The sequence below is a fragment of the Mobula birostris genome, chromosome 13 (assembly GCF_030028105.1).
Source record: "Mobula birostris isolate sMobBir1 chromosome 13, sMobBir1.hap1, whole genome shotgun sequence".
Lineage (NCBI taxonomy): Eukaryota > Metazoa > Chordata > Chondrichthyes > Myliobatiformes > Myliobatidae > Mobula > Mobula birostris.
Genome location: NC_092382.1, coordinates 14,208,802 through 14,269,749, shown reverse-complemented (window position 1 = coordinate 14,269,749; position 60,948 = coordinate 14,208,802). Strand labels below are relative to the sequence as shown.

The window sequence follows — 60,948 nt, the reverse complement described above, 5'->3', positions numbered from 1 at the left end:
GGGGTATATTTTTGTTTTTTTTTTCTTTTTCATGGTTTTTAATAGATGTTTTTGTTTTATATTGTTCATCTGTATCATGTATGATAGGGAGATTTAATACTCATGTGTCAGCTGGGCTTATTTAACTATGAAAATTACAATGCTGTATTCCCAATAATTTTGTATCAATACTGTGGTATGTTTATTATTATTATAGCAATAAAGATTGAAAAAGAAAAAAAGAATATATGATTGTTTGTTTGAATATCTTACTTTACAGTTTGCTTTCTAGTTTTAATAACTTATGGCTAGATTTTTTAATTACATGTTGATTGGTATTTAAAATGGTTTGAAATATTAACCTATTTAGTTTGAATGTGAAAGGGCTGAATCACCCCATCAAAAGGAACAAAGTGTTTGCTTATATTAAAAAATTAAAAGCACCCTTTTTTTTTACAAGAAACACACATACGCAGCTGTGATAGCTTACATTTTTTTACTCGGTGGAAGGATATGCAATTCCACTCTTCGTTTAATGCAAAATCACATGGAGTTTCAATTTTTGTAGGTAATACAGCTTCCTTTATTCAGCATAAACTTGTTTCGGACCCTAATAGTCGAGTTGTTATTGTATTAGGGAGTTTAGACAGTAACTTGATTGTTTTTGCTAATGTATATGGCCCCCAATGTAGATGATCCAGGATTTTTTTGAATGTCTATTTTCATTTTTACCAGATTTGTGTACTTACTCCCTTGTGACGGGAGGAGATTTTAACTGCTGGTTAGATCCAATATTAGATCGCTCATCTATTAAACCAGCCACACTTAATAAATCAGCTTTATTTATCCAATCTTTTCTAACTATATGTGGTAGAGTTGATGCTTGGCGTTTACTTTATCCGACGGACAGGGAGTATTTTTTCTCTCATGTCCATCATTCTTATACCGGGATTGACTTCTTTTATTGATAGTCAAACGATTCCATTAGTTTGAAAAAAATGAATATAAAGAGATTGCTATTTCTGACCACTCTCCTGTAATTCTATCTTTAAATCTTCCTGGTCCTATTCCCATGAGTAGATTTTGGCGATTTAACTCTGTTATCCAATGAGGATTTTTAAAAAAATTATGGAGAATCAAATTACTTTTTTTTTTGAAGAAAATACGTTGGAAGAGAAGTCTAGCCTTATTATATGGGATACTTTTAAAGCCTACATCCGGGGTCAAATTATTTCTTTTACTGCAAACATCATTAAAAAAGCTAACAAAGAAAGAAATGAATTAGCCAATCAGTTAAAGCAACTGGACCATAAATATGCTTCGGTACCTGATCCTGAAACATATAAGAGACGTATTGAAACTAAAACTAAATATGACCTTCTTTTAATGTATCCAATTGAAAGCCAACTTTTAAAAGATAGATTAGATTATGAGGACACTCAGTCCTCGTTTGTCATTTAGTAATGCATGCATTAAGAAATGATACAATGTTCCTCCAGTATGATATTACAGAAACACAAGACAGAACAAGACTAAAACTGACAAAAACCATATAATTATAACATAGTTACAACAGTGCAAAACAATACTGTAATTTGATAAAGAGCAGACCATGGGCACGGTAAAAAAAAGTCTCAAAGTCCCGATAGCCCCATCATTTCACGCAGACGGTAGAAGGAAGAAACTCTAACTGCCATGAACTTCCAGCACCGCAAACTTGCCAATGCAGCGCCCTGGAAGCACCCGACCACAGCCGACTGACTCCGTTCGAAAACGTCGAGCCTCCGACCAGCCCTCCGACATCGAGCACCATCTCTGCTGAGTGCTTCGACCCTGGCCCCGGCCGCCAAGCAACAGGCAAAGCCAAGGATTCGGGGCCTTGCCCTCCGGAGATTCTGGATCGCACAGTAGCAGTGGCAGCGAAACAGGCATTTCAGAAGTTACACCAGATGTTCCTCTGCGCTTCTCACATCTGTCTCCATCAAATCAGGATTGTGCACAGCATCCTACTTGACAAATAACAATATTCATCACTGGAGTGGCCGCTGCGTGCTTCGTCGTGCCACCATCTTCTCTCAGTCAACTTTATATTTATGGAGATAAAACTGGTAAGCTACTGGCTAATCAATTGAAGCCATTTTCAGCCAAGCGGCAAATTAAAGAAATACATAAAATTAATGGGGACATGACAACTGACCACCTTGAAATTAATGACACTTTTAGGGAATTTTATTCTAAATTGTATAGTTCTGACTCTGTTAATGATAATATTGCAATGAATAATTTTTAGATCAATTAAATATCCCTAATCTTTCGTTAGATGATCGTAGGCAATTGGATCAACCTATTTCCCAGGAGGAAATTGCTCAGGCTATTTGAGAATTGCATGCTGGGAAATCCCCTGGACCCGTGGATTCTCTGAAGAGTTTAATAAGACTTTTTCCTCCTTGCTTATACCACACTTATGTTCTACCCTTACAGATTCCTTTAAGGTAGGAAGACTACCGCAGTCTTTTTACGAAGCTTCCATTTCGCTCATTCTCAAAAAGAATAAGAATCCAACTGAATGTTCTTCATATAGACCTATCTCTTTACTCAATTTCCATACTAAAATTTTATCCAAAGTATTGGCTAGCAGACTCAAAAATATTATATTGTAGCTGTGTGCTACACACAACACTAAAAATAACCACACGTAGTCGGTGAGTTAGAGTTGTGATAAAAGAGATTTATTCAAACTTCGTAGCCTGCTTTAAAGCCTTCCCGTTCCCGCCCTTCTTGGGCGGGACTGCTGTGGGGAATGCATAACGGCAGACCCTTTCCGCGCATGGGATTTCCCCCCTGCTGCTGAAGATGGCCTGGCGCCCTTTTTGGGGCCGGCCTCTCTGCCGGCGCGTGCTGGTTCGTGTGTGCTAGAAAGTGGGTCGCCACATAACCACGCCCCCCAGAACCGGCGATACATCCCCCAATGTCCAGAGTCTGGATCGGCCTCTGTTTGGGAGGTCTGCCCCTGCGCCGCGGTGCCTGAGCCTGGACCGGCTGCGCCAAGTCCACATGGGCCGGTTTGAGTCGGTCCACCGTGAAAACCTCCTCTCCCCCCCCCCCCCCCGATGTCCAGCACGAACGTGGACCCGTTGTTCCTGATCACCTTAAACGGCCCCTCGTAGGGCCGCTGTAGCGGTGCCCGGAGTCCGCCCCATCGTACAAAAAGAAACTTACAGTTCTGCAGGTCTTTGGGTACGCAGGTCGGGCTCTGTCCGTGCTGTGAAGTGGGGATGGGGGCCAGGTTACTGAGACGCTCCCGTAGTCTGTCCAGGACTGCTGCGGGTTCTTCCTCTTGCCCCCTTGGGGCTGGTATGAACTCTCCTGGGACTACCAGGGGTGCGCCGTACACCAACTCAGCCAACGAGGTGTGCAGATCCTCCTCGGGCGCTGAGCGAATTCTGAGCAGGACCCAGGGAAGTTCGTCCACCCAGTTAGGCCCCTCCAGGCCGGCCATGAGAGCCGACTTCAGGTGACGGTGGAAGGTATTTGTGTGGTGTAGCTGCGATCCTAAAAGGTTGGCCATAGTTGACCACAGGCAGGAGGTGAACTGGGCTCCCCTGTCGGAGGTAATGTGGGCTGGTACCCCAAAGCGTGCTACCCAGGTTGCGATCAGTGCTCGGGCGCAGGATTCGGAGGTGGTGTTGCTGAGCGAGACTGCCTCTGGCCATCTGGTGCACCAGTCTATCATAGTTAGGAGGTACCATGCTCCTCGTGACACTGGCAGGGGCCCCACGATATCCACATGAATGTGGTCGAACCTCCGGCGGGTGGGTTCGAACCGCTGCGGCGGAGCCTTGGTGTGCCACTGCACCTTGGCCGTTTGGCACTGCATGCACGTTTTGGCCCATTCACTGACCTGTTTACGAAGTCCATGCCACACGAACCTGTTGGCGACCAGCCGGACGGTTGTCCTGATGGAGGGGTGCACTAAGTTGTGAATGGATTTGAAAACCGGCCGGCGCCAGGCTGCTGGGACAATGGGCCGGGGTTGGCCGGTAGCTACGTAACACAGTAGGGTCCTCTCACCTGGGCCTACGGGGAGGTCTTGGAGCTGCAAACCGGAGACTGCAGTCCTGTAACTGGGGATCTCAGCGTCTGCCTGCTGTGCCTCTGCCAGCGCTGCATAGTCCACCCCCTGGGACAGGGCCTGTATGGTAGGTCTGGATAGTGTGTCCACCATGACGTTGTCCTTTCCCGGACATGCCGGATGTCCGTCGTATATTCGGAGATGTAGGACAGATGTCGCTGCTGGTGGGAAGACCAGGGGTCGGACACCTTAGTGAACGCAAAGGTAAGCGGTTTGTGGTCTGTGAACGCAGTGAAGGGCCTATCTTCTAAGAAATATCTGAAATGCCGGATTGCCAGGTATAGTGTCAATAGCTCCCGGTTGAAAGCACTGTATTTGAGTTTGGGTGGTCGTAGGAGTTTGCTGAAGAATGCCAGGGGTTGCCAGCGACTCTCGATGAGTTGTTCCAGCACTCCACTGACTGCTGTGTTGGATGCGTCCACCGTGAGGGCAGTAGGAACGTCCGTTCTGGGGTGCACTAGCATCGCGGCGTTTGCTAAGGCTTCTTTGGTTTTAACAAAAGCGGCCGCGGCCTCTTTATCCCAGGTAATGTCCTTGCCCTTACCCGACATCAGGGTGAACAGGGGGCGCATGATTCGGGCTGCTGAGGGGAGGAAACAGTGGTAGAAATTCACCATACCCATGAAACGTCGACTGTACTTCTTCCTAGAGATGCTGCCTGGCCTGCTGCGTTCACCAGCAACTTTGATGTGTGTTGCTTGAATTTCCAGCATCTGCAGAATTCCTCATGTTTAGGAAAATGGTGCATAGTTTTCTGAAGGTGGAATCTCATGTGGATAGGGTGGTGAAGAAAGCTTTTGGTATGCTGGCCTTTGTAAATCAGAGCATTGAGTATAGGAGTTGGGATGTAATGTTAAAATTGTACAAGGCATTGGTAAGGCCAAATTTGGAGTATTGTGTACAGTTCTGGTCACTGAGTTACAGGAAAGATGTCAACAAAATAGAGAGAGTACAGAGGAGATTTACTAGAATGTTACCTGGGTTTCAGCACCTGAGTTACAGAGAAAGGTTGAACAAGTTAGATCTTTATTCTTTGGAGCGTAGAAGGTTGAGGGGGGACTTGATAGAGGTATTTAAAATTATGAGGGGGATAGATAGACTTGACGTGGATAGGCTTTTTCCTTTGAGAGTAGGGGAGATTCAAGCAACTGGACATTAGTTGAGAGTTAAGGGGCAAAAGTTCAGGGGTAACACGAGGGGGAACTTCTTTACTCGGAGAGTGGTAGCTGTGTGGAACGAGCTTCCAGTAGAAGTGGTAGAGGCGGGTTCGATTTTGTCATTTAAAAAAAATTCGATCGGTATATGGACAGGAAAGGAACGGAGGGTAGAGGCAGGTAGATGTGACTAAGTGAGAGTAAGCGTTCAACACGGACTAGAAGGGCCAAGTTGGCCTATTTCCGTGCTGTAATTGTTATATGGTTATATGAACTTGCGGGTGTCTCTGTAGGTTGGACAACTGAGTGACTTCCTTCTCAGACCGAGCAGGTGAATGGCCTCTCCCCAGTGTGAACTGACTGGTGTGCTTGTAGGCTAGCTAACTGTGTGAATCCCTTCCCACAGACTGAGCAGGCGAATGGCCGCTATGCAGTGTGAACTGACTGGTGTCTCAGTAGGTGAGATGCCTGAGTGAATCCCTTCCCACAGTCTGAGCAGGTGAACGGCCTCTCCCCAGTGTGAACTTGCTGGTGTCTCTGTAGATCAGATGATCGAGTGAATCCCTTCCCACAGACTGAGCAGGTGAATGGCCTCTCCCCAGTGTGAAATCGCTGGTGTTTCAGTAGGTCAGATGACTGAGTGAATCCCTTCCCACAGTCTGTGCAGGTGAATGGCCTCTCTCCAGTGTGAACTCGCTGATGTACCTTCAGTTTAGATGAGGAAGTGAATCCCTTCCCACAGACTGAGCAGGTGAATGGCCACTCCCCAGTGTGAACTGACTGGTGTTCTTGTAGGTGAGCTGACTGTGTGAATCCCTTCCCACAGTCTGAGCAGGTGAACAGCCTCTGCCCTGTGTGAACTCGCTGATGTATCTGCAGATGAGATGACTGAGTAAATCCCTTCCTACAGACTGAGCAGGTGAACGGCCTCTCCCCAGTGTGAACTCGCTGATGTACCTTCAGTTGGGATGAGCAACTGAATCCCTTCGCACAGTCTGAGCAGGTGAATGGCCTCTCCCCAGTGTGAAGTCGCTGATGTATCTGCAGATCAGGTGATCGAGTGAATCCCTTCCCACAGTCTGAGCAGGTGAACGGCCTCTCCCCAGTGTGAACTCGCTGATGTTCCTTCAGTTGAGATGACGAAGTGAATCCCTTCCCACAGTCTGAGCAGGTGAACGGCCTCTCCCCAGTGTGAACTCGCTGATGTATCTGTAGATCAGATGATCGAGCAAATCCCTTCCCACAGTCTGAGCAGGTGAACGGCCTCTCCCCAGTGTGAACTCGCTGATGTGCTTGTAGGTTAGCTAACTGTGTGAATCCCTTCCCACAGTCCGAGCAGGTGAATGGCCTCTCCCCAGTGTGAACTCTCTGATGTACCTTCAGGTTAGATGACTGAGTGAATCCCTTCCCGCAGTCTGAGCAGGTGAACGGCTGCTCCCTGGTGTGAACTCGCTGGTGAGCCATTAGGTCGAATAACCGCGTGAATCCTTCCCCACAAATTCAGCAGATGACCAGCCTCTGCTCAGTGTGAACAGACTGGCGTATCCACAGGTGGGATGACCGACTGAATCCCGTCTCACACATAGAACAGGTGAATGGGCTTGTCTCAGTGTAAACTTGCTGATGTACCTGCAGTTAAGATGATAGAGTGAATCCATTCCACTGTCTGAGCAGGTGAATGGCCTCTCCCCTGTGTAAGATGACGGGCATGCCAGTCGGTCAGATGATCAAATGAATCTCTCCCCACAGTCTGAGCAGGAAGGATGATCGAGTGAATCATTGCTCCACTTCTTAAATATCTGGACAAAGACAGCAAAACTGGCGTGTTGTGTTCGAGATTCCCGTAGACAAATTCCTTGTCATTTTTAATCTGTAAAAAGATTTACAAAATCGATCAATGAGTGAAGGACAACATTTCAGATGAGATCACTTGAGTTGCCAAGGTGTGACCTGGCATCACACTGTTACAGTGAGGTTCAACCCAAGTTGGAGAGAGAAATCATCTTCTAACTGGGCACAGTGCTGGTATCTGGAATGACCATCAAATTCTCTGATGCTCTTCCTGTTTCTATAAGAATGGGGCATTTCTGCCATCTCCAATCTGTGACCTGGCTCAGTTTGACTCTCTCCATTGGTATTGTTCCCTGTTCCCACTGAGCTGCATGGGTTCCTGGCCCCACAGTAACTGAAATACTCACACAAATAGCCGGCAGTGCATTCCATGCATCCACCACTCTCTGTGTAAAAAACTTACCCCTGACTTCCCCTCAGTATCTATTTCCAAGCACCTTAAAACTATGTCCCCTGTTGTTAGCCATTTCAGCCCTGGGAAAAAAACCTCTGGCTCTCCATACGATTAATGCCCCTCATTAAAAAAGGCTCTAAACATAAACAAGGAAATTATACATTGCTTTGAGGATTTGTTAGAAGTATATAAAATTATGAGGGTATAGGGTAAATGCAAGCAGCTTTTTCCACTGAGGTTGGGTGGGATGACAACCAGAGGTCATGGGTAAGTGGGGAAGGTGAAAATTTAATGGGAACATTTGGAAAAGCTCTTTCCTGCAGTGGTCGTGAGAGTGTGGATTGAGATGTCAGCACAAGTGGTGAATATGAACTCGGTTTCACCATTTCAAAGAAGTTTGGATGGGAGCCTGGATGATAGGGGTATGGAGGGCGATGGTCTCGGTGCAGGTAGTTGCATTAGACCAGCGGTCCCCAACCACCGGGTCGCAAAGCATGTGCTCCCGGGCCACAAGGAAACAATATGATTTGGCGATATGAGTCAGCTGCACCTTTTCTCATTCCCCGTCACGGCCACTGATCAGCCATTACACATGTGAGGTCATGACCCGCGCGTCATCTGTGTCAGCGCGGGAAGGAGATCAACTCCTCGAGCTTGCAAATGACGGCGAGCTGAGAAGTATGTTTGAAATAACATCTCTGTCGGCATTCTGGATCAAAGTCAAGGCTAAATATCCTGAGATAGCCACGAAAGCACTGAAAACGTTGCTTCCATTTCCAACATATCTCTGCGAAGCGGAGTTTTCTCCAATGAATGAAACGAAAACTAAATTGCGGAATAGACTGGACAGGAACTCACTTTGAGTATCGCTGTCTCCCATCATCCCTCGATAGGACCGTGTTGTTGGAGGGAAACAAGCCCAGGGCTCCCACTGATTCAGCGATATTGGTGTGTTGCAATGATCTTATATATTCATACGGGGAAAATATGCGCTGTGTGTTTAAAATCCAAATGTTACTTAAAATGTCATGATGCTGTTGACTTACCTATATAACCATATAACAATTACAGCACGGAAACAGGCCATCTTGGCCCTTCTAGTCCGTGCCGAACGCTACTCTCACCTAGTCCCGCCGACCTGTACTCAGCCCATAACCCTCCATTCCTTTCCTGTCCATATAGCTATCCAATTTTTCTTTAAATGATAATATCAAACCTGCTTCTGCCACTTCTACTGGAAGTTCATTCATCACTTACTTCAAGCTCCTCTAATAATTGACTTATCACTATATTCATGCGAGGAAAATATGTGCTGTGTGTTTAATATTAAATTCGTTAGATAAACCCTTTTAGAAATGAAATTGGGTGTATTAGCCATTTATCACCTATATTCCAGTCATGATTAACACCGCTCCCCCCCCCCACTCCGAACAGAATCACGAAAAAGGATTTGCAGGAAAAATCGGCAGGCCACAACGCGCATGCGCACTGGTGCCCGCGCAAGGCTTCATGGTCATTGTAGTCTTTCTCTGGGTAAACGCAACGTATTTGACTGCTACTCTTGTCCGTTGGCAACCCTACCCACCCCCCCCACCGCCCCCCCCCCACCGGGTCGGCCGCTCCACAAGAATATTGTCAATATTAAACCGGTCCGCAGTGCAAAAAAGGTTGGGGACCCTTGCATTAGACAGCTTAAATGTTTTTTCAGCATTGACCAGATGGGCTAAATAGCCTGTTTCTATACTGAACTTCTCCATGTTTCTATGACACAGAAGCTGGCCAAACTTGTTTGGAAGGGAAAAGTTGGGAGTGACAACGGAGCAGCGATGGCTGGAGTTTCTGGGAGCAATTTGGGAGCTCAGTGATCGATACATCCGAAAGATGTGGAAACATTGGAAAGGCAGGAGGACACAACCGTGGTTGAAATGAGAAGCCAAAGCCAACATAAAAGCCAAAGAGAGGGTAAACAAAAGAATGAAAACGATTGGGAAGCTTTTAGAAACCAACAGAAGACGACTAAAAAAAAAGTCAGAGCTCAGGGCGTGGAATTATGATATTGTAGTCATTAGTGAGTCTTTGTAGCGCCCAACAGTCTGAGGCATTTAGAGGAACAAAATATCCGGGGCCTCAATATCTCTTGAAAACCAAGGTTCCCTGCACCAGTTAACTTTCAACTTTTATTATGCAGGCACATACAAACTCTACACCTTCAAAATTTCACTTCTGAAGGCCCCCCACTTACCAAGTACTCCTTTGCCAGAAAACAGCCTGTCCCAAACCACACTTGTCAGATCCTTTCTGATACCATCAAAATTGACCTTTCTCCAATTTAGAATCTCAACCCATGGTCCAGACCTCTCTTTTTTCCATATTTACTTTGAATCTCATGGCATTATGGTCACTAATTTCAGTCACCAGCCCTGGATCATCAACCTATTGCACACTTTTACATCAGGAATTCTATGTACTGATTAAGGGCACATTTGACAAACTATACCCCATCTAGTCCTCTTACAGTATGGGAGTCCCAGTCAATACATGGAAAGTTAAAATCACTTACTGAATCAACTTTTGTTTCTTGGCATGGTCTGCGATCTCTCTACAAATTTGTTCCTCTAAATCCCTCGGATTGTTGGGTGCAACCAAGTCCCCAATAATGGCTACAATATCAGAATTCCCTGTCCTGAGCTCATCTGGTTTTCCTACAGTGCTTCTTGCATTGTGATATACACAGCTCAGCACATTCATCGCTCCATGCTCAACCATTTGATTGCTGACTGTACCTGAGGTCTGAACAACATCCGACTGGTGTAAAGAAAACAACCTCTCCCTCATTGTCACAAAACATGCATCATTGCTGTCGCAGTTTATGTTCCACTGGATGCTAATGCTAAAGTAGCCATGAAAGACCTCAGTGCTGCTATTAGCAAGCTGCAGACATTGCATCCAGACGGAGCTTTGACTGTCGCTGGAGACTTTAATCATTGTAACCTACGTACCGTGCTTCCAAGATTTTACCAAAATGTATTATGCACCACCAGGTGTAATAAAACCTCAGATCATGTGTACACAAATGTGGCTGACACTCACAAACTCACTACCCTCCCCCATCTGGGACAGTCCGACCATCTTTCATTGTTTCTGCTTCCCAAGTATAGCCCGGTCACTAAACGTGTGAAACCCACAATGAAGACTATTGAGATCTGGCTGGAGGGGGCTGACTCTGCTCTTCAGCACCAATTCCAGCACACAGACTGGAGCACGTTTGCTGCCCATACCACCACAGACTCTCAGATTAACATTGATTTATACACCAACTCTGTCCTTGAGCACATCAACAAGTGTGTAGATAGAGAGACATTACTAAAACAAATAGGAGTTTTCGCCAATCAGAAACCATGGATGAACAGAGAGGTTCACCTCCTGCTCAAAGCAAGAGATTCAGCCTTCAGGTCTGGAGACTGGGAGGTTCACAGCTCAGCCAGGGCCAACCTGAGGAGGGGAATCTCTCAGGCTAAACACATATACAAACAGAGAATCGAGGAGCATTTCAACTCCTCAGACCCCCGGTCCATGTACATGGCATACAGGTCATTACAGACTTCAAACCTCCTAGTACTGTGCCCCCTTCCAGCTCTGCTACCCTCCCTGATGAGCTCAATTACTTCTACGCTCGCTTTGATCAAGGGAACAAGGAGGTCACCCTCAAAGCGGATCTCCCACCTGGTGAACTGTCTCTCTCACTTTCCACCTCCGATGTTTGTGCCACCCTGAGCAGGGTGAATGTACGGAAGGCAGCTGGTCCGGATGCAATACCTGACCATGTGGTGAGACTCCGTGCAGGGCAGTTGACCGGGGTCTTCATGGACATTTTTAATTTGTCCCTGGCCCGGGGTGTTGTCCCCACAAGCTTCAAGATCGCCACCATCGTGCCAGTACTGAAGCATTCCACTGCCACGAGCCTGAATGATTTCCGCCCAGTTGCACTCACCCCCATCATTGCAAAGTGCTTTGAGAGACTGGTTTTATCACATCTGAAATCCTGTCTGCCCACTACCCTGGACCCCCATCGCACCAACAGGTCAACAGAGGACGCCATCTCCACGGCACTTCACTCTGCCCTGACCCACCTGGACAGCCCCAACTCTTACGTCAGAATGAGGTTCATTGACTTTAGTTCGGCATTCAATTCTGTAAGCCCCTTCAAGCTGATCACCAAACTTGGCCAGCTTGCTATCAGCTCATCCCTCTGCAATTGGACCTTGGACTTTCTGATGAACAGACCCCAATCAGTTAAGTTAGACAACCTCTCCTCCTCCACTCTCACCCTGAACACCGGCGTGCCTCAAGGCTGTGTGCTGAGCCCTCTTCTGTCCTCCCTTTTCACCTGTGACTGTGTTCCTGTACATGGTTCTAACTCCATAATCAAGTTCGCAGAGGCCACCATGGTGGTTGGCCAGATCAGAGGGGATGACGAGACAGCCTACAGGGACGAGGTCCAGCACCTGGCCGCGTGGTGTGCCGACAACAATCTGACCCTTAACACCCAGAAGACCAAGGAGATCATTGTGGACTTCAGGCATGCCAGGAGCCACACTCACGTCCCCATCTACATCAACGGAACTGTAGTGGAGCGTGTATCAAGCTTCAAGTTCCTTGGTGTCCACTTTTCCGAGGATCTCATCTGGTCCCTGAACTCCTCCATTCTGATCAAGAAGGCACAACAGCGCCTTTACTTCCTGCGGAGCAACAAGAAAGCTCACCTCTGTCCCAGGATATGACAGACTTTTACTGCTGTACCATTGAGAGCATACTCACCAACTGCATCTCAGTGTGGTATGGCAATTGTCCTGTATCAGAGCGCAAAGCACTCCACTGTGTGGTGAAAACTACCCAGCGGATTATCAACAGCCAATTGTCCACCATTGAGAACATCTACCATAAACGCTGCCTGGGCAGGGCGAAAAGTATTATCAAGGATACATCTCACCCTAACCATGGACTTTTTAACTCCCCTCCCATCAAGGAGGTGCTAAAGGAGCCTCCGCTCCCACACCAACAGGCACAGGAAGAGCTTCTTCCCTGAGGCTGTGACACTGCTGAACCTCTAGTCACAGCGCTAAGCAGTATTGCATCCGTATTGTACTGTCTCAGTACTTTTATATTTGGGTGCTGTAGCACTTTTTTATTCAGTTATTTTGTAAATAACACGATTCTTTGCATTTCTGGTCAGATGCTAACCACATTTCATTGGCTTTGTATCTGTACTTGGCACAGTGACAATAAAGTTGAATCCAATCTAATCTAAAAAAAACAAAGGGGCTGATTGTGGATGACAGGAGGAATGGAGACAGGCTAATCCCAATTGACATTGATGGATCTGGGGTTGAGACAGTGAACTGCTTTAAGATCCTTGGCATAAACATCAGCGAGGACCTCACATGGTCTGTACATACCGGCTGTGTTGTGAAAAAAGCACAACAGTACCTTGCTCACCTCGGACGGCTGAAGAAGCTTGGGATTGAGTCCCAAATCCTAAGAACTTTCTACTGGAACACAACTGAGAGCATCCTGACTGGCTGCATCACTGCCTGGATGATCTGGAATTGATCCATTTCAAGTTCCAACTCCATAAAGTGCAGGGTTATGAGCTGCAGCTGGATGCACATCTTGTAGGTGAGGGCATAAGGGACAGTGGAGGTTCCACCACCAATGTCCCCTCTAATTTGTAATGACCGGTATGCACATAGAGCTTTAAGTTCCTCGGGGTAAATATCACAAATGACCTGACCTGGTCCAACCAAGCAGAGTTCACTGCCAAGAAGGCCCACCAGCACCTTTACTTCCTGAGAAAACTAAAGAAATTTGGCCTGTCCTCTAAAACCCTCACTAATTTTTATAAATGCACTGTAGAAAGCATTCTTCTAGGGTGCATCACAACCTGGTACAGAAGTTGTCCTGTCCAAGACTGAAAGAAGCTGCAGAAGATCGTGAACACGGCGCAGCGCATCACACAAACCAATCTTCCGTCCGTGGACTCAGTTTACACCGTACGCTGTCGGAGCAGTGCTGCCAGGATAATCAAGGAAGCAACCCACCCAGCCAACACACTTTTCATCCCTCTTCCCTCCAGGAGAAGGTTCAGGAGCTTGAAGACTCGTACGGCCAGATTTGGGAACAGCTTCTTTCCAACTGTGATAAGACTGCTGAACGGATCCTGACCCGGATCTGGGCCGTACTATCCAAATATCCGGACCTGCCTCTCGGTTTTTTTGCACTACCTTACTTCCCATTCTTCTATCTTCTATTTATGATTTATAATTTAAATTTGTAATATTTACTAATTTTAACTAATTTTAATATTTATAATATTTAATATTTGTTATCCAGGGAGTATGAAGCGGAGAATCAAATTTCGCTGTGATGATTATACATTCTACTACCAATTGTTTGGCGACAATAAAGTACAAAGTAAAGTAAATCTTGTACTGTTCATTCTTTTAACCAGTGACAACATGTGCACAGTGAATTTTATATAGAGAGGTATTCATTTTAACTGCTAGCAAATCACTGTCAGTAAGAACTTTGATCTCCTCTGGGTTCAGTTGAATTCATCTGCACTCTCACACAACCCATGTTGCAGGCCTGTAACGGGTAATGAAGGATTTTCTCACCAGAGCTCTTGCACATTGTCCATATCTGATTTGCTTGCTAAATGACGCTTTAAAAAGTCAGATTTCAAACTATCATTCCACTTCTTCCCACTTTCAAATTCTCCAGCAACTTTTGCATCACCACAATACACACAGGTAACACCAGTTTCTGTATTGTACATAAATATTTCCCCTGAACCCTCCTCCAGGTGACTGACGGTGGTGAACTCAGTGATGGCAATGCCAATGAATATGAAGGGAAGGGCAGTAGTCTGTCTCATTGGAGTCTGGCACATTTGTGATGTGAAAGCTACTTGTTGCCCAGGGCAAAGGTGTTTGATATCATTATGTACCCAGAGAGAGTGGGACAAAACATGTTCTCACAGGTAGAAAAGTCCAGAACAAGAGGGGGTGGAACAAGCAACAGACACAAAATGCTGGGGGAACTCAGCAGGCCAGGCAGCATCTATGGAAAAGAGTACTAATGCTGAGTTCCTCCAGCAATTTGTGTGTGTTGCTCGGATTTCCAGCATCTGCAGATTTTCTCTGGTTTGTGACTGGAGGCAGAACAAAGGTGATTTTCACAACAGCTGATGTAAAAGATTTTGTTCCCTTTCTCCGAGTTCCCGATCCTTGCATTTAGACAGCTGGAGCTCAGCTCTGTCTGAGAGACCCATCGGTTCCCATTCCCTCATCAGCCGGAAGCTCCCCGGGGCCCGTGTACGGATGGTGGGGCTGAGAGAGAGGGAAGAGAGCAGGACTGTCCCGGGATTGCGGGTCACGGAGTCCGGAGTCACAGCAACTACCCGAAGTCGGTGTTGAAAACGCCGCCCGGTGAGACCCCCAACCCGGAGACCCCTTCTCACCTCAACCGATCATCCGGGGCCTTTTGTGCCCCGCGCGCTGGTGAGCTCGAGCTTGGTCGGTTTAACGGCGGGCTACTGATCACGTGACCAGCCCCTCCCCCACCGCTGTCAACAGAGGAGTCACGCGCTGCGCTATTCCCATTGGTACGAAGCAGTGTCAATCACTGCTTCCAGCCAATAGCGAAGGCGGACGACCCGAGAGGGCGTTACCCCTGCTGACACCGTCTCCCGGACTTTCCGTCAGGGCGGGACAACCGTCAAAGTAAATGTCCGCTTTCTGATTTATTTCCATTTCCCTCCGAGGGAAGTTGGGGCGTTTGTGAAGCGTCTCCTGCGGCCGGAGTCTGATGTGTCGCTGAGAGGTAGGAGGAGACCGCTCGGCCCGTCGGTTTGATGCCGGTTCCCCGGGGAGGGAGAGGATGAAGACGGTGAGAGAGGGGGCGGACAGGATGTTTGTCCCGGTGGGGACAGGAGGGGCTCATCTGTGGAAATGTCTGAGCCCACGGTGGTGGCGATTCACCACATTGGGGGGCAAACACCGGCAGACTGTTGCCCTGCAAGCGGGGCCAATGGTCCGGGCAAAGTGACAATTATTTGTGTTTTGTTGAGACTGTACCGGGAATATGGTGTAAAATCCCGCTCCCCACACTAACACGGGTCACACAGACCAAAGAACAAACTGCCGGAGGAACTCAGTGGGTCGGGCAGCATCTGTGGAGGGAAATGGACCGTCAACATTTCGGGCCGAGACCCTCCCTCTGGACTGAGAGTGGACGGGAAATAGTCCGAGAAAAGAGGTGAGGGGTGGGGATGGAGCAAGAGCTGGGGAGTGAGAGGTGGATCCAGGTGAGGGGGAGGTGGGAAGGTGGAAATAGTGACGGGGGTGAGAGGTGAGTGGTTGGGGCAACACGGGGCTGCAGAAGATGGAAATTAATTCCATAGAGGATTAACAAAGAGGTTAGAGAGTATTTGTTATAGAGAGTGCAATGAAGATTCACCAGACTGATCCCTGGAGTGGTGGGGTCACCATATGAAGAAAGATCAAATGTGATAACCCTTTCAATCGAGGACTGAGGGGTGAACACATTGAAATGCACAACATCATTACCGGCTGAACCAGGGATCCCAGTCTCTGAAAAAGGGGGTGGACTGTCCAGGACTGAGATGAGGGGAAACATTTCCACTCCGAGGGTGGTGAATGTCTGTAAATCCCCACCACAGAGGGCGGTGAAGACTCAGTGATCGTCCTCACATAAAACAAAGGCCGACAGATGTGTGGAGACCAGAGGGATGGAAGAAATAATGATCGTGCAGAAACATGTGGCTGAGATGGGAGAGCAGCCATCATCTTGTTGATGGTTAGAGGAGATGAATGGCCACCTCCTGCTGTTTCTCACTTGATGTTTCAGTGTTCCTGTCCAGTGAGGCTGGAGGAATGTGAATAGAAATGAGTGTTTACAAACATGGACGGATTTAAATGAAACCTGCACATTTCCGTTTTGGGTCTGAATTGTGTGTTGGACCAGGATGGGAAGCGAGCCCGTGACTCTGTGACCTTGGGGTGGAGGGAAAGGGACAGGGAAGATATGGAGGGAAGAAGTAAAAATGTATCTGGTGTAAATATGGAATAATGTGGGAAATGCGGCAGATGGGTCGGGCAGCGTGTGAGGGGCGAGGAGCAGAGTCACCGGATCAGATGGGAGACCCTCCACCCATCACGTGATCCTGTTTCCTGTTCATGTTTTTCCACAAATCTGCAGCATCTGCCAGTCACTGCTGGAGTGTACGTGTAGCTTCATCTTTCGCCCGTTCAGAAAAGGCAGTGAGATCCGGATCTATCACGTCCTCTCGTTGTGGGTGGACAATGATTTATTCTGCAATATTTTCAGCATGTTTCCATATAACCACATAACAATTACAGCACAGAAACAGGCCATCTTGGCCCTTCTAGTCCGTGCCAAATGCTTTCTCTCACCTCGTCCTAGGCCTCAAACCATAACCACTGGACTGAGGCCTGGGATTAGGCCTCATTCCACTGTTTTTACCTGCTGAAGAGCAGCCAATGTTTCTGGCTATATGACCCATTTATGTGAGAACTTAGCCTTTTGTATTTATCTGAGCTTTTCATAAGTTTAGTTATACTTTAGTACAGTTTAGTTCAGCTTCACTCCAGAATTTCCAAAGCAACAACCCATTCAGTCAAATAGTTCCACACAATTAAAATAGTTTACAGTATTACATTTTTAAATTTTTTGTTTTGTACTACTTATATAATTTAACTATTTAATATGTATATTCTTATTTTAAATCACAATTTTTAAAATCTATTGTTATGAATTAGGTTCTATTGCTGCCGCAGAGACAACAAATTACATGACATCTGCCGCTGCTATTAAACCTGATTCTGATAATTGGTCTGGGAGACACATCACCGGTCACCTGATCCCGGTTACCGCAGATCGTAATGCGAGATTGAAGCCTTTTCTATTTATTTGTGTTCCTCAGTTGTGTTAAGTTTCCCTTTGTGGTTCCAAAGCAGAAGCTCAGTCTGTCTAATATTTCCACAAAATTAAAAGGGGGAATTTGTTTATTCTTATCACGTACTGAGCTACAGTGAAAATCTTGCCTGACCTACCATCCACACAGATCAATACATTACAACAGTACATTGAGCTGATATACGACAAAACAATAACTGTAACAAAGCATTATGGCTGCAGAGAAAGTGCAGTGCAGATAGACATATGGGGCAGGGTCACGTCGAGTTACATTGTGAGGTTGAGTCCATTTTATTGGACCGGAGACCATTAATTTGGCTTACAATCGCAAACAGGAAGCTATCCATGAGCCTGGTGGTACGCGTTTTAAGGCTTTTGTATCTATTCCGCGATGGGGGATTGGGTTTGCAGCATCTTTGAGTACACAGCCTGCTTTTCCAATGCAGGGGACGTGTAGAAAGAGTCCATAGAGGGGAGGCTTGTTTCTATGATGTTCCCAGATGAGACCAAAGTTCTCTGCAGTTCCTTGCAGTCATGGGCAGAGCTTTAGCCATATGAAAGCGTGAAGTATTGACAAGAAGCTCAGAGACCTCGGCCTTCACCCTGCCTTGTGTAGCTGGATCCTGGACTTGCTGTCAGATCACCGGCAGGTGGTAAGAGTGGGCTCCCTCACCTCTGTCTCCCTTACCCTCAGAACACATGCCCCACAGGGTTGTCTCCTTGGCCCCCTCCTTTACTCTCTGTGCACCCATGACTTGTGTCGCCACCCACAGCACCAATCTGTTCATTAAATTTCCTGACGACACTACATTGATTGGCCTAATCCTAAATAATAACTTTCAATCGATCAAATGCTTCCTGACAAGGCTCGGTCTAAACAAACTTTTCACCCTTCTTCAGGAGATTAGTCAGAGGAAGAGCGATATCAGCAAAGTTCTTACAGAACTTACGATAATATCCAACCATTCCCAGAAACCTTTCAAGAGCCTTCTTACCAGTCTGTCACAAAAACTGTGGGTCAACTGTCTAAGAAAAATAACAAGATGGTTTGAGTGGCAAAAATAGATTGTGGTGCTTTTATTTACAAAAAGAGTGGAAAAACAAAAACTTGGATGTGCACATGAAAACAAGAAATTAAAAAAAAAAACTATATATATATACAGCTTGCAATTGTCACCTGTCCAGTTAACAGCCACCCTCAGACTAAACAAAAAAAGAACCCAAAGCCTTGGTAACCCAAGGCTTACAACAGCTAAGCCAATCCCCCTAGACTAACCAAAAGCTAATTAACTCAATTATCTTCCATTTCACACAATCTGAAACTCTACCACCAGTTCTCACAATAAACACATATACTTCATCATAGGATTCACCATTTCCCGGTTAAATAACTTAAATAAACCCCAAAACTTTACCACAAGATGAGTAATTAGGTAACATAACCCTTGTCCCAGGTAAAGATGGTATCCTCCACCATCGGCACACCTGTGCAGGTTGCTGCTGCCTCTATATAAGACAGCTCTATGCAGCAGCTCTGTTTCAGACCCAGTGACTGTGGAGGAGAGAGACGTCAGATTATCATGACACTTCGGCAAAACACTTATTGGAAAGATGACTATGAATAAATTGACCTGAGATAATAAAACTGTGACATAGTGTGTTTCTATTTTTCATACCTATTACTGCTGGGGATGAGTGTAAAATTGTGACTGTTGATTTATTGTGACGCGTGCACTCACCACAATAACAGAGGGAATAATGTGTGTGGATGACCCTTTGAGTGTTTTACCGAGTGTGCCATGAGACATCTGTAATCAGTGACGGGCCTTCGTCACACAGTCGGAACAGGAACTTCAGAAATGGCCTGGATTTTGCCTGCACAGGAGCCAACTTGCCTTGACCTACAACACAGCCAAGACAGATCACAGTGGCATGGCCAAATTCACTCTTAGCTAAGTCAACTGTAAGATTGGCCCTGGAAAGCCTGTCAAACAGCTCTTCTACTACAGAGATATGCTCTTCCCAAGTGTCACTCCCTGTGACTAAGTCATCAATATAGGCATCTGTGTGTCCTAACCCTTGAATTACAGAATCAATCATTCTCTGGAATGTTCCTGGAGCATATTTCATTCCAAATGGTGAAACATTGTATTCATACAACCCAGAAGGTGTCACAAATGCAGAAATTTCTCTACCTCAGTCCATCAATGGAACACACCAATACCCTTTTAACAGATCAATCTTTGTAAGAAATTACCTTTTCCAACCTTATCGATGCAATCATCCACCCTAGGGATAGGATAGGCATCTGTTTTTGTTACTGCATTTACCTTCCTATAATCAGTGCAAAATCTAACACTACCATCAGGTTTGAGCACAATAACGCAGGGTAAGCTCCAATCTGATGTTGAAGGCCTAATAATACCATTTTCAGCATATATTCAATTTCTTGCTCAGCCACTTTACACTTTTCTACGTTCATGTGATATGGGTGTTGCTTAATCAGTTTGGCTTGACCTATATCTACATCATGTACTGCGACCATGGTTTGCTTGGGAGCACCAGGAAATAAACCTTTAAACTTCAGAATTAATTCCTTCAGCTGTTGTTGTTGCTTTGGCTGCAGATGAGCCAACTTGTTGTCAGTGTTTTCGAGAACAACCGAGTTCATTAGCCTAACTGGGACCATGTTTGGCTTGTGAAAACTCTCACGCGAGTCAATTGTTTCATTCTCAGGGTTGTCAGATTTATATGTTTGACAACACTCACCGATGGTGCCTGCTTGCCAGAATAAGGCTTTATCATATTGATGTGTACCACCTGTGTTAGTTTACGTCAGTCATGTGTTTTAATAACATAATTCACATCATTAATTTGAGAGACTATTTCATACAGTCCATTGAATTTTGCTTGAAGTGGACTTGTCAACATTGGAGATAAGGCAAGCACATTATCCCCCACCTAGTATTTTCTTTTGTTTTGGTCCGCTTATCAAACCAACACTTCATTTTGTTTTGAGAAATCTTTAAGTTTTGTCTCGCTAGACGACAGGCTTGGTATAGTTTATTTTTGAACTTCAAAACATAGTCTAACAAGTTAACATGTACATCCCCATCAATTCACTGTTCCTTTAACAAGGTCAAAGGTCCCTTCACTCTATGACCAAATACAAGTTCAAATGGACTAAAGCCCAATGATTCTTGTACCGACTCTCTTAAGCCTGATTTATACTTGTGCGTCAAGTGTACGCCATAGGCACCACGTACCCTACGCCATACCCACGCTGCACCCTACGCTGCAGGGTAACGTGCAACTCCTCAAAAAAGTAACTCACGCGTCGCGGCGATGCAGACCGCAACAACTGTGATTGGTCTGCTTGGTAGCATTGCATTTCTAGTTGCTTTTCTCTGCCATGTCTGTACACTGATGCAAAATAAATGGTTGGAGACAATGAACCAGATCATCAAATCTACCTGCCAACATGGGAAAATATTTGAAATGCATCTCGTCGTCCATGTCTCTCACAAAGAAGCTCAACAGTGTCAGAGAAACCCCAGCGCCAACTTGCGTTTTGGTGGTGAAGTGCAGAGCAATGCAGACACAACTATGCATGCTCGCTACGCAAAAATTAAATCAGGCCTATGGTGTAGGATATGGCGTATCTCGAACGCACAAGTATAAATCAGCCTTTACGGTGAACAAAAGCAAATGTATTCCTTCATCCCAATTTTTTCTATTTTCAACACAGTATGCCTTAATCATTTTTTGACAGTAGAATGAAATCTTTCTAAAGCCCCTTGTGATTCCAGATGCTACACAGACGATGCAATTTGTTTAGCTCCCAGTTCATAAAATACCTGCTGGAATAATCCAGATGTAAAATTACTTCCTTGATCAGACTGGATTTCTTTAGGCAAACCAAATAAAGTAAAAAAAAACTTAAGAGCCTTCGTCACAGTTTTAGCTTTAATATTTCTGAGAGGTATTGCCTCTGGGAATCTGGATGCAGTACACATAATAGTTAGTAAATACTGATGGACAGCTTTAGTCTTTGGCAATGGGCCAACACAATCCACTATAACTTTGGAAAAGGGTTTACCAAATGCAGGTATAGGCCAGAGTGCGGCCACTGGGGTGACCTGATTAGGTTTACCCACAACTTGACAAGTGTGACAGGTTCTGCAAAAGGTCAAAACATCTTTCCTCAAATTCGGCCAGTAAACTTCTTTCATAATCCTGTTTACAGTTTTATTCTCTCCAAAATGGCCACCGGAGGGCATACTGTGAGCCAAAGTTTAAATTTCAGTCCTATGAACTTTAGGAACTACAACTTGGTGAACAATTGCCCATTTCTCACTCGCAGGTATAGCAGGTGGCCTCCACTTCCTCATTAACACTCCCTCCTGAAGATAATACCCTACTGACATTTTCTTAATCTCATCATCTGAGAGAGATGTTTCTTATAAAGCTTCAATCTCAGGGTCTTGGTTCTGTTCTGTTATAAACTCCTTCCGAGACAGGGATAAATTTTTCTCATCAGACTTACTACCTGAATCCTGTTGAAACAATGAAGGCTGAAAGGTCCCTGACAAGTCATCATAACCTGAATCCTGGTCAACCTGATTTTGGCTATCATGGGTATCAGAATCATGCTGCACAGAACCGTCTGCATTGGCAGACATTTTAGCCATACTTCGAGTTACTGTGATAAATATTAAAATCCATCTGTGGGTCGTCAGTGGTTGGCTTAGTTGTCAACTGCACTGCAGGAACAACTTTACCATCTGCCAGGTCATTCCCTGACAGCAAAGTAACAGCTTCCACCGGTAAACTGGAGCATAATCCGATCCTAACAGGTCCTGAAACAAACCCTGACTGTAAAGTTACCTTGTGCAATGGCACAGAAACAATGCTGCCCCCAATGCCTTTAATAAGATTTACCTCACCAATGTTAGTCTCACCACTAAACTTTAGAAGGCTGTCTAATATAAGTGACTGAGAAGCCCCAGTATCTCGAAGAATGTTCACTGGTACCGGGGTTGACCCTTCCATTACTAATACAAACCCATCTGACATAAAATGATGGAATCCCTACTTAACTCAGTCAGACCTCTCAGTCCTTAACTGAGCCTCAGCAGAATGTTCAGAACCCTGTGGGTTTATAGGTGCTTCAACATACTGATCACAGGCATGTGGGACTGCCTCCTTTTCCTTTTTCTTCTTCAGGACAGAATAATTAGCCACCATATGACCAGCTTTCTTACAATAGTAACAAGGCAGACCAGAATATTTCTCCTTCAACTGCTTCCCTTCATCCTTAGTCTCGTCACTAGTCCCAGCTTTAATTTCTGGTTTACCCTGGTTATCCCTGCTACTCTTTTGGAAGCTCTTATTCTGGGTACACTTAACCTTATGAGTTAAAGCAAACACATCTGCTAATCTAGCAGACTCCTGCAAAGTGGCAGCATCCTTTTCACTTAAATACATCTTTATGTCATCAGGGACACACATTTTGAATTCTTCAATTAAAACCAACTCTTTCAAGCTGTTAAAATCATCATTTACATTGTTATGTCTGCACCAGCGGTCAAAACACACAAACTTCTCATAAGCACATTCCATATAAGTCCGGTTCATAGATTTCCTCAAATTTCTAAACTTTTGCCTGTATGCTTCTGGGACCAACTCATAAGCTTTGAGCACAGCCTGTTTCACTATGTCATAATCAGCTGCTTCATCAACTGTCAAAGCAGAATAGGCTAGCTGAGCCTTCCCCTTAATTACACTTTGTAAGAGAATAGGGCAAACCTCTTTTGGCCATTTTAAACCCTGAGCAAACTTCTCAAGATGCTGAAAGTATTTATCAACCTCTGCCTCGTCAAATGGAGGCACTAATTTAACTTCCCGACTGGCCTCAAACTTATCACCAGAGTCTAACACTAGACCCCTTTGCTGCAATCTCTCTACCTTTTCCAGCTCGAACAGCCTCTGTCTTTCTGCTTCCTCTCTGTTTTTCTGCGTCTTTAGTCTCAACCTGTCTCTGCCTTTCCACAGCCTCTATCTTTATTTTTTCTAACTTGTGCGGGAGCTCTAGCTCACTAGGTTTACTTTCAGGAAACACCTCCAACTCCTGCACTTTAAACACACCCTCAGATACATAATACTCAGCTATTTTCCTCTGCATCTGTGACCTCCTCATTGTCGATTTCACCTTCACAAGTTTTAACCTTTCAGCAATACTCAGCAACTCAATCCTTCTGGTGTCCTCTAACGCCTCAGAGGTTGGCACTTCCAGACATCAATCAACATCCATTGCTGCTGATTTTCCATACACAAATAAATCAAAAGGGATTACTCCAATGAAACCGATAACTAATTAATACACCTCCAAATCTTTTCCTATATCGGATGCAGGCCCCAATTTTGACCCTGTAACACTATAGAAATGAGTCAGCAGCAATAGACTACACCTAGAGTCTGTTTTTGATGTTAAATCCACTATCTTTATTAGTACCTACTAACAATATCGTAACTTAAGCAAGATAAACAAAAGTTAACAGTGTTATATGTATATATGTGGGTAAATATAACTCCCAAACTATTGAGCTCAGGGGAAACAGGGCTTGGAGTCTTGAGATGGTAAACTATGAAAGTTCAGTACAACCACAGAATAGTTGAGGAGAGAGAGATATTTGTAATCCAGGGTAAATGTCGAAAGAAGGCAATAACGTTGAATTCCACAGCATCCATGGTGGTAAAACGAGGGAACAGTCGCTGTAGATTTTATCCGTCATTGTTCCAAATCCACATACAAATTATCACCAAAAGTGACTTGTCACAAGAGGTATCGTCTTCAAGTGAATTTCCACACCACACCCAGGCAAGGGTTAACACATAAGTGGTCTTCACAGGATACCCCAAATCAGATCCACTCCTATGGATCAAACGAGATGACAATCACACATTCAATGTATGCTGAATCGATAATTAACCCACCCTTATGGGCAGAGGAAAGTTCGAAACAGTGACCCTTGGCCAGTAGTTCCCTTGTTTCGAACCTTCCATTTTTCCTCCTTCATCTCTGTCTGACTGAGTATCTGTGTCCTTGGTTAAAACTAAACAAGCTGTGAGCGATGTAAACAAGATGCAAGTCAGACTGATTACCATTCTTAATCTCTCTCTCTCTCTCAAAATGACAGTCCACAACAAACGAAATCTACAGATTCACAACAACAGCCACTCCTCATTGTGAACTGACTGGTGTGCCAGTAGGTGGGATGACTGAGTGAATCCTTTCCCACATTCTGAGCTGGTGAATGGCTTCTCCCCAGTGTGAACTCGCTGATGACTCTGTAGGTTGGATGACTGAGTGAATCTCTTCCCACAGACTGAGCAGGTGAATGGCCTCTCCCCAGTGTGAACTCGCTGATGATTCTGTAGGGTGGATGACTGAGTGAATCTTTTCCCACAGACTAAGCAGGTGAATGGCTTCTCCCCAGTGTGAACTCGCTGATGATTCTGTAGGGTGGATGAGTGAGTGAATCTCTTCCCACAGACTGAGCAGGTGAATGGCCTCTCCCCAGTGTGAACTCGCTGATGACTCTGCAGGAGGGATGACTGAGTGAATCTCTTCCCACAGACTGAGCAGGTGAACGGCTTCTCCCCAGTGTGAACTCGCTGATGTGCCACTAGGTTGGATGACTCAGTGAATCTCTTCTCAGAGACTGAGCAGGTGAACAGCATCTCTCCAGTGTGAACTCGCTGGTGAGCCATTAGCTTAGATGAGCAAGTGAATCTCTTCCCACAGACTGAGCAGGTGAGTGGCTTCTCCCCAGTGTGAACTCGCTGATGTTTCTGTAGGGTGGATTGATCAGCGAATCTCTTCCCACAGACTGAGCAGGTGAAGGGCTTCTCGCCAGTGTGAACTCGCTGATGTCTCTGTAGGGTGGATGAATTAGTGAATCTCTTCCCACAGACTGAGCAGGTGAACGGCTTCTCCCCAGTGTGAACTCGCTGATGTGCCAGTAGGTTGGATGACTCAGTGAATCTCTTCCCACATACTGAGCAGGTGAATGGCTTCTCCCCAGTGTGGACTCGCTGATGTCTCTGTAGGCTGGATGACTGAGTGAATCTCTTCCCACAGACTGAGCAGGTGAATGGCCTCTCCCCAGTGTGAACTCGCTGATGATTCTGTAGGGTGGATGACTGAGTGAATCCTTTCTCACATTCTGAGCTGGTGAACGGCTTCTCCCCAGTGTGAACTCGCTGATGAATCTGTAGGTTGGATGACTGAGTGAATCTCTTCCCACAGACTGAGCAGGTGAATGGCCTCTCCCCAGTGTGAACTCGCTGATGATTCTGTAGGGTGGATGACTGAGTGAATCTTTTCCCACAGACTAAGCAGGTGAATGGCTTCTCCCCAGTGTGAACTCGCTGATGATTCTGTAGGGTGGATGAGTGAGTGAATCTCTTCCCACAGACTGAGCAGGTGAACGGCTTCTCTCCAGTGTGAACTCGCTGATGACTCTGTAGGGTGGATGACTGAGTGAATCTCTTCCCACAGACTGAGCAGGTGAACGGCTTCTCCCCAGTGTGAACTCGCTGATGTGCCACTAGGTTGGATGACTCAGTGAATCTCTTCTCAGAGACTGAGCAGGTGAACAGCATCTCTCCAGTGTGAACTCGCTGGTGAGCCATTAGCTTAGATGAGCAAGTGAATCTCTTCCCACATACTGAGCAGGTGAATGGCTTCTCCCCAGTGTGGACTCGCTGATGTCTCTGTAGGCTGGATGACTGAGTGAATCTCTTCCCACAGACTGAGCAGGTGAATGGCCTCTCCCCAGTGTGAACTCGCTGATGATTCTGTAGGGTGGATGACTGAGTGAATCCTTTCTCACATTCTGAGCTGGTGAACGGCTTCTCCCCAGTGTGAACTCGCTGATGAATCTGTAGGTTGGATGACTGAGTGAATCTCTTCCCACAGACTGAGCAGGTGAATGGCCTCTCCCCAGTGTGAACTCGCTGATGATTCTGTAGGGTGGATGACTGAGTGAATCTTTTCCCACAGACTAAGCAGGTGAATGGCTTCTCCCCAGTGTGAACTCGCTGATGATTCTGTAGGGTGGATGAGTGAGTGAATCTCTTCCCACAGACTGAGCAGGTGAACGGCTTCTCTCCAGTGTGAACTCGCTGATGACTCTGTAGGGTGGATGACTGAGTGAATCTCTTCCCACAGACTGAGCAGGTGAACGGCTTCTCCCCAGTGTGAACTCGCTGATGTGCCACTAGGTTGGATGACTCAGTGAATCTCTTCTCAGAGACTGAGCAGGTGAACAGCATCTCTCCAGTGTGAACTCGCTGGTGAGCCATTAGCTTAGATGAGCAAGTGAATCCCTTCCCACAGTCTGAGCAGGTGAACGGCCACTCCCCACTGTGAACTGACTGGTGTGCCAGCAGTTTGGATGACTGAGTGAATCCTTTCCCACATTCTAAGCAGGTGAACGGCTTCTCTCCAGTGTGAACTCGCTGATGACTCAGTAGGCTGGATGACTGAGTGAATCTCTTCCCACAGACTGAGCAGGTGAACGGCTTCTCCCCAGTGTGAACTCGCTGATGATTCTGTAGGCTGGATGAATTAGTGAATCCCTTCCTACAGAATGAGCAGGTGAACGGCTTCTCCCCAGTGTGAACTCGCTGATGACTCTGTAGGTTGGATGACTGAGTGAATCCCTTCCCACATTCTGAGCAGGTGAACGGCTTCTCCCCAGTGTGAATTCGCTGATGATTCTGTCGGCTGGATGAATTAGTGAATCTCTTCCCACAGACTGAGCAGGTGAACGGCTTCTCCCCAGTGTGGACTCGCTGATGTCTCTGTAGGCTGGATGACTCAGTGAATCTCTTCCCACATTCTGAGCATGTGAATGGCTTCTCCCCAGTGTGAACTCGCTGATGTTTCTGTAGGGTGGATTTATCAGTGAATCTCTTCCCACAGACTGAACAGGTGAATGGCTTCTCGCCAGTGTGAACTCGCTGATGTCTCTGTAGGGTGGATGAATTAGTGAATCTCTTCCCACAGACTGAGCAGGTGAATGGCTTCTCCCCAGTGTGGACTCGCTGATGTCTCTGTACGCTGGATGACTCAGTGAATCTCTTCCCACATTCTGAGCAGGTGAACGGCTTCTCCCCAGTGTGAACTCGCTGATGTTTCTGTAGGGTGGATTGATCAGCGAATCTCTTCCCACAGACTGCACAGACTGAGCAGGTCAATGGCTTCTCGCCAGTGTGAACTCGCTGATGTCTCTGTAGGGTGGATGAATTAGTGAATCTCTTCCCACAGACTGAGCAGGTGAACGGCTTCTCCCCAGTGTGAACTCGCTGATGTGCCAGTAGGTTGGATGACTGAGTGAATCTCTTCCCACAGACTGAGCAGGTGAATGGCTTCTCCCCGGTGTGAACTCGCTGGTGAGCCATTAGGTCAGATGACCGAGTGAATCCTTCCCCACAAGTTCAGCAGATGACCAGCCTCTGCCCAGTGTGAATTGCCTGGTGTGTCCACAGGTGGGATGACCGACTGAATCCCTTCTCGCACACAGATCAGATGAATGGCCTTGTCCAGTGTGAACTTGCTGATGTACCTTCAATTGAGATAACCGAGTGAATCCACTCCCACTGTCTGAGCAGGTGAACGGCCTTTCCCCTGTGTAAAATGACGGTCGAGCCAGTCGGTCAGATGACCAAGTGAATCCCTCCCCACAGTCTGAGCTGGAAGGATGGTTGATTGAAATCCTTGCTCCACTTCTCAAACATCTGGACAGAGACAGCAAAACTGGCGTACTGGGTTTAAAATCCTCGGAGCTAAATTCCATCTCGTTTTTAACCTGTAAAAAGATTTACAAAATCCATCATTGGGTTAGGACCAAATTTCAGATGAGATTACTTGAGTTCTCAAGGTTTGATCTGGTATCACACTGTTGCAATGAGGTTCAACCCAAGTTGGAGAGAGAAATCATCTTCTGACTGGGCACAGTGCTGGTATCTGGAATGGCCATCAATTCCTTGATGCTCTTCCTGTCTCTATAAGAATGGGGCATTTCTGCCATCTCCAATCTGTGACCTGGCTCAGTTTGCCTCTCTCCATTTGTATTATTCCCTGTTCCTGCTGAGCAGCATGGGTGCCTGGCCCCACAGTAACTGAAAGAGTATCAGACAAATTGTCTTTCTTGTCATGCACCTGGGATTTTCTTTTATGCATTATTAACTTAAAAGTGCCACAGTTTTAACACCATATACAAAATTCCTGCTGAGATGAATGGTTGGTCTGCACAGCTGTTAAAAGAACTTAGAGGGAATTTTTGTATTATTTCAGGTTCTTGTCACAGTCATCGAAAATTACAATACAGAAACAGGCCCTTTGGGCCATCTGGTTTGTGCTGAACTATTTAATCTGCCCACTCCCATACCCCTACCATCCAGGTACCTATGCAAACCTCTTAAATGTTGAAATTGAGCTCGCATGCACCACTTGTGCTGGCTGCTCATTCCACACCTGGATGACCATCTGTGTGAAGAAGTTTCCCCTCATGTTCCCCTTAACGTTTCACCTTCTACCCTTAACCCATGGCCTCTGATTGTCGTCCCACCCCATCTCAGTGGTAAAAGCCAGCTTGCATTTACCCTATCTATACCCCTCATAATAGTGGTATACCTCCATCAAATCTCCCCTCAATCTTTTATGTTCCAAGGAATAAAGTCCGGACTTGTTCAATCTTTCCTAATAACCCAAGTCCTCCAGACCTGGCAACATCCTTGTGAATTTTCTCTGAACTCTTTCAACCTCTTTTACAACCTTCATGTAGGTAGGTGACCAAAACTGTACACAATACTCCAAATTAGGCCTCACCAATGTCTTCCACAAGTCAAGATAACATCTATCTATTGTTGTCAGTACTTTGGTTCATGAAGGCCAATGGGCCAAAATCTTTCTTTCCATCACATCTATGACACCATTTTCAATAGACAATCGGTGCAGGAGTAGGCCATTTGGCCCTTCGAGCTGGTACTGCCATTCACTGTGATCATGGCTGATCATCCACAATCAGTACCCCATTCCTGCCTTCTCCCCATATCCCTTCACTCTGCTATCATTAAGAGATCTCTCCAACTCCTTCTTAAAAGCATTCAGAGAATTGGCCTCCACTGCCTTCTGAGGCAGAACATTCCACAGATTCACAACTCTCTGGGTGAAAAAGTTTTTCCTCAACTCCATTCGAAATGACCTACCCCTTATTCTCAAATTGTGGCCTCTGGTTCTGGACTCCCCCAACATCAGTGAATTGAGGACTTGTATTCCCACATCCCTTTCTTCTACAACACTCCTCAGTGCTCTACCAGTCACTGTGAAAGACCTCCCTTGGTAGGTCATACCAAAGTGCAACACCTCACACTTGTCTGCATTAAATTCCATTTTCCATTTCTCAAACCATTTTCCCAGTTGGTCCAGATCGCACAGCAGCCATGATAGTCTTCCTCATTGTTCACTACACCACCAATCTTGGTGTCAGCTACAAATTTGCTGATCCAATTAACCACACTATCATCCAGATTACTGATATAGATGACAAACAACAACAGATCCAGCAGTGATCCCTGTGGCACACCACTAGTCACAGGCCTCCAGTCAGAGAGGCAACCATCTGCTACCACACAGTGGCTTCTCCCAAAGACAGTGTCTCATCCAATTTACTATCTCATCTTGAATGCTGAGTGACTGAACCTTCTTGATCCACCTCTCATATTCCACCTCTGTAATCTGTACAGGATCTAGGAATTTGATGCTGCTTTGCCTCACTTCTATAGACTCTGCGTTCATCTCCTGAGCAAAAAATATCTCTCACATCTATTTTGTCTCCTCATATGGATTACCATTCTGATCTTGCAGAGGATTAATTTTTTCCCTTGCAATCTTTTCACACTGAACATATCTGCAGAATCCATGAGGATTCTCCTTCACCTTGTCTGCTGGGGCAACCTCATGCCTTCTTTGTCTTTCATAAGTGTTCACTTGAATTCCCTGTATTTCATAATTACCCATTTGTTCTGATCTGCCTGTACCTGGTATGCACCTCCTTTTTATTGATCTGGGAGATGAAAGCCAAAGGGGTGATAGAACTGCATGGTGTGGGGTGGGGTTGGGGGGGGGGGTTTAAACTAAAGTTGCAGGGGGAATGGGAGCCTGAATAACAGAACAGATAGTGCAGGGTTTGCAGTGACATTTGTTGTTCAGACCTCAGACAAAGTCAGGAATGAAAAAGTTGAGCATGGTGCAGTGAATAGGCTGAGCCCTGTATATTTCAATACAAGGAGCAGCGTAGGAAAGGCGGATGGGTTCAGGGCATGGATCAACACCTGGAATTAATACACTAGGGTCTGGCAACTGTGGCCTGGGACAGGCTGCTTTATGGCAAAGGCGTGCTTGGTAAATTGAGGCCTTCAAAGCAAAATTTTGAAAGTACAAAGCGGGTATGTGCTTCTCAGAATAAAAGGTAAGAATAGAAACTGTATGGAACCTTGGTTTTCAAGAGATATCGAGACCCTGGTGAAGCACAAAATGGAGTTGCAGAACAGGGATAGGCAGGTAGGTTCTTGTGGAGTAGAAGAAATGCAAGAGAACACATAAGAAGTAAATCAGGATGGCTAAAAGAAGGCATGAGATTGCCCTCACAGAAAAGATGAAAGATAATCCTCAGGGATTCTGGAGATAGATTAAAAGCAAAAGGATTGCAAGGCACTAAGTTGGTCCTCTGGAAGACCGGAATGGCAATCCATGTCTGGAACCAAAGTAGATGGTGGAGATCTTAAATATTCTTTTCATCCCTATTTACTCAGATGGAGACAGTGTCAATGAGAGTGTGGAAAAGCGGCATTAAAATCATGGACCCTGCACAGATTAAAGAAGAGGGTGGATAAATCTCCAGGGCATGACAAGGTGCTCCCTCGGACCCCATGGGAGGCAAGTGCAGAAATCGTTGGGCCCCAGCAGAGATAATTAAATCATCCTTAGTGAAGGGAGAGTTATCAGAGGATTGTAGGATAGGCAAAGTTATTTCGCCGTTCAACATAGAACATGGAAACCTACAGCATATTCCAGGCCATTCAGCCCACAGTGTTGTGCCAACCATGAAATTTACTCTAGAAACTGCCTAGAATTTCCCTAGCACATAGACCTCTATGTTTCTAAGCTCCATGTACCTATCTAAGAGGCTGTTAACAGACCCTATTGTATCTGCCTCGACCACCACTGCTGGCAGTGCATTCCACACACCCACCACTCTCTGTGTAAAAAAACTTACCCCTGACATCCCCTCGGTATCTATTTCCAAGCAGCTTAAAACTATGCCCCTCACGTTAGCCATTTCAGCCCTGGGAAAAGCCTCTGGCTATCCACACGATCAATACCCCTCATCATCTTATCCACCTAAAAAAGGCTTTGTTGGAAGTAGGCAAAATTATGAGGGTATCGATGGGGTAAATGCAAGCAGCTTTTACCACTGATGTTGGGTGGGATGACAACCAGAGGTCATGGGTAAGTGACTTCCCCATTTATACAGCACAATACAGGCCCTTCGGCCCACAATGCTGTGCTGAACATTACTTACTTTAGAAATTCCCTAGAGTTCCCCATAGCCCTGTATTTTTCTACATGCCATGTACCTATCAAGGAGCCTCTTAAAAGACCGTATTGTATCCAGCTTAATCACTGTGGCCGGCAGCCCATTCCACGCACTCACCACTCTGTGTAAAAAACTTACCCCTTGTGGTGATATCACGTGTCAGGACGTGACTGGACAGAGTTCCCAACATGAGCAGAAATGAAGAATGATCGAGAAGCATGACAGTGTAAAACATGGTTTTGCTGCTGTTAAATACAAGTTCAATTCTGCAGAATATGGTTTGTTATTAGTAACCCACGGTACGTATAAAGAACACAACACCCCGACATCTCCTTCGTACCTGCTTCCAAGCACCTTAAAACTGTGCCCTCTCTGAAGATTTTCTCTTGTTTGTGATTGGAGGCAGAACAAAGGTGATTTTCTCAACAGCTGATGTAAAAGATTTTGTTCCCTTTCTCCGAGTTCCCGATCCTTGCATTTAGACAGCTGGAGCTCAGCTCTGTCTGAGAGACCCATCGGTTCCCATTCCCTCATCAGCCGGAAGTTCCCCGGGGCCCGTGTACGGATGGTGGGGCTGAGAGAGAGGGAAGAGAGCAGGACTATCCCGGGATTGCGGGTCATGGTGTCCGGAGTCACAGCAATTGTCCCTCCCCCTCCGCTCTCCCCTTTCCATGTCTCCCCCCGCACCCCAACCCTCACCTTTCCCCAGCACCCTGGAGACTCGTTCTTACCTGCTATCGGGCTGCTGAGGCCTTCCGTGTACTGCGCGCATGCGCGCATGCGTGATATTCGGCAACGTCACAATACTGACGCCTGCGCATTTGATCTGTGCTTCGACGACGGCGAAGTTTTGGGCGCAGGGAGTTATGGGGAATTACGGCGCCATGAAAGGTTTCAGCAAGCATCAGTTCCATTTCCTTTCTTTCCTTTTCAATCTTTTTATTAGTTTCATAAAAATAAACATAACATAATAGTAGTACAAAGTTATTGGGAATATATTGTTGTAATTAGCATGTGATTATAAAGCCAGATAATACTTAAATAATAAAACTCCCAATCGTATAGGATACAAATGAATCATATAAAACAAAGAAAAAATCTAAAAAAACATGAAAAAAGGAAAAAAAAACCCCAAAAAAACTAATCTAAACAGAATTAATCAACTAAACTAAAAAAAAATGCACACACGAGGAAATCTGCAGATGCTGGAAATTCAAGCAACACACATCAAAGTTGCTGGTAAACGCAGCAGGCCAGGCAGAATCTCTAGGAAGAGGTACAGTCGACGTTTCGGGCCGAGACCCTTCGTCAGGACTAACTGAAGGAAGAGTGAGTAATGGATTTGAAAGTGAGAGGGGGAGGGGGAGATCCAAAATGATAGGAGAAGACAGCGGGGGGGGGGGGGGAGGGATGGAGCCAAGAGCTGGATAGGTGATTGGCACAGGGGATATGAGAGGATCATGGGACAGGAGATCTGGGGAGAAAGACAAGCGTGGGGGGAAGGGATGGGCAAGGGGTATAGTCAGAGGGACAGAGGAAGAAAAAGGAGAGTGAGAGAAAGAATGTGTGTATAAAAATAAAAAAACGGATGGGGTACGAGGGGGAGGTGGGGCATTAGCGGAAGTTAGAGAAGTCGATGTTCATGCCCTCAGGTTGGAGGCTGCCCAGACGGAATATAAGGTGTTGTTCCTCCAACCTGAGTGTGGCTTCATCTTTACAGTAGAGGAGGCCATGGATGGACATGTCAGAATGGGAATGGGATGTGGAATTAAAATGGGTGGCCACTGAGAGATCCTGCTTTCGCTGGCGGACAGAGAGTAGGTGTTCAGCAAAGCGGTCTCCCAGTCTGCATCGGGTCTCGCCAATATATAAAAGGCCACACCGGGAGCACCGGACGCAGTATATCACCCCAGCCGACTCACAGGTGAAGTGTCGCCTCACCTGGAAGGACTGTCTGGTGCCCTGAATAGTGGTAAGGGAGGAAGTGTAAGGGCATGTGTAGCACTTGTTCTGCTTACACGGATAAGTGCCAGGAGGGAGATCAGTGGGGATGGGGGGGGACGAATGGTCAAGGGAGTCGTGTAGGGAGCGATCCCTGTGGAAAGCAGAGAGAGGGGGGGGAGGGAAAGATGTGCTTAGTGGTGGGATCCCGTTGGAGGTGGCGGAAGTTACGGATTATAATATGCTGGACCCGGAGGCTGGTGGGGTGGTAGGTGAGGACCAGGGGAACCCTATTCCTAGTGGGGCAGTGGGAGGATGGAGTGAGAGGGGCTACCCTTCCGCCACTAGCAACTCTGCTCTCAAATGCATCTCCCCCATTTCAAGCACATCTGCTCTCACATGTCTTACGTCACCCAGGCGCTGGAAAGCTCGAGCTTTATCAGTTTAACGGCTGGGCTACTAATCACGTGACCAGACCCTACCCCACCGCTGTCAACAGAGGATTCAGGACCTGTGCTATTCCCATTGGTGAGTTTTTGTTCTACCATATATATGAGGAAATTTTTGAATGAATATTATCAAAGAAAGATTTTGGAATAAAAATTGGTACCAATTGAAATACATATAAAAATTTAGGCAAAATAATCATCTTGATAGCATTGATCCGACTGATCAGTTAGTAAACAAAAGTTTAATCTGATTAATTAAAGGTAAAAAAAAACTTTAAATAAATCTTCATGCCTTTTTGTGATTTTAACCCCTAAATATATAAAAGAGTCAATAACCAATTTAAATGGCAAACATCCATAAATAGGAACCTGCTTACTTAGGGGAAATAGTTCACTCTTATTAAGGTTCAATTTATAACCAGAAAAGTTACTAAATTGAGCCAACAAAGATAAAATAACAGGAATTGATTTCTCCGGATTAGAGATATATAATAACAACTCATCTGCATATAATGATAATTTATGTATTTCATTTTCGCGGGTAATACCAAAAATGTTGGGCGAGTCTCGGATACCAATTGCTAAAGGTTCAAGGGCAATATTAAATCATAATGGACTAGAGAGCATCCTTGCCTAGTACCCCGAGATAGACGATGAAAGGGAGATCTTTGATTATTAGTACAAACCGAAGCTACAGGGGTATAATATAACAATTTAATCAACGATATAAATATCGGATAAAAATTAAAATTAAAATTTCAAATAATAAAATTTAAATTTTCCACTATTCTCTCTCCTTGGTTGTCTAGAATATTCAAAGAATCAATCAGATTAGGTAAATTACCACAATCGTTTTATGAAGCTTCTATTTCTCTAATTCTTAAAAAGAATAAAGATCCTACTGACACTCACAACATGCTGGAGGAACTCAGCAGGTTGGGCAGCATCCGTTGAAACGATGAATTGACGTCTTGGGCCGGAACCCTTTATCAGGACTGACGAGGGAAGGGACAGAGGCCCTATAAAGAAGATGGAGGAGGGTTGGTAGTAGAAGGCTGGTAGGTTCAGTTGAAAAACCAGGAATTTGAAAGACAAAGGGGTGGGGGAGGGGAAGCAGGGAGGTGATGGGCAGGAAAACAATGGGTAGTAGAAGGAGACGGAACCATGACGGAGGTGATAGGCAGCTGGGGGAGAGGCAGAGTTACATAGGGATAGAGGAAGGGAGGGGGAGGGAATTACCGGAAGTTGGAGAATTCTATGTTCAAACCAAGGGGCTGGAGACTACCTAGACGGTATATGAAGTGCTGCTCCTCCAACCTGAGTTTAGCCTCATTGTAGCAGTAGAGGAGGCCGTGTATGGACATATCTGAATGGGAATGGAAGCAGAGTTGAAGTGGGTGACTACCGGGAGATCCTGTCTGTTGTGGCGGACGGAGCGGAGGTACTCGATGAAGCGGTCCCCCAATCTGCGTCGGGTTTCATCGATGTAGAGGAGGCCTCACCGGGAGCACCGGATTCAATAGATGACCCCAACAGACTCAAAAGTGAAGTGTTGCCTCACCAGGAAGGACTGTTTGGGTCCCTGAAAGGTGGTCACAAGTGATGTGTTCCGTCCGCCGAAGGGCCTGTACTGTGCTGTACTATTCTATGTATATATAGGAAACAGGAAGTAAATAAGGTGCTTGTGGAGTATAAAAAGTGCAAGAAAATACTTAAAAAGGAAATCAACAGGGCTAAAAGAAGACATGAGGTTGCCTTGGCAATCAAAGTGAAGGATAATCCGAAGAGTTTTTACAGGTATATTCAGAGTAAAAGGATTGTAAGGGATAAAATTGGTCCTCTTGAATATCAGAGTGGTTGGCTATGTGCGGAACCAAAAGAAATGGGAGAGATCTTAAATGTATTTTTTTGCATCTGTATTTACTAAGGAAACTGGCATGAAGTCTATGGAATTCAGGGAAATCAGTAGTGAGATCATGGAAACTGTACAGATTGAAAAGGAGGAAGTGCTTGCTATCTTGAGGCAAATTAAAGTGGATAAATCCCCAGGACCTGACAGGGTGTTCCCTCGGACCTTGAAGGAGACTAGTGTTGAAATTGCAGGGGCCCTGGCAGATATATTTAAAATGTCGGTGTCTACGGGTGAGGTGCCAGAGGATTGGAGAATGGCTTATTTTGTTCCGTTGTTTAAAAAAAGATCAAAAGGTAATCTGGGAAATTATAGGCCGGTAAGTAGGTAAGTTATTGGAGGGAGTACTAAGAGACAGAATCGACAAGCATTTAGTTAAACAGGGACTTATTAGGTAGAGTCACCGTGGCTTTGAGTGTGGTAGGTCATGTTTGACCAATCTATTGGAGTTTTTCAAGGAGGCTACCAGGAAAGTGGATGAAGGGAAGGCAGTGGATGCTGTCCACAAGGACTTCAGTAAGGCCGTTGACAAGGTCCCACATGGGAGGTTAGTTAGGAAAATTCAGTCGCTCGGTATACATGGAGAGGTGGTAATTTGGATTAGACATTGGCTCAACGGAAGAAGCCAAAGAGTCGTAGTAGAGGATTGTTTCTCTGAGTGGAGGCCTGTGACTAGTGGTGTGCCACAGGGATCAGTGCTGGGTCCATTGTTATTTGTCATCTATATCAATGATCTGGATGATAATGTGGTAAATTGGATCAGCAAATTTGTTGATGATACAAGGATTGGAAGTGTAGTGGACAGTGAGGAAGGTTTTCAAAGCTTGCAGAGGGATTTGGACCAGCTGGAAAAATGGGCTGAAAAATGGCAGATGGAGTTTAATGCAGATAAGTGTGAGGTATTGCACTTTGGAAGGACTAACCAAGGTAGAACATGCAAGGTAAGTGGTAGGGCACTGAGGAGTGCAGTAGAACAGAAGGATCTGGGAATACAGATAGAAATTCCCTAAAAGTGGCGACACAGGTAGATAGGGTCGTAAAGAGAGTTTTTGCTACATTCGCCCTTGTATATCAAAGTATTGAGTTTAAGACTTGGAATGTTATGATGAGGTTGTATAAGGCATTGGTGAGGCCGAATTTGGAGTATTGTGTACAGTTTTGGTTACCAAATCACAGGAAGGATATTAATAAAGTTGAGAGAGTGCAGAGCATGTTGCCTGGACTTGAGAAACTGAGTTACAGAGAAAGATTGAATAGGTGAGGACTTTATTCCCTGGAGTGTAGAAGAATGAGGGGAGATTTGATAGAGGTATATAAAATTATGGTGGGTATAGATAGAGTGAATTCAAGCAGGCTTTTTCCACTGAGGCTGGAGGAGGGAAAAAAAACCCAGAGAACATGGGTTAAGGGTGAAGGGGGAAAAGTTTAAAAAGTTTAAATGTGGTTCCATTGTTTAAAAAGGGTTACCATAGAAAACCATAGAACCATAGAAACTACAGTACAGAAACAGGCCATTTGGCCTTTCTTGGCTGTGCCGAACTATTTTCTGCCTAGTCCCACTGACCTGCACACGGACCATACCCCTCCATACACCTCCCATCCATGTATCTCTCCAATTTATTCTTAAATGTTAAAAAAAGAACCCGCATTTACCACCTCGTCTGGCAGCTCATTCCATACTCCCACCACTCTCTGTGTGAAGAAGCCCCCCCAATGTTCCCTTTAAACTTTTCCCCCCTCACCCTTAACCCATGTCCTCTGGTTGTTTTCTCCCCTTGCCTCGGTGGAAAAAGCCTGCTTGCATTCACTCTATCTATACCCATCATAATTTTATATACCTCTATCAAATCTCCCCTCATTCTTCTACGCTCCAGGGAATAAAGTCCTAACCTATTCAACCTTTCTCTGTAACTGAGTTTCTCAAGTTCTAAGAGTAAACCTGGCAATTATCGGCCTGTGAGTTTGACGTCAGTGGTGGGTAAATTGATGGAAAGTATTCTTAGAGATGGTATATATAATTATCTGGATAGACGGTCTGATTAGGAACAGTTAATATGGATTTGTGCGTGGAAGGTCATGTTTGACAAACCTTATTGAATTTTTTGATGAGGTTACTAAGAAAATTGACAAGGGTAAAATGGTGGATGTTGTCTATATGGACTTCAGTGAGGCCTTTGACAAAGTTCCACGTGGAAGGTTAGCTAGGAAGGTTCAATTGTTAGGCATTAATATGGAAGTAGTAAAATGGATTCAGCAGTGGCTGGATGGGAGACGCCAGAGAGTAGTGGTGGATAACTGTTTGTCAGGTTGGAGGCCCGTGACTGGTGGTGTGCCTCAGGGATCTGTACTGGGTCCAATGTTGTTTGTCATATATATTAATGATCTGGATGGTGGGGTGGTAAATTGGATTAGTAAGTATGCAGATGATACTAAGATAGGTGGAGTTGTGGATGATGAGGTATGTTTTCAATGCTTGCAGATAGATTTAGGACAGTTAGAAGAGTGGGCTGAAAGATGGCAGATGGAGTTTAATGCAGAAAAATGTGAGGTACTACATTTTGGTAGAACTAATCAAAACAGGACATACATGGTAAATGGTAGGGCATTGAAGAATGCTGTAGAACAGAGGAATCCAGGAATATTGGTGCGTAGTTCCCTGAAGATGGAATGTCATGTGGATAGGGTGGTGAAGAAAGCTTTTGGTTTGCTGGCCTTTATTAATCAGAGCATTGAGTATAGGAGTTGGGATGTGATGTTCAATTTGTATAAGGCATTGGTAAGGCTAAATCTGGAGTATTGTGTACAGTTCTGGTCACCGAATTATAGGAAAGATGTCAATAAAATTGAGAGAGTACAGAGGAGGTTTACTAAAATTTTGCCTGGTTTTCATGTCCTAAGTTACAGAGAAAGGTTGAACAAGTTGGGTCTTTATTCTTCGGAGCGTAGAAGGTTGAGGGGGTCTTGATAGAGGTGTTTAAAATTATGAGGGGGATTGATAGAGTTGACGTGGTTAGACTTTTTTCATTGAGAGTGGGGAAGATTCAAACAAGAGGACATGGGTTGAGAGCTAGAGGACAAAAGTTTAGGGGTAAGACGAGGGGGAACTTCTTTACTCAGAGAGTGGTGGCTGTGTGGAACGAGCTTCCAGCAGAAGAGGTCGAGGCAGGTTCGATGTTGTCGTTTAAAGTTAAATTGGATAGATATATGGACAGGAAAGGAATGGAGGGTTATAGGCTGAGTGCAGGTCGGTGGGACTAGGATAGGTTAAGAGTTTGGCACGGACTAGAAGGGCCGAGATAGCCTGTTTCCGTGCTGTAATAGTTATATGGTTATATATGGAACATTTTGTGGGGGGGGGGGAGAGGCTTCTTCACACAGAGAGTGTTGGGAGTGTGGAATGAGCTGGCAGATGACGTGGTAAATGCGGGCTCACTTTTAACATTTAAGAAAAACTTGGACAGGTACATGGGTGGGAGGTGTACGGAGGGATATGGTCGGGGTGCAGGTCAGTGGGACTAGGCAGAAAAATGGTTCGGCGGAGCCGAGAAGGGCCAAATGGCCTGTTTCTGTGCTGTAGTTTTCTATGGTTCTACCGACCACGAGACCCCTCACCGCCGCTGCGCTATAGTCATTGGCCCAAGGCAATGTCAATCACTGTTTACGCCCAATAGTGGAGGCGGACCAGCCGAGGGGGCGTTACCCCGCCGACCTGACTCCTTGCCGAAGTGACCTCCCAGTAAAAGCGGAACAAATCCCAAAGTAAATGTCCGCTTTCTGATTCATTTCCTCTTTCCTCCGAGCGAAGGTGGGGGCGTTTGTGAAGCGTCTCCTGCGGCCGGAGTCTGATGTATCGCTGAGAGGTAGGAGGAGACCGCTCGGCCCGTCGGTTTGATGCCGGTTCCCCGGGGAGGGAGGGGGCGGGCTATTGAAAGGATGAAGATGGTGAGAGAGGGGGCGGACAGGATGTTTGTCCCGGTGGGGACAGGAGGGGCTCATCTGTGGAAATGTCTGAGCCCACGGTGGTGGCGAGCAGAGGGATTCACCACATTGGGGGGCAAACACCGGCAGACTGTTGCCCTGCAAGCGGGGCCGATGGTCCGGGCAAAGTGGGGAAGGGAGTGGTGTTTGGGGCCCTGATCTTATTGAATGACAGGACGTGCTAGAGTGGCCGAGTGAACTGATGCTGTTCCTGGTGTCTGTGTGTGTTAGATACAAGGAATAATCAGACTCTTCTTGGGCCTGCAGGATGTCCCAGTCGGTATTATAGGAACCAGTGCTCGGAGCCCCGTTGTTCCCAAACTGTGTCAACAATTTGGTTGAGGGACCAAATCAACATTCCGGAGTCTTTTATTGACAAAAAATGTATATTTATATCCTGAAAATGACACCAACTGTATATTAGAACCCGAGAGTTACGGGGGTTTGGAAAAATTAAATGAGAGTGGCTGTGCGTTTTTGTTTCCCGGGGTTTGTTTCCATATCGATGTGGTGAAGAGGGAGTTCAGAGCCGACACAGCGGGGTCCGATACACGTCAGACGGGGTAAGTTAGCGGCGACACTCCGCTCCGGGACAACCAGCACCGGAGCATTTAGAGTAACGTCGCAGTAATTCGGAGCTGGTCAGGGAGAATATTAAATAAAACCAACATGGGAACTTTCTGATCCGAACCCCTGACAGAGTGTGAAGGAACCGCGACGAAGAGTAGCTGCGGATTTTAAAATAAGCGAGCCGAGCCGGGCCCGTGTGGGCGGAGGCCAATGAGGAGATCGATGCCTGCGAACGGGGGAAGTAAATCTGCAACGAGCTTTAGAAACTATCCATGGACAAAGTCGGAGACAGCGGGGCTGAGCGGCACCGGACATTGTGAACAGATGTGACGGGACCGCGGGAATCACTGTGGCTGAGAAAGTTGCCGAGGCTTTCTCGGCTTTGCACATCAGTCGGAAACCTGATGGACAGAGATTTACACTGATTTTCCAAAGCGTTCCCGGTCTCCTTCCCGAACCCTGCCCGCCGTGCAGTCAGCGCCCCGGACCGTAACGTTTCTCCCGGTATTGGCACCTTTGAGGCGCCGGCGATCGCCGCCTTCCCCGTTTTAAACCTCCGGGAATGAGCGGCTCTCCGTTTCCAGCATCTCCCTGTCCCGAGACCCACGGAGTGGACAGACAGTAATTCACTCGCGCTCTCGGTTGTTTCCCAGTGAATTTAGTGGCGATGGTGATCCTGTCCCAGGGAAAGTGCGGCCTCTCCACCCGCACCACTCGCTACCTGATGGCCACGGCAGGGGCGGATCTACTGACCATCGTGTTTGCGGTGATATTGTGGCGGGTCTGTTATTATTACCTCCCCGGGACTTTCCTGGACATCACCCCCGTGTGCAGTGTGATCGCTGCCCTGGGAGAGGCAGCCACAGACTGTTCTGTCTGGTTCACCGTCAGCTTCACGTTTGACCTGTTTGTCGCCATTTGTTGCCAGAAGTGGAAAATAAAGTATTGCACCGGGAAAACTGCGGCTGTGGTTCTGACAACAACCGGCGTTCTGTTCTGTTTTAATAATGTGCCCTTCTTCTTTATATATCGTCCTGTGAAAGTAGTCGACATTATACCCCGGGACTGTACTGAAATACCGGGCTACTGTACGGATCCCGAGTGGGTGGGATATGACCGGCTTTCTACCGTCCTAACGCCGTTACTCCCATTCGTGTTAATACTCCTGTTTAACGCTCTGACAGTCAGACACATTTTAGTGACTAGTCGCGTCCGTAAGGGGCTGAGGGGTCAGAGCAAGGCGGAGAACCGCAGTGACCCGGAGATGGAGAGCAGGAGGAGGTCTGTGATCTTACTTCTCACCATCTCCGGCAGCTTCATCATCCTGTGGTCGGTGAGTGTTGCCGAATTCCTTTATTACACCATCGCCGGGTTGGATCGGAATGACTACAACGATTCTGAATACACTTTTCAACACTCCGGAGACATGCCGATGATGTTAAGCTGTTGTACAAACACATTTATTTGTGGGGTAACTCAGTCCAAGTTCAGAGAGCAGTCCATTAGCACAGCGAAATATCCGCTCACGTCAATTATTCAACAAATTAACCAGCAACATATCTAATCTCTTCTCGGAGGGATTCGCAATGTTTCCGATCTTGACTCTGCAGAACCAATGATCATCGGAGAAGGTGGCAGCGGGGAGAGTAAATCTGGTTTCGAGCCCGAGAGAGAGACGCAGCACAGGAACAGACTCTCCGACACCCGCACCCCGCCACCTCCACTGCTACCAATTATTAAACTCATCCTACCTTTAATGTTTAGTTTTCCACCATATTTCCGCGCTCGCCACCGCCAGACCCTTTTCGGTCATGATAAAGCGAGACAGGCTCTGGGGACATTCAAGACCAAACAGGCAAAAATGCAACTCATTAGTCACTTCGGTCTCTTGCATAAGAATGAAATGGAAAAAAAAGTCAACAGACTGCACGAACTTACAGTAAAGCTCGCACTTGTCCGTCGCATTAGACAAAGATGTTGCGGGGGTATGTTTAACACCACAGAACTCATGCATAATTGCCAAAATTTTCACGGAAACCTCCGATGCCTAGTCTGCTTCAAAGAAAATGATGTCATCTCACTTCCTGATTTTTAATAAATTTCCATCCGATCAAATTGCGTGTTGACTCTCCTCTGCATTCACTCAGGTAGAATCGCATATTTATTATTATTTTTATTTTCTATCTCAGCTCAATCTGATAAAAATTGCGGTATGGACATGTACACGGAGAAGCCCACTGATTTCTCAATCGCTTGGAACTTTCGGCCGATTCTGATGGTGCTGCGTATTGTGGCTGTCTGGAGATTTACATAGATATTGTCGTGCGGGTCGCATTGTTTAATGCTGTTGTGTGGTGACTTTAGAATGATGCCAGTCGTGTAAATCACAAATGGGACAATGTTCATGTACCACAGCCTTTCATTTTCCTATTTCAAGTCAGCATACTTCTGGTGTTTCTTACTTACTGATTTTCATGCGTTGTGTGTGTTCGGAATGGCCATCCCTATTACCCTGTAATATTAGATCCGACGGGTACCAGGTATTGCCCCATCTCTAGTAATAGATTGGTCATAAGAGACTCCAAAACTCGATTAGGGTTGTATTTACTGTATAATATTGTATAGAATGTTTTGCATGTTAAAGCAAGATTTTGGTGAAAGATGTTTGCCTGTACTTGTGTAAGGTTGAATTAATCTGTTGCAAGGTACTGCAGGATATTTTCTGGTTTCACATGGCATATTCGACTTTTATCATCTTGAATTTGTTAGTTTTTTTTATTGTGCATTTTTGATGTCTTTGTCTTAAGCACCTAGTCCTGTATTGCTACAAGGAAACATTCTGTTTCTGGGAAGACGTCTACAAATTTGAGCCAGTCTTTGAACGCTTTCTCGTTGACACCTAGTCTGCTCAGATCGCAGAGATTTCATCCATGGACAGTTATGCTTATCTGTTGGCTAACTCTTTCTTCTATAGCAGTGTTTGCCAACCTTTTTAGCCCAACGCCCTCATGAAGCACCTTCATACTTACCAACGCCCTCCTAAAGCACCTTCTTACTTTCCAACGTCCTACTTAAGCACAATATACTTTCCATCGCCCCCATAGTGTAAAAACATGGCTACCATATGCTAACATGAGAAAGATATTCTGCTTTAACTTCATATTTATCATTAAACGTAGATTTTACAGCACCTGCCCGCTGCCCAGTAGCTGCGGGATGGTAACGATGAATGACACAATAGACTTGCAATTTCATTTTCATAAATTCCACGAAACCAGCATGGCAACCTGTTATATATGGTGCTCCATCCGGTGCACAAGAAATCATGTTCCTAATCAGAATCATTTTGTTATCAATTTCACTTTGAGTTCGTCGTGGACTGATTCTCCGTTGATATCTATTTTCAACTTTATACAATCGAGAATCTCTCGATCGATTTTTCCATTGTTGATGAACGGTGCATGTGCCATTATCAATGCCTCGTCGCACAGTTGGCTCCCAAATTCTGTTTTCCTTTAGCTCTGTGCATAGTGATACTCAATGTCCTCACTCGTTTCATCAATATGAGGTGCTGCAGAATTAATACTCAGAGGAGTCAATTTTAAAATACAGGTATCTGTTTTGAGAACAGTGGTGAGTACCTGATACGGCAGGCCTTATTAATCTTTCACTAATTGTATGAGATCTTGCAGACTTCTGCTATTACTTTGGAAATGTTATGAGAAGCAATGAGACGACGATCAAAGTCATTTGTTGCTTTCTTTCCAAATGACTCGAGTGTGCAACGCTTTTCAAATGCTTCTTTCATCTTCCAGAACTGAGTAAAACCATAAGTAGCTTTTTAAGTGTGTCACTTATGGAAGTATTGCTGCAATCTTGATGGTTTCGTTGTTTACAAGTAAGACACATGGGGCATATCTGATCTGACACAAAGAGAATAAAACAATATTCCAGGTTTGTTACATTCTAAAGACGCACTTTTTGTGGTGTCTAATTCTTAGCAGGATTAGAATTCAAGGCTTCACCGCCTTCAAACCATAAGATCATAAGATACAGGAGCAGAAGTAGGCCATTCGGCCAATCGAGTCTACTCCGCCATTCAATCATGGGCTGATCCAATTATTCCAGTCATCCCCACTCCCCTACTTTCACACCATACCCATTGATGCCCTGGCTAATCAAGAAACTATCTATCTCTGCCTTGAACACAACCAATGACTTAGACTCCACAGCCGCTCGTGGCAATAAATTCCACAGATTTACCACCCTCTGACTAAAGTATTGTCTCTAATCTGTGTGTCCTTTTGAGCTCCTCAATTTCCTCAAAACTTCCTGTCCCTCCAACTGACTTGGTATCATCCACACCTTTGCAACAAAGCCATCAATTCTGTCATCCAAGTCACCGTCATATAACAGACAAGAATCGGTCCCAACACAGATCCCTGTGGAACACCACTGGTCACCAGCAACCAATCAGAAAAGGTTCCCTTTATTACTATTCTTAACCTCCTGCCAATCAGCCACTGCTTCATCCATGCAAGGGTCTTTCCTGTGATATCATGGGCTCATAACTTGATAAGCAGCCTCATGTGTGGCACCTTGTCAAGGACCTTCTGAAACCTCACGTGCACAGCATCAACCGATTCTCCTTTGTCCATCTTGCTTGTTACTTCTTCAATGAATTCAAAGACTTTCAACATACTTGTCAGGCAAGATTTTCCCTTGAGGAAACCATGCTGAAAATGACCGAAAATACCCTGAAAATACATCCTCAACATCCAACTCCAATATCTTCCCAAAGAGTGAAGTGAGACTAACTGGCCTATAATTTCTGTTTATCTAGCTCCCTCCCTTCTTGAAGAGTGGAGTGATAATTCCAAATTTTCAGTTGTATGGAACCACGCCAGATTCAATTGATTATTGAAACATCATTACTAATCCCTCCACAATGTCTTCAGTCACCTCTTTGAGAACTCTGGGATGTACACTATGTGGTCCAGGTGGCGTATTTACCTTCAAACTTTTCTGTTTCCCAAGAACCTGCTCCCAAGTAATGTACTATAAATATTTCTGACCACTGACATCTGGACTTCCACCATCCTGCTGGTGTCTTCCATAGTGAAGACTGATATAAAACACCTACTCAGTTCATCCGCCAGCTCCTTGCCTCTATTACCACCCCTCCAGCAATGTTTTCCATTGGTCCGATATGTACCCTCACCTCTCCTTTACACTTCATGCATCTAAAGAAACATTTAGTATCCTCTTTATTGGCGAGCTTACCTTTGTATTCCATATTGTTCCTTCTTATTTTTTTTTTAAGTTGCCTTCTGTTGTTTTTTAAAAGCTTCCCATTCCTCTGACTTCCCACCATTTTTTGCTCTGTTATATGCCTCCACTTTGGTGTCCATGTTGGCTTTGCCTTCCTATTAGCCACAGTTGTATCATCTTACCTTTGGAATACTTCTTCCTCTTTAGTACTTATATATCCTGTGCCTTCTGGATTACTCACCGAAATTCCAGCCATTCTGTCGTCATCCATTCCAGTGTTCTTTCCTTATCAATTTAGGCCAATTCTTCTCTCATGCCTCTGTAATTCTCTTTATTCTACAATTATACTGACACATTTCACATTAGCTTCTCCTTCTCGCATTTCAGGGCGAATTCCATTATATTAAGATCACTTCCCCTCTGGGTTCTTTTGCCTTAAGTGCTCTAAATAATTCCTATTCATTGCACAACACCCAATCAAGAATAGCTGATCCCAGCTGGGATCAACCAGGAGCTGCTGTAATAAGCCATCTTGTGAGTATTCTAGGAAATCCTCCTCTTGGGATCCAGCACCTACCTGATTTTCCCAATATATCTGCATGACTATCTCCCATGAATACTGTAATATTGCTGTTTTGGCATGCATTTTCCTTCTCCCATTGTAATTTGTAGAAGGTATACATACTACTGTTTGGGGGTCTCTATAAAACTCCAATCTCTGTCTTTTCACTCTTACTACTCCTTTGTTCTACCCACAATGACTCAACACCTTCTGACTCTTTCTAATGAGTTGGAGACCTCATCCTAGAAACAGAGGAGTTCCTTGCAGAAATACAGGACAAGGTTGTTAACAAAATAATTTTAAAAAATCGAAAATAAATGAAATACAAACAAACAAGGCAGAAAATGCCAAGAGAAACCAGAGACAATCCAATATATTCCAGGCTCCTGCAGCAGTTTAACTCCATCTGATTAATTACAATCAAGTGGCAAATATCATTCACCAAAATCTTGCTTCAAAATAAAAACTCATGAATTCCCTCCATCACTTCATAAAGGCACCATAAATTCGAGCCTGATCCAGTTTTAGAGTTAAAATCTTACAAACTATATGAAAATCAATACATTATTTCAGATAGGACAATCTAAAATAACCATCTGGGTATAATATTATGGGATAAACAAGCAGGAACAACTCCCTCAATAGATAAAACCATTCCCACCACACACATGTGCCTCGACCAGTGCAGCACCTCACCACAGGTATTGTTTGTGTCATCAGTCAGACAACCAGATTACTTTCTCTGTCAATCAGCTTCCAAATGTTGCTACTCTGTCATTCATTGCCACGCCCCACTGCTGATTCCCTTCTCCTCATCCTACATTCTTACCCTGACAACTCCCAATGTCATTCTTCCTCAGCCCAGAGATTTGAGGGGTGAAGAACATCTCAGGCAGAACTACAGTCAGCTCAACTTCTTCAGTCTGCAGAAAAGTCAAGGGAAACATCTTCACCCACAGAGTGGTGTTACAGCATTAGCAACAATGCTGATGCTGAGGATGTTCTACGAGTCTGTGGTGGCCAGTGCTATCATGTTTGCTGTTGTGTGCTGGGGCAGCAGGCTGAGGGTAGCAGACACCAGCAGAATCAACAAACTCATTCGTAAGGCCAGTGATGTTGTGGGGATGGAACCAGACTCTCTGACGGTGGTGTCTGAAAAGAGGATGCTGTCCAAGTTGCATGCCATCTTGGACAGTGTCTCCCATCCGCTGCATAATGTACTGGTTGGGCACAGGAGTACATTCAGCCAGAGACTCATTCCACTGAGATGCAACACTGAGCATCATAGGAAGTCATTCCTGCCTGTGGCTATCAAACTTTAGAACTCCTCCCTTGGAGGGTCAGACACCCTGAGCCAATAGGCTGGTCCTGGACTTATTTCCATCTGGCATAACTTGCATATTATTATTTATTTATGGTTTTATATTGCTATATTTATACTCTATTCTTGGTGCAACTGTAATGAAACCCAATTTCCCTCCAGAACAATGAAGTATGTCTATCTATCTATCTGTCAATGAATTTAGAAATGAGTCAATGTTTTTTTAAACGAACATAAACATTTATTAAACTTTGCTTACGATAGTGAAAAGTAAAGAAACAACTAACTTAACTGGAAGTAAACTGCTATAAGCAACTCTGGAACAGTTCTTAAAGTGGTAAATTCTAACACAGTTCTTAAAGTGGTAAATTCTAAAGTTCAAGTGATTTACAGAGTCAATAAGGAGAGACTTCTCTGGAGATGGATTTCTTCACAGACATGACATTTCTGCTGATTCTGTCCAAAGGATTCATGACGAAGGAAATAAAATAGCTTAAAGGAACTGACCTTTTCCAGGCAAGTAACACTGCTGAAACTTCCCTGCTCTTTTGCAAGAGTTATCTCAGATGCAGGTCACTATTTCTTGACCGAAGAGTCCAATAAGGGCGATCCTTCATAACCCCGCTGAACGACTCCAACTTTATTGTGATCCTTCAGGTTCCCGTCCTTTTGATGAAGGTCTTCACTCTCCGATACTGAACTGCAAAAGTAAAACTAACAAAAACCTGGCAGATATTGGCAAAACTGCCAGCACAAAGGTTTTACCTTAAGATAGAAAGTAAAACTCCGGTTTAAAACGAAACTGCATCACAAGACAAATACGCAGCAAAACGGACTATCTGACGAACTAAAAATAACTCAACTGAAGACTAACTGCATCACACCAGGGTTCCCTGTTATATACCTGTTGCGAACATGTAATCACGTGTCCTCACATTGGAGGGAAAGTTACATCACCCCACCACCACAAGACCATTACCTCATGCTCACAAGATACTGCATTACATCATGGTCATAAGACAGTCACAAGATACCCACAAGGTATATAAGACCTCCCACCAAAAAGGAGAAAATTTTGGTCTGTTATGAACAAAATTTTTAAAAACTAACAATTTATAAAAGAAATACAAATGTATAAAATTTACAACATACACAGTATCATACAGTACCTTACAAACTAATATACAGTAGAAGTGTTACAAATGCTAAAATATAACTCCATAAAAAATTACATTGCACATTTAATATCTAGGTAGACTGTCAGCAATCACATTATCTTTGCCTTTAATATAGGTTATCAAAATATTATACTCCTGTAACATTAAACTTTGTTACTGAATTGGAGTTTGCTTCATTTCCTTAACCATTATCCTTAACCAAACCCGGACCTACAAGGTGATCAAGATAGGTCACTATGGCATGGCCAAATTCACTTTTAACTAAGTTAATAGTTAAGTTAGCTTTTGAAAGTCTTTCAAATAGTTTCTCCACCGCAGTAACATGTGCTTTCCAAGTATCATTTCCTGTAACAAAATCATCAATATAGGCATCTGCCCATGAATCACAGAATTAATCGTCCGCTGCAAATTACCTGGTGCATCCTTCATCCCAAATGGAAGAACATTATATTCATATAACCCAGATGGGGTTACAAATGCAGAAATCTCTCGACCTCTAACCATCAATGGAACATGCCAATACCCTTTTAACAAATCAATTTTTGTAAGGAACTTTGCTTTTCCCACTTCATCCACACAATCATCTACTCCAGGGATTGGATATGCATCAGTTTTTGTCACAGTATTCACCTTCCTGTAATCAGTACAAAACCAAATACTACTGTCTGGCTTAGGAACCATCACATAAGGTTAACTCGAATTCGAATTAGAAGGTCTAATAATATTATTCTCTAACATATACTTAATTTCTTGTTCACAAGTTCACATTTTGCCCTGTTCATCCTATATGGATGTTGCTTTATGGGATTTGCATCTCCAACATCTACATCAACTGTAGCTACAGTGGTTCTTTTAGGAACGTCTGGAAATAAATCCCTATACTGTATTTAACAATTCACTGTTTCATTTGTTGTCTCTGCTCTGGCTATAAATGAGCTAATTTCTCATCAATATTTTCCAGAATTGTTGAGTTTGATGATCTGGCAGAAATAATGCTGGGTTTAAAATGAGTTTCAGATGAATCATCCATTAAGTCCCTAGTGGGATCAGCCTCTATTATTAACCATAACAGTCATAGTAGCAGACTGTTTCTCATAATATGGTTTTATCATATTTATATGACATAGCTGTGTGGGACTTCTTTGATCTGGCATTTTTTATCATATAATCCACATAATTAACTTTGGATATAACCTCATAAGGACCATGGAATTTAGCTTGTAAAGGGTTCGTTTGCACCGGGAAAAGAACCAACACCTTATCTCCAGGCTTAAATGACCTCATTCTAGCATCCTTATCATACCACGTTTTCATTTTCTCCTGAGCCAACTTTAAGTTTCTGTTGGCTAAGCTACACGCTTTAAGTAATCTTTCCTTGAACTTTAAAACATAATCCAGCAAATTCGTATGTACCTCTTTATTAATCCACTGCTCTTTCAACAAGTCCAAAGGTCCTCTAAATCTATGCCCAAACACAAGTTCAAAAGACTAAAACGTAGGGATTCCTGCACTGAATCCCAGACTGCAAAAAGTAATAAATGTACGCCCTCATCCCAGTCCTTTTCATTTTCCACACAATACATCCTAACCATGGTTTTGAGGGTAGAATGAAACCTCTCCAAGGCTCCTTGTGATTCACGATGGTATGCAGATGAGGTAATCTGTTTTGCTCCCAGTTTATAATCTCTCTGCTGAAACAATCCAGACATAAAATTACCACCTTGATCAGATTGTATTTCCTTAGGAAATCCAAAATAAGTAAAGAACTTTATAAGAGCCTTTATTACCATTTTAGATGTTATATTCCTGAGTGGAATGGCCTCTGCAAACCTAGATGCTGTGCACATGATAGCCAGCAAATATTGATGTCCAATCTTAGTTTTTGGCAATGGGCCTACACGATCTATAATAATTTTGGAAAATGGTTCACCAAATGCTGGAATCGGTTGCAGTGGGGCCACTGGAGTAACTTGATTAGCTTTACCCACAATTTGGCAAGTTTGACACGTTCTGCAAAATGTCGCCACATCTTTTCTTAAAGTAGGCCAGTAAAAATATTTAAAAACCTTATTTGCAGTTTTCTTTACACGTTGATGGCCACCCAAAGGCATACTATGAACCATAGTTAAAATCTCATTCCAGTAAACTTTAGGAACTACTACCTGGTGATTAACTTCCCATTCTTCACTTGCAGGACTTGTAGGTGATCTGCACTTCCTCATTAATACTCCTTTCTCAAAATAATACCCTACTGACACCTTCTCAATTTCACAATCTGGAAGAGCTTGTTCTTTTAATTTGATAATCTCAGGGTTTCTACTCTGCTCTGTTATCATCTTTTTCTGAGATAGAGATAAATCTTCATGGTCAGACTTACTACCAGAATCTTGATCAAACAATGAAGGTAAGAAAGTTTCTGACACATCCTCAAAATTTGAATCCCGAGTTGAACAGTCATGGGTAACAGACCCATCCTGCACATCAATCTTTTTAGCCTTAGCTTGGGTTACAACACAGGAAGAATCCGTTTTAGAAGAATCCATCTGTGGTTCCTCAGGTATGGGCTTTGTTGTCAAATGCACTTCTGGAAAGACTTGTCTGTTTGCTAAGTCATTCCCTAATAATAGAGAAACGCAATTCATCCTTAAACTGGGTTGTAGTCATAACTTCACAAGTCCCGTAACTAACCCTGACCTTAAGTTTGCTCTATGCAAATGTACTGGCATAAGGGCACTCCCAACACCTCTTATAGAGTTTACCTCACCAATGTCAGACTCATCACTAAATTTGAGAACACTGTCTAATATAAGTGATTGAGAAGCTACAGTATCCCTAAGGATTTTTATTGGCACTGGATTGGGTCCCTCTTTCAAGGATACAAATCCTTCGGTTATAAAATAATCATATCCCCTCTTAACTTGGTCGAAGTCTGACAAAGCTTCATGTGTATTTATCGAACTCTGTGGATTTACAAGTGTTTCAATACGTTGCACACAAGCATCCGGGACTGCCGCCTTCTCCTTTAATCAGAAACAGTTAGCTATGATGTGTCCAGGTTTCTTACAATAATTACAAATAGGACCAAAATGTCTTTCCTTCATATGTTTCCCTTCATCCTTACCTTTCTCACTAACTTCTGACTTAATTTCTGGTTTACCTTGACTCCCTGTGCTATCTTTCCTTTTAAAAGTTCTACCCTGAGGAAATCTACTCTTATGGATTAAAGCATACTCATCAGCTAATTTAGCAGACTCCTGCAACGTAGCAGTGTCCCTCTCATTTAAGTATGTCCTTACCTCAATAGGGATGCACCTTTTAAATTCCTCCAATAAAATCGACTCTTTTAATTTACTCTACTCCCCATTCACATTTTTAGAGGAAACCCATCTCTCAAAACACACAGAATTATCATAGGTAAAATCCACGTAATTTTTGTCCACAGCTTTCTTCAAATTTCTGAATCTTTCTCTATAAGCTTCTGGAACCAGTTCATGCGCTTTCAATATATGCTGCTTCACAGTACCATAATCAAGTGTTTGCTCAGCAGTTATTGCTGTATAAACTTTCTGTGCCTTACCTCTAATTATACTTTGTTACATCACTGGCCATTGATCTTTTGGTCACCTTGAAGTGAGAGCAACAATTTCAAAATGTTACAAATATTTGTCCACTTCTGTTTCATTAAGTGGAGGAGCCAAAATAACTTCTCGACTAGCAAGAAACTATTTCATAGAACCGGAATTCTGATTCTCAGACTTTAATTTCTCCATCGCTAGCTCAAACTGTCTCTGTTTATCTGCTTCTCTAGTTTTAAATTCCCTTAGTTTATATTCTTCTTCTAATTAACTTCATTCCAAGTCCACTTTAACTTGTTCGAACTTTATCTGTTCGTTATGGAACTGCACCTCAAGATTACTGAATGGAAACATTTCTAACGCATCCCCAGCAAAATTACCGGATGCTATATAGTGTGTCACGCTTTTTCTTTGAATTATGGGTTTGTTGTAACTTTTGCAATTCCTTTAAGGTCCAACCCTCTAGCAATCTCGGATACATCACCCTTTTTCGTCATCGCTAATAAGTCCAGGTCTGGTGATTCCATAAACTCATCAATATTCATTGCTGCTGAATACCACCCACAAACCAATCAAACAAAACAATTGGAAATTGCCTTATTCAAATCAGATTACAAATTAAACAAGCACTCAACCTCAAAATCGGAACAATCCCAAGAGCCCCCGATTGGTTACAGCATTAGCAACAATGAATATAGAAATGAGTCAGTGTTTTTTTTAAACAAACATAAACATTTATGAAACTTTGCTCCACAATAGTGAAAAGTAAACAAACAACTAACTTAACCGGAGTTAACTGCTATACACAACTCTGCAACAATTCTTAAAGTGGTAAATTCTAACACAGTTCTTAAAGTAGTAAATTCAAAAGTTCAAGTGATTTACACAGTCAATAAGGAGAGACTTCTCTGGAGACGGATTTCTTCACAGACATGACGTTTCTGCTGATTCTGTCCAAAGGATTCACGATGAAGGAAATAAAACGGCGTAAAGGAACTGACCTTTTCCAGGCAAGTAACACTGCTGAAACTTCCCTGCTCTTTTGCAGGAGTTATCTCAGATGCAGGTCACTATTTCTTGACCGAAGACTCAATAAGGTCGATCCTTCATTACCCCGCTGAACGACTCCAACCTTATTGTGATCCTTCAGGTTCCTGTCCTTTTGATGAAGGTCTTCACTCTTTGATACTGAACTGCAAAGGTAAAACTAACAAAAACCTGGCAGATATTGGCAAAACTGCCAGCACAGAGGTTTTATCTTAAAATAGAAAGTAAAACTCTGGTTTAAAATGAAACTGCATCATGAGACAAATACGCAGCATAACGGAGTATCTGACAAACTAAAAATAACTCAGCTGAAGACAAACTGCGTCACACCAGGGTTCCCCGTAAAATACCTGTTGTGAACATGTCATCACGTGACCTCACATTGGCGGGAAAATTACATCACCCCACCATCACAAGACCATTACCTCATGCTCATAAGATTCTGCATTACATCATGGTCATAAGACAGTCACAAGATACCCACAAGATATGTAACAGTGGTGACTGGAACCCATCCCACAGGGAGAGCGAGAGGTGAACAATAGGGGAGGGTTTAAAAGGACTGTCTTGGAACAGATGCTCCGGCAGGGTCCAGCCGGCCTGAGTTAACTCTCTACTGTACACTAGGTGTGTTATAAATTCACCAAGTACCAGAGACTGAGTTTAAAATAGAACTGATTTATTTCTCTCAGATCCAGAATATTAAACTCCAGTCCCATTAAAGGTGAATATGCAGCAGAGGAAACTCCTCCCATGCCCAGTGACCAGGGTGCAGACTGGGTGTGGTGAGCAGCAGCAATAATTGCAGAGTTCAGCACCGACAGTCACTCTCAAAATTGCATTCAGCAACGGTGATGGACAAATATCCAGCATGCAGCTTATTGAAACTTTCTCCGCAGTGTGAATCCAGTCGAGTGTCACAGCTGTCAGACACTGTAAGGTTTCACTGCTCATGTAATGGCCTCTCTGCAATGTTTCACTGCTGAGGTAATGGCTTCTCTGCAGCAGTAATGTTTAGGTTACGACTGGAGATAACAGGGTTTCAGAGTGCGGGGCTATCCAATGACAGAAATGTTCTTTCTTGTGAGTCTGGAAGAGAGATTTTTGTGGTTTTTTGCTGGGGAGAGATGAGAAGATGAGAATGGAGAGAGTGGGCCCTTTTTCTCTTTTTTTGTTTACTTCACTAACCATATAGTCAAAGTAGGAATTATAAAGCTCAATTATTTAATCGCATATTGTGTACTGTTCGTTATTTCGGGGTACTGATTTGTAACAGGAGACACATCACACAGCATCCACGCAAACGAGATTTCTTAACGTTGGCCGGGCTGGGGGGCTGTCACAACCTATATTAAGCTGCTAGCTAAGCGAGAGTTACATAAGGTTAGATGACTGAGTGAATCACTTCCCACATTCACAGTAGGTGAACAGCCTCTCCCCTAGTGTGAACCCGGTAGTGGGTCATAAGGATAGATAACTGAGTGAATCACTTCCCACATTCGCAGCAGGTGAATGGCCTCTCCCCAATGTGAACTCAATGATGCACATCTGGTTGATTTGGCAGACAGAATCTCTTCCCAAAGTCCGACCAGGTGATCGGCCTCTACCCAGTGTGAACTTGCTGGTGCCTCTGTCGTTGAGATGACCGAGTGAATCCCTTCCCACAGTCTGAGCAAGTGAACGGCCTCTCCCCAGTGTGAACTCGCTGGTGTGCTATTAGGGTGGATGACCGAGTGAATCCCTTCCCACAGTCTAAGCAGGTGAATGGCCTCTCTCCGGTGTGAACTCGCAGGTGTCTCTGTAGGGTGGATGATCGAGTGAATCTCTTCCCACAGGCTGAGCAGGTGAACGGCCTCTCCCCAGTGTGAACTGACTGGTGTTTCAGTAGGTCGGATGACCGAGTGAATCCCTTCCCGCAGTCTGAGCAGGTGAATGGCCTCTCCCCAGTGTGAACTGACTGGTGTTTCAGTAGGTGATATGACTGAGTGAATCCCTTCCCACAGTCTGAGCAGGTGAACGGCCTCTCTCCAGTGTGAAATCACTGATGTATCTTCAGTTGGGATGAGCAAGTGAATCCCTTCCCACAGTCTGAGCAGGTGAACGGCCTCTCTCCAGTGTGAACTCGCTGGTGTGCCATTAGGGTGGATGACCGAGTGAATCCCTTCCCACAGTCTGAGCAGGTGAATGGCCTCTCACTGGTGTGAACTGACTGGTGTCTCAGTAGGTCCGATGACCGAGTGAATCCCATCCCACAGTCTGAGCAGGTGAATGCCTTCTCCCCAGTGTGAACTCGCTGGTGAGACATTAGGGCAGATGACTGAGTGAATCCTTCCCCACAAATTCAGCAAATGACCAGCCTCTGCCCAGTGTGAACTGACTGATGTGTTCACAGTTGGGAAGACCGACTGAATCCCTTCTCACACACAGAACAGATGAATGGCCTTGTCCCAGTGTGAACTTGCTGATGTACCTTCAGTTGAGATGACAGAGTGAATCCATTCCCACTGTCTGAGGAGATGAATGCCTTTCCTCTATGTAAAATAATGGGCGTGCTAGTTGGTCAGATAGTGAATCCCTCCCCACCATCTGAGCAGGAAGGATGATCGAGTGAATCCCTTGCTCCACTTCTTAAACATCTGGACAGAGACAGCAAAACTGGCGTGTTGTGTTTGAGATTCCTGTAGATAAATTCCTTATTGTTTTTACCCTGAAAAAAGATTTACAAATTCCAACAATGGGTGCAGGACAACATTTCAGATGAGATCACTTGAGTTGTCAAGGTGTGATCTGGCATCACACTGTCACAGTGAAGTTCAACCCAACTTGGAGAGAGAAATCATCTTCTAACTGGGCACAGTGATGGTATCTGGAATGACCATCAAATTCTCTGATGTTCTTTCTGTGTCTATGAGAATGGATACAGAGGAGATATCAGGGGTAAGCTTTTTTTTATGCAGAGAGTGGTGACTGCGTGGAAGGGGCTGCCGGTAACAGTGATGGAGGCGGATACAATAGGGTCTTTTAAGAGACCCCTGGACAGGTATATGGAGCTCAGAAAATTAAAGAGCTATGGCTAACCCTAGGTAATTTCTCAGGTAAGGACATATTCGGCACAGCTTTGTGGGCCAAAGAGCCTGTATTGTGGATTAGGTTTTTTTTCTATGTTTCTGCTGTCACCAATCTGCGACTTGGCTCAGTTTGACTCTCTCCATTGGTATTATTCCCGGTTCCCACTGAGTTGCGTGGGTGCCTGGCCCCACCGTAACTGAAATACTCTCACACAAATAGCCTTTGTTGACATGCAGCTGGGATTTCCTTTTATGTACTGTTAATTTAAAGCATCACAGTTTTGAAGCCATGTAAAAATTTCCTGCCCAGATGAATCATTGGTATGCACAGCTGTTAAAAGGACTTAGAGTGAATATCAGTATTATTTCATGTTCTTGTCACAGAGTCATGCAAAAGTACAACACAGAAACAGGCCCTATGGGCCATCTGGTTTGTACTGAACTATTTAAACTGTCTAATCCCATATCCCTACCATCCAGATACCTATACAAACCTCTTCAATGTTGAAATTGAGCTCGCATGCACCACTTGTGCTGGCTGCTCATTCCACACACAGATGACCGTCTGTGTGAAGAAGTTTCCCCTCATGTTCGCCTTAACATCTCACCTTTCACCCTTAACCCATGGCCTCCGGTTGTAGTCCCACTCAATCTCAGTGGAAGAAGCCAGCTTGCATTTACCCTATCTATAACCCTAAAATCTGTGGTATACCTCCATCAAATCTCCCCTCGATCTTCTACATTCCAAGGAATAAAGCCCTGACGTGTTCAATCTCTCCTTATAACCCAAGTCCTCCAGACCTGGCAACATCCTTCTGAATTTTCTCTGAACTCTTTCAACCTCTCTTACATCTTTCCTGTAAGTAGGTGACCAAAACTGCACACAACATTCAAAATTAGGCCTCACCAATGTATTGTAAAATGTCAACATAACATCCATCTCTTGTACTCAGTACTTTGGTTCATGAAGGCCAATATGCCAAAATCTTTCCTTCCGTCCCTATCGAACTGTGACACCACTTTCAGTGATTTATAGACCCGTATTCCCAGATCCCTTTCTTCTACAGCACCCCTCAGTGTCCGAGCATTCACTGTGCAAGACCTTGATCCCACCAAAATGCAACACCTCACACTTGTCTCCATTAAATTCCATTTTCCATTTCTTCGGCTGGTCCAGATCACACTGCAAGATATTATATTCTTCCTCACTGTCCACTACACCCCCAGTCCTAATGTCATACAGAAATTTGCTGCTCCAGTTAACCATGTTATCATCCAGATTACTGATATAAATGACAAACAACAGATGCAGCACTGATCCCTGTGCAACACCACCACTAGTCACAGGACTCCAGTCAGAGAGGCAACCATCTGCTACCACAGTCTGGCTTCTCCCAAAGTCAGTGTCTCATCCGATTTACTATCTCATCTTGAATGCTGAGTGACTGAACATTCTTGATCAACCTCCCATATGAGACTTTGTCAAGTACCTTGCTAAAGTCCATGTAGACAACATCCACTGCCTTGCCTTCATCCACTTTCCTGATAACTTCCTCAAGAAGCTCTAGAAGATTGGTTAGACATGAACTACCATGCACAAAGCCATGCTGCCTATCCTTAATCAGTCCACAACTATCTAAATACTGATATATCCGGTTCCTGCACATACGTTCCAGTAACTTTCCCATTACTGATGTCAAGCTCACCAACATATAAAATTCTAGTTTCTTTTTAAGAGTCTTTCTTACACGCGGAGCAACATTGGCTGTCCTCCAATCCTCCAGTCCCTCACGTGTCACTGAGGATGATTTAAATATCTGTGCTTGGGCCCCAACAGTTTCTGCACTTGTCTTCTGCAGGGTCCCAGGGAACAACTTGTCAGGCCCTGGGGATTTATCCATGCTAATTTGCCTTAAGACAGAAAACACCTCCACCTCTGTAATCCGTACAGGTCCATGAAGTTGATGCTGCTTTGCCTCACTTCTATAGACTCTGTGTCCATCTCCTGTGTAAATACAGATGCAAAAAAATATTTAAAATCTCCCCCATATATTTTGTCTCCTCGTATGGATTACCATTCTGATCTTCCAGAGGAACAATTTTGTCCCTTGCAATCTTTTTGGTCTTAACATACCTGCAGAATCTCTGAGGATTCTCCTTCACCTTGTCTGCTGGGGCTACTTCACCTGAATTTCCTGTACCTCATCAGTACCCCATTTACTCCTATCTGCCTGTACCTGGTATGCACCTCCTTGTTTTTTGATCTGGGAGAGGAAAGCCAAAGGGGTAATAGAGGATTCATGAGTTTGGGGAACAAAACAAGAATGTATCTGATACCAATGGTAAGGCTTGCTAGTGCTTCACAGTGTGTGGGGTCTGTGAAACAAAAGTTGCAGGATGAATGGGAGCCTGAATAACAGAACAGATAGTGGAGGGGTTGTGGAGACAGTTGTTGTTCAGACTTCAGACAAAGTCAGGAATGAAAAAGTTGAGCATGGTGCAGTGAATATGCTGAGGCCCATATATTTCAATGCAAGGAGCAGCGTAGGAAAAGCGGGTGTGTTCAGCGCATGGATCAACACCTGGAATTATGATACTAGGATCTGGCAACTGTGGATTGGGACAGGCTGCTTTAAGACAAAGGTGTGCTTGGTAAATGGGAGGCCTTCAAAGTGAAATTTTGAGAATACAGAGTGGGTATGTGCTTGTCAGAATAAAAGGTAAAGATAAAAACTGCAGGGAACTTTGGTTTGCAAGACATATTGAGATCCTGATGAAGCACAAAATGATGTTGCATAACAGGGATAGGCAGGTAGGTTCTTATGGAGTATAAGAAATTCAAGAGAACACATAAGAAATAAATCAGGATGGCTAAGAGAAGGCAAGAGGTTGCCCTCACAGAAAAGAGGAAAGGTAATCCTCAGGGATTCTAGAGATAGATTAAGAGCAAAAGGATTGCAAGGGACAAAGTTGGTCCTCTGGAAAACCGGAATGGGAATCCACGTGTGGAACCAAAGCAGATGGGAGAGATCTTAAGTATTTTTTTTCATCTCTATTTACTCAGGAGATGGACACAGGGTCTACGGGAGTGAGGAAAAGCAGCATAAAAATTGTGGATCCTGTACAGATTAAAGAAGAGGAGATATTTGCTATCCTGAGGCAGATTAGGGTGGAAAATCTCCAGGTCATGACAAGGTGCTCCCTCAGACCCTGTAGGAGGCAAGTGCTGAAATTGTCCTTAGTGACGGAGGAGTGTAGGATAGCCAAAGTTATTTTGCTGTTCAACATAGAACATGGAAATCTACAGCATATTCCAGGCCATTCAGCCCACAATGTTGTGCCAACCATGAAACTTACTCTAGAAACTGCCTGGAATTTCCCTAGCGCATAGACCTCTATGTTTCTAAGCTCCATGTACCTATCTAAGAGGCTGTTAATAGACCCTATTGTATCTGCCTCGACCACCACTGCTGGCAGTGCATTCCACACACCCACCACTCTCTGTGTAAAAAAACTTAACCCTGACATCCCCTCGGTATCTATTTCCAAGCACTTTAAAACTCTGCCCCTCGTGTTAGCCATTTCAGCCCTGGGAAAGAATCCTCTGGCCCAATGCCCCTCATCATCTTATACACCTAGAAAAGGTTCCTAATATAAACAAAGAAAGTATACGTTGCTTTGAGGATTTGTTAGTATACAAAATTATGAGTGTATAGATAGTGTAAACGCTAGCAGCTTTTTCCACTGAGGTTGGGTGGGATGACAACCAGAGGTCATGGGTAAGTGGGGAAGGTGAAAATTTAACTGGAACATTTGGAAAAGCTCTTTACTGAAATGGTCGTGAGAGTGTGGAATGAGGTACCAGCACAAGTGGTGAATATGA

At 44.6% G+C, this 60,948-nt stretch overlaps 2 protein-coding genes across 3 annotated transcripts; both read right to left on the bottom strand.

Moving 5' to 3' along the window:
* Positions 1–383: 383 nt before the first annotated feature.
* On the bottom strand, positions 384–5,652 carry LOC140208410 (protein NYNRIN-like). 2 transcript variants are annotated; one of them, XM_072277074.1, is made up of 2 exons: positions 3,199–5,652; positions 384–1,988 (listed from the first exon to the last, which is right to left on the bottom strand). In XM_072277074.1, exons 1-2 carry the CDS (start codon positions 4,202–4,204, stop codon positions 1,966–1,968), a joined length of 1,029 nt encoding a protein of 342 aa, XP_072133175.1. In that variant the 5' UTR covers positions 4,205–5,652; the 3' UTR covers positions 384–1,965. The 2 variants fall into 2 exon arrangements, with proteins under 2 accessions (XP_072133175.1, XP_072133176.1); XM_072277075.1 differs by having other exon boundaries at positions 386–1,985; positions 3,199–5,651.
* A 39-nt stretch (positions 5,653–5,691) lies between these two features.
* On the bottom strand, positions 5,692–28,723 carry LOC140208409 (uncharacterized). The gene is made up of 3 exons (XM_072277072.1): positions 26,894–28,723; positions 25,353–25,801; positions 5,692–6,613 (listed from the first exon to the last, which is right to left on the bottom strand). The coding sequence occupies exons 1-3, from the start codon at positions 27,995–27,997 to the stop codon at positions 5,692–5,694; spliced, it is 2,475 nt and encodes an 824-aa protein (XP_072133173.1). The 5' UTR covers positions 27,998–28,723.
* Between the last annotated feature and the right edge of the window lie 32,225 nt (positions 28,724–60,948).

Excerpts from the sequence above, each read along its gene's own strand:
- LOC140208410 (XM_072277074.1), bottom strand. The coding sequence starts at position 4,204 with ATGGTGGACACACTATCCAGACCTACCATACAGGCCCTGTCCCAGGGG. Across the intron at positions 1,989-3,198 it reads ACCCAAAGACCTGCAGAACT|TAGGATGCTGTGCACAATCC; the intron begins GTAAGTTTCTTT and ends TTATTTGTCAAG.
- LOC140208409 (XM_072277072.1), bottom strand. The coding sequence starts at position 27,997 with ATGGCTCACCAGCGAGTTCACACCGGGGAGAAGCCATTCACCTGCTCA. Across the intron at positions 25,802-26,893 it reads CTTGCTCATCTAAGCTAATG|ATTCATCAGCGAGTTCACAC; the intron begins GCTCACCAGCGA and ends TCCAACCTACAG. Across the intron at positions 6,614-25,352 it reads CGAGTTCACACTGGGGAGAA|GCCATTCACCTGCTCGGACT; the intron begins GCCACTCACCTG and ends CACTGGGGAGAG.